This window comes from Lissotriton helveticus, chromosome 2_1, assembly GCF_964261635.1.
Source record: "Lissotriton helveticus chromosome 2_1, aLisHel1.1, whole genome shotgun sequence".
Taxonomy (NCBI): domain Eukaryota; kingdom Metazoa; phylum Chordata; class Amphibia; order Caudata; family Salamandridae; genus Lissotriton; species Lissotriton helveticus.
In genome coordinates, this window is record NC_136059.1 from 912,054,038 (window position 1) to 912,126,126 (window position 72,089).

The following is a 72,089-nucleotide window of genomic DNA, read 5'->3' on the forward strand; positions in this document are numbered from 1 at the left end:
GGAGGGCAGTCAACCAGCCTTTGGAGTCACTCTAGGTTCTGGGGTCAGGTAATGCAGGAGGCAACAGGCAGTAGATCAGCAAAGCAAAACAGGAGTCCAGCAGAGTGGCAGTCCTTCCTCCCGGCAGAGTATCCACAGGTCCAGAAGTCTACTAAAGTGGTGGTGTCTGAGGACTTCTTTTATACCCAATTGTGCCTTTGAAGTGGGGAGAAACTTCTAGAGGTATACCTTTGAAGTGCACAGATTGCCTTCCCTGCCAGCCCTGGCTCCAGACTATGGGGGTCATTATGATGGCGGATTTTCCGCATACTCCGGGCCGGCGGAAGCCACCGCCGGCCCGGAGTATGCGGGAAATCCGCCGAGGAGGCCTGAAAGACCCACCGCCAAATCAGGATGGCTGGTGGGTCTCACAATGTGTCCGCCGCTTTTCCGCCGCGGTCGGAAGGCGACCACGGCGGAAAAGCACTAACATGGCTGGCGGTGTCTATCAGACACCGCCAGCCATATTAGGATGTAGGGAAAGTAATGCTTTTCCGCGGCGGCTTTTCCGCCGTGGAAAAGCTTACGGACATTCACTTTGGGGGCCCGTTGCGGGCCCCCTGGGTGAAGGTTGCGTGGGGGTGCACATGGGCGGTACCTATGGTACCCCCCTGCCTTTGCGTGCACGAAGCGGCAGGCACCGCGCGGTGCCTGCTGCTTTGTGCACGCAAATGCACAGCTGTCGTTTTTTACATTGCGGCGGGTGCTGCTTCAAGCAGCACCCGCCGCAATGTAAAACATACAGGATGTGACCGCCAGGGTGGCGGTCACATCCTAATTGCCATGGAGGGACCCCCGCTGCCCATGCGGATGGTCCCTCCTACTCAGGGGTGGCGGACGGACGCAAGTCCGTCCGCCATCCTAATCGGCCCCTGTGTATGCATGCAGCCTTTGTGTGTGGACAGTACACAGCCTATCCAGGTGTAAGTGAGGCTGAGTCCATCTCCTAATCTCCCATTGTGTGTGGCTGTCAAGGAGAAAATCACAAAGCCAAACAGTCAACTACACCAAGGCATGTGACCAGAGACAGGTTGCAGGCACCAAATGACTAAGGCAAGAAAATGCCAACTTTCTAAAAGTCAAAAACCAAAACAGTTGGTGGTTGTGTTTCTTTCTGGTTTTTTACTTTTCACACAAGATCATTCTATTTCATGAACATAACATGTACATCAAGTATAACATTTTATCATCCTAACGTAACATTGCTCAATATTTAGGAATAGAGAGTATTAATAAAAAGAATTGCAAACCTATAGACATTTTTCCATATCCCAAAATAAATCACACATTAATAAACATTAAGAATATGGAGGATGACTAAGTACTTTCTATGAAAAGCAATTATTTTTCTTTCATTCTCCATAGTTGATGATTTTTGAACCCATTATTGACACCAAGAGCGTTAAAAGTGGTCACTCTGGTTTATAACTTTGGACTCATTGAACACTGATCGATGCTATTTTTGATTCGTTACATCTTGTTTATTAACGTGTGATTTATTTTGGGACATGGAAAATGTTTTTATAGGTTTGCGATGATAAAATGTTAAAATTGATTTACAGGTCATGTTTATTCAATAGAATGATCTTGTGTGAAAAGTAAAAAAATAGAAAGAAACATAACCTCCAACTGTTTTGTTTTTTGATTGTATATAGAGGTCCATGGTGGTTGAGGTAAGGGCCCAACCCAATATTGCTGTTTTTCAACTTTCTAAAAGTGGCATATTTAGAATTGTAATTTAAAATCCGACTTCAACATATGTTAGGATTTTAATTTCGGATTCCAAAGACACCATCCTTCATCCAGTTATATCTTCCCATTTGGAAACTTAAAGATATAAGCATGGGGGTAGTGAATGAAGAATTTAAGTGTTTTTCACTACCAGGACATGCAAAACATAAAAGTACATGACCTGATATTGAAAGACATTGCACCCTGTTCTCTGGGCTATCCAGGGCCTATCTTAGAGATGAAATATGTATCAAAAGGAAACTTTGGACCTGGTAAGATGCATATTTTGCCAGGTCAAATTGGCAGTTTAAACTGCATGTACAGGCTCTACAGTGGCAGGCATGAGCCATGGTTAAAGGGCTACTTAAGTGGTGGCACACTCAATGCTGCACGCTCATTAGTAGTATTTAATGTACAGGCCCTGGGCTCATGTAGTGCACTTTACTAGAGACTTATATGTAAATTATATATGCCAGTTGAGGATAGGCCAATATTATCATGTTATACTTGGTTCATCTGATATCTGGGACGGAAGTAGAACCGGTATCAAGGTAGGAATAATATCATTAAATGATTTGTTTTGCCAGACATTGTGGCCTAATATGGATTTTAAATACAACACATATATATTTGACTAAAGGATTGAACCTACAAGCCCGTTACAGGAAAGACAGGTATGCGAGGCATATATGGGCAATGCCGCACAACACAAATCAATTTGCGACTCACAAAATAGGATTACCAACCTGCTATTAGGAAGGGGTGTTCCAAGGGCGTCCCTTCCTAATAGCGACTCCTGAAGGTATGTATGACTGTTTTGCAACCGCAATTGCGGTTGCAAAACAGTCGCAGTTCACCACCCTTCATAGAAGGGTGGCAAACCACTCGGGAAGGGGTCCCTAGGGGATCCCTTCCCCTTTCTGAGTGGCTCTAAAAATATTTTTTAAGGGCAGGCAGTGGTTCCAGGGACCACTGCCTGCCCTTCAAAAATGAAACTGAAAAGTTTTGTTTTAATTTTTTAAATGCATCCTATTTTCCATTTAGGAAAATGGAATGCATTTAAAAAAAACTGCTTTATTTAAAAGCAGCCCTAGACATGGTGGTCTGCACACCCCAGGGGGCCACCATCCCTCGGAGTGCCAGCCATTCCCAATGGGGTCACAGATTGCGACATCCTCATTAATAGGCATGAGGCATGCAATTTGCGACCCCATTGGGAATCGCAAACAGTGTCTGACTGATGTGCCCAATCCTGATGCTGCTCTCATGCTTCTGGTGGCAGCATGAAAGGAAAAATCACAGACATGATGGATGGACTGCAGAGCAAATCAAACATTCACCCCAGTCAAGAGATCTGGGTTAAATCCATCGTCTTTTGCTCACAATGCCACCCCAATTTAGACCCAGCCATTTGCAAATTAGTCTCGACCCTGTTCCTAATGGGAACAGTCCAGCCCAAACTGCCAAGCCAGGTCCTCCCTGAAATGGAAAAAGCACCCTGAGACCAGTTTTGAGGCATCACCGCTCACCAGCCAGGCATCCAATGGCACAGTGAGCCCGGGACCCACGTCTGGGCATACCAAGCGAACTTAAGGCAAGAAAGTAAAAGACACACCGATGACGGACAGAATGCTGGTGGCGGCATGAAAGCAGCACCGGGATTGACCTGAGCCCCATGAATTTCCACTCCCAGTTAGTTTGGGAGCCTGTGCCCGCTGTCTACAAACTGGCAGCGCAGCTCGTGTTGGAGACAGCTTTATGGCGCATGATGGTTTGGCCTGGATGAGACAGCCGGCAAACAGGTGGCAACAGTGCACTCCACTCCTCCAGCAGCCTGTCACCATGGCCCAGCCTCCAAAGACTCATCAGGAAAGGAAAAATAAAACGACAATAAACCATGTTTATTATCGTTTTATTTTTCCATTCCTGACATTTTGAGGTAGCTGGCAGAAAGAGGTGACGCTGCTAACCATAGTGAAGGAGCCACCGCTGGCCACACCCCAAATAACCCCCCTGTAGCTTTGCCCCTTGTCTTGTTTTGATTACCAAGGACAGGACTCAGCCCTGCAATAAATTCCACAATGTTCCAATATCATCCTGTATGTTGTGAGCCGTATGGAACATGTCCACATTTCTAAACAGCATAGCCTTTCACGGCCCGAGGATGGTAGAAAATATCCCAGAACCAAGGAGCCGGGGTTCACCCTTCACTGTCTCTTACAACATTAGAACTTTCTCCAATTCATTGTCTGTTAAACTAGGTGTTATTTCTCACAAATGCAGAAATTCTGGCAGAAGCAAGCAGCATCAAGTTCATGGGTAAAGATGTGTGTGGTCTTGTCATGTATTCCTATCGGTTCTGAATCAATCCCCCTATTCCTGACCCTATTCTAGTTAAACAAACCAACAAGTTAACTAGCAGTCAGCCCATGAGGCAGAAAATCCCCATGATGCAGATACCATTATCTGACGCAGTCCACTACGGCACAGGAACGTGTTATCTGATTAGGTCATAACGCTTGCGATCTAATTAGACAAGCGATATTCCTCCAGCCCCTGATAAGGCATACGGAGTTCTCATAACAAATCAAACCTATGACAACCTGGGCAAAACCCTGCGGCCATTGTTTTGATTTCACCGAGAACTTTAGTAAAAGAATGTGCTAACGAGCAAGTCGTATGACATCTTTATTGACGTATCTATGTCCATCCTTACGTCAATCTCGGCACCTTAAAGGTATAAATATTACCGATCTTGCCATATGCAAACACACGCGTGGTGACGAGACGGAGCAGCCATACTTGCCGAAGCCGAGAGCAGAGCAGACCCCGCTGGCAGCAGCCCCGCCTTCCTGACACGCTGAGAGACGCGCTGCTTTCTCCTGCCGAGAATCCAGCCCCGGCGTTTCTGGGCAGCCCTCGCAGGCAGCCTGGAATATCGAGACCAGAGAAAGAGATACCATTCCTCATTCATCCTAAATTCCAGGTACAGAACTGAATAACCCCTCACAGAGAATTCTTTAGTTATTCACTTGGCAAAAACAAACTTAACTTAAAAGGTAACTTTCTATTCCCGCCCACGTATTAGGCTTAGGTCAGGTACACGGGGTAGGCGTATTTAGAAACACCAGTTGAGTACGTTTAGTCAAATGTATATGTGTATGTAAATATATTTTATTCATTTTAAAACATCTTATGGCTTAGAAACCATATCAATGTTTTTACAGTATTACTTTATACTATTGCTTTTAATGTATGCACTTTACTTAGCTATAAGTATTGCAATAATATCGATCCATTTCTCTTGTATGAGAAAAGAGACTGATCAATAAATAACATCTTTTATTGAACACGCCCGTCTCTTCCTTTTCTCTACATTCTGATGAGACTAAGAATGCACGTACTGACTGAGTAAAATAATTTGCCTTTTGTTCACACGACTCTCGAGATTGACTCTTGATTAGGGGAGAGCAAAGTTGTCATGTTCTATGGTTGTCAGAAACTAAATCCCTTCTTGTCTAATCAGGGAAGTTAATTCCTCCTTGAACATTCGAGAAAGTTTCTAGCGAACTCTGAGCTATGCTGGCAAACCCAAAACTTAAGTCTAGTATCGACAGTAGTAGACCTAGTTAACGTCTGGCCTAGGCCTTTACTGCTGTAGGTATTATTCCAATGCGCAGAGCCTATTGGGAAGATAGGAACTACACTACATGGCGCCCAACGCGTTTGGAAAGGGCGATAAAACAAACGTAAGACATTTAGAGTAACTCAGTCGTGCTTTCTCACTCAGACCCCTTTTCCCAAATACTCCAAAGACGTCTGGAGTGGGTGAAAGGTAATATCCTCCAAAACCTCGCAGGAGGTAACTCCTATGTATGGTTCTTGGTATAGTCAACGTTGAAGGATAAACAGTTCCAAAATATTGTGCATCTAATCTCTGTTTCCATAAGAAACCTGATCTGCAAACAAACAAAATAACCATCCTGACAGTAAAATGTCAGACAATGAAGAAGAAAGAGAGGCAGTTAGATTAGCAGCTGAAATCGCAGCAGCTGATACTGCACTACAAGACGCTGACCCGTAGATAATACTCATCCCGGTCATCAAAAGGAAATCTATAACCTTAAAACTTATAGAAAATGGACTGACACCTAGAGGTGGCACAGTCATATTCGTAATTGAGGCACACGAATATCGGCAGACAGAGGTATACTATTCATGGATAAATTTTCCAGCAGCAAATGCTGTAACAAAGTACTTCCACTATTACAAAATAGAGGAACCTCCTGAAACGTACACTCCTTTCGAGGAGGTGGAAGTACCACTCAAATTCCAAGAGCATTTGCTCTTATTTGATGGCGCCCTAAAACATAATAATCACATCACCAGGCTCGGTCCTTTAGGAAGACCAGGAGCAACGTGGCCGGTCTTAGCCGGATACACACCACACCCAGACATCGAAGGGATGTCTACAGGAGAGCTGTTAATACAGCTAAAACAATTACTAAAAATTCATAGACAATTAGTCCAATATGTAATGCGGACTTCAACAATTCAGCCAGCGATTAAACTTCCACAGCTGACCCCTCACCAGGGGAACACAAATAAAATTACACCACAGAACATCCAGTCCTGCCTAGGTAAAGTACCGGCTAAACGGGAACAAATACCATTCTGGTTGGCACAGAAAATTACCCAAATAGAGGCGGTGTTTCCTGACACCACCCCGCTAGAAAAACACAGGATTCTGACTATCTGTCTTCCTATGGGAATCGCACCACACATTGAGGACTGTGACACTTGGGGTACAGTCTTTGCTTCCATCTACACAAAAACGCACGGTGTTCCATCCATTTCGGTGATACCAGATGTGCTAAAACAAATTCAAGACGAATACGGTCCAGAACCTGCTTTAACTCTTGGTATGAAATTACTAAAAGACTTCAAGCAGGTCTCGGCTATATTATTAGCCAACATAAAAGGTGAAGCAGCAAACGTGGCGATCCGCCAGAGGTTAAAAGAGACAGATATAGCAGACCAACCAGCTGAAATTGCCAGAATCATAGAAAAATCCTATGAGGAACTAGGTAGAGATAGTTTAGGTGAAATACCAGTAAAACCGCAACTTACTGAAAGTCCAGAAAAAATATTTTTTAATAATAATTCACCAAAAAAGAACGGGGATGGAAATAAACAATCCAATCCTAAAGAAAAGAAATTCCAGTCCAGAGGAAGGTCTCCTAGGCGAAGAGAAAAATCTCCAAACCGAAGACAGAGGTCACCGCAGAGTGACCCCTCTGGGAATAGATATAACCTTAGAAATAGGGATAATATTAAAAAACCTGATAGATATCAAGACATTGATACACGTCCCTCTCAATCTTTTCAGAATTCCTCGCAGAAATCGGAAAGAAGAGGACGATCAGAACAAAGAGAAGAGCACGCCAAGTCCAAAGACAAGGAACCTGCTCAGCTAAAAAAGAAATTACAATTTCCAAAAAAGAAGGTAGCCAGTATCAAGGTAGTTAACAATGCTGAGAATACTGAGGACACAACTGAAAAACGGAGAGTGGGCTCAGACAATGCTAGACAGTGCAGCAGAAGTGAGCATAGCTCGCAAAGTCCTTATGAATCATCTGGAGACAGTGGACACGAATGAATATCTTCAAGTGGAAACTGCAGACACCAGAGTTAGCAAACCCCACAAGATATACGAGATAACATTACGTATAGAGGGAGATAAGACTAGGAAAATAAGGGGACTATTTTGGGATAACCTCTCCAAGGGTTATGACATCCTTCTAGCTGAAAAAGACTGGCCACCAGAGTTTGTCAGGGAGTGCCCTCATGGCGAAGAAGTAATTATGCCTGCCTTCTCAAATCAAATTCCAATTCATAAAAAATACACACTTGCAAGAAAGTGGGCAGTGGCTTTAGCACCTGCTTTATATAAAAATCATGTAGGATGGGATGAGGACTCTCCTCCTCACAAAATCCAGTTAAAATCACAACCTACTGCACAAAGGCAGTACCCAATTAAGCAAGAAGCTAAAAAACAGGTAAATGAAATACTAGATCAGCTAGAATACCAGGGGGTGATTGAAACTTGCACCTCACAAATGAACAATCCTTTGTTTCCGGTCTCCAAACCAGACAATTCATATCGTCTAGTTTTGGATTACCGACACCTTAACACATCTTGCAAAACTTTTGCAGTGCAAAACTCACACAGTGCTGCACTAATGAATAACATAGGGGTATATTACCAACAACTAGCGATAGTTTTTGTCTCTAACTTGTTTAGAGACAAAAATTATCGCCGCAAACCGGCGATTTTTATCGCAGATAAACCTTGCTATTAGCAAGGTTTATCGCAAATGCGATAAAAAACGGCCGCAATGCATGAATATCGCTGAAAAGTCAGCGATATTTATGCATTATCGAGCAAATGCTCTTAGCCATGTTATCCACCTCCCATTGGATAACATGGCTAAGAACTGCTAAGGGCAGGTGTTAGCTTTTGGAGATATTCGCGCTTAGCGCGAATATCTCCAAAAGTTGGTAATAGGAGATAGCGATGTTAGCGACTGTTTCCAGTCGCTAACATCTTGGCACGCCCACTTTGCATGTCATTAGTGATAAATATCACTGACATGCAAAGTGGGGCCCATAATGGTCGCTATCTCCTATTAGCTGTCGCTAACTGGTGTTAGCGACAGCTTGGTAATAGGGAGCTAATTTTATCTCCACTTTCTTGGCTTTTAAAGCCAAAAAAGCGGAGATAAAACCCCTTGATAATATACCCCCTAGTGTGCAAAAAATACAAAACAACCTTGGACATCTCCAATGGATTCTTTTGTCAAAACATAGCACCAGAGAGCAGATATTTAACTGCATTCTCAGTAAATGGCACTCAAAAACAATTCTGTCGGTTAGCCCAGGGGTACAAGAACAGCCCGGGGGTATTCTCAGCGAGAGTAACAGAATTACTACAACTATATGCCCTTATTGCTTTTTCCATCTCGTCCAAACCTGTATCCAAAGCCCCACGCGCCAAAAACACCTGGGCGCGGAATTGGAACAGAGTTGATCTCCCCTCTTTGTTTTCTCTACTTCGAAACTCCACTCCCATCCTCTCTGACCTCTCATCCGACTCCCAAGCCAATGCCATTAATACCTGGCTGACTGGAGGTTGTGACTCAGTGGCTCCCCTGCGTCGCATCTCCATCCGGCGACCTAAGGATTCCAACAGGTGGTTTAACGACCACCTAAAAAAGTTAAAACTAGCCACCCGACAGGCAGAGAGGCAGTGGAGAAGAAGTTATCACCCCTCATTAAAAGCTCCTTACCTCACTGCTCTGGCCGAATATAAAACCGCAATTCTCTCCGCAAAAATTTCTCACTTTTCTACCAAAATAATGTCAGCCGAGAACAAATCCAAGGAAATATTCGGCATAGTCAATGACCTGGCTTATTCCGACAGAGTTTCACCCCAGAACCCTCCATCTCAGTCACTATGTGATCAACTGAATGCTTATTTCTTAGAGAAGATCAATACCATCAAAGCCAACATCCCCCCTCCTTCGCCCGCATTTGTGGATCCCTCCCCTCCTATTGTCCAATGTCTCCTCACCTCTATTCCCCCCCTCACTGAGGCAGGATTCCGGGAGATGCTCCCTAAAGTAAAGTCGGGCTCTCCCGCAGACATCTGTCCGGCACGAATCCTGCAACAAATTTATTCTTCTTGCCCTGAGCCCCCTATCACCTTTCTCAACCACTCCCTTGCGCAGGGAGTAGTGACCCCTGCGCTCAAATCAGCCACCATAGTGCCCATCTTAAAAAAGCCTGGCGCGGACCCGTCCATCTCAGCCAATTATCGCCCCATTTCCCTGCTGCCCTATTTGGGCAAGGTGCTGGAACGCCATGTCACCGCAGTTTTCAGCACCCACGTAGAGGCTAATGGGGGATTGGCTCCTCGCCAGGCTGGCTTTCGCCCCAGGCACTCGACAGAATCAGTTGTGGTTGCGGTCCTGGACAACCTCAGGAAGGGTATGGATAATAACAAACATCAGGTGCTGGTACTCCTCGATCTCTCTGCCGCCTTTGACACGGTTGACCACACCATCCTATTGTCCCGTGTCAAGGCGGCTGGAATTGAGGGTTCAGCCCTGATCTGGCTGTCCTCCTTCCTGAGGGACCGCACCCAGGCGGTTCGGCTAGGAGACCTCACGACCACTTCACTCCCTGTCACTTGCGGTGTTCCCCAGGGTTCCTCTCTTTCCCCTCTACTCTTCAATCTCTACATCTCTCCTCTTATTTTTGCTCTTCAGCAGCTGGAGGTCACCGTGTACAATTACGCCGATGACCTCCAGCTCATCTTTGATCTGTCCTCTTCTTCCCTCTCTGTTTCTAACTTCCAGTCTTCTATGACATTTATCAGGGATTGGATGAACCACAACCATCTCAAATTGAACCCAGATAAAACCGAGTTGGTTCTCACCGGTGGTTCTTCCAGTCCCTGGAATTCTCTCTTTTGGCCCCCCACTCTTGGTCCCCCCCCCATCCCTTCAACTTCGGTTAAAACACTGGGTGTTAAAGTAAACAACCAGCTCACCCTTCATTCACAAATCACCTCTGTAGTTTCTTCCTGCTTCCTCACTCTCCGCACCATCCGCACTGTCTCCCGTTTTTTTTCCCCTCAGGCACTCAAGCAGATCATGGCCGCACTGGTGATATCGCGGCTGGATTATGCCAATGCCCTTTACAACGGCATTCCGGCATACAGCATGCGGAGGCTCCAGATGGTCCAGAACCAGGCGGCCCGGCTGGTCTTTGGTCTCCCGCGATATCATCACTCTACACCGCTCCTTAGGGAGCTTCATTGGCTTCCCGTCAAGGAACGCTCCCTCTTTAAGACCGGCTGCATGGTCTTCCAGGCCCGCCAGGGCACTGCCCCTGCCTTTATTTCCTCGCTAATAAAAGAATATGCTCCCACCAGAGAGCTCCGCTCTTCCTCCAAATCTCTCCTCCAAATCCCCCGTTTCAAACGGAAAAAATGGGGCGGAACCAACTTTTCTACCTTAGCCCCTACATTTTGGAACTCCCTTCCTGATCACCTTCGCTTTGCCACCCACTATCTCTCTTTTCGTAAAGATCTTAAAACGTTTCTTTTTAAACAGGCCTTCCCCGTGTAATCTTCCTTTTTTTCTTGACAGGTTGATTTTACCTCTGTTGCCGACTCCCATACTAGCGCCAAGAAACCGTACGGTGCACGCTGCGCTTTATAAATGTTTTAAATTAGAAATTATATGATGATGAAGCATTATCTTATGTCGATGACATTTACTTAACAGATGATGACTTGGAGACTCACTTGAAAAGAGTGAACACCATAATACTTGGGTTCGCAGCAGAGGGTTACAAATTCAACTTTAAAAAGTCCAGAATTGCCCATCTGACGGTCCTGTTCTTAGGATATGAATTATCAAGTGAAGGCAAAAGCCTGGCTGACAATTTCCTAGAGAAATGTGCCGTACTCCAAGAACACTAAAAAACTTACAGTCAATTCTAGGCTTCCTAAATTTCGGAAGAACATACATTGCAAATTACGCAGAAAGGGTCAAACCCCTTTATGATCTAATTAAACCAGATTTTAAAAGATCCAATTGGACTCAAATACACACAGAAATTTTGAGATCCCTACAAACAGACATGCTAATTAAAACAAAATTAGAAACACGTGATAACACACGCAATCTTGTGATTCGAGTCATCCCAGGGAGATGCGGATTCACATACCTGACCTCTAATGAGGGGGAAAAGGTACCAATTGCATTCAAATCACACTTGTACACTAAGGCTGAAATGAAATTTAGCCCAACGGAAAAAATTCTTACAGCAACGCAGACAGCTATAGCAAAAGAACGAGCCCTGGCACAAGGTAAACGAATAATAATCGTGACACCAATACCAGCCCTAGAGGCGGTAACAAAGGCAAGCATTCCAAATGCTAAAGCACTCCATCCGAGATGGATACAATGGGCTAATTCTCTTGCTGCAACAGACGTGGTGTACGAATTTGATCCTTACTTAAAAACACAAGAATTTCTCCAATATGAATTTGAATGTCCTCCGCCAACCGAAATTCTGCCTCTAGACCACTACGGCTGTATAATATATACAGACGGATCAGCACAACCCGCAGTGGGGGGTAAGCAAGCTTACAGTGCTGCGTGCGCGATCGTTAAAGGCCGCTGGCACGAAGGAAAATTTAAACCAGCAATCACTAAAACACAATCTTTAGGAGATTGTACAGCTCAGCGAGCTGAACTACTGGCGTTCAAAATGGCGCTTGAAAATACCGATCGAGAATTCCCCACACTCATAGTGTGCGATTCGTATTATTGCGTTCAATCTTACAATGAATACTTGCAGATCTGGCTTCAGAATGGTTTCAAGGATGCGAAAGGTGGCACAATCAAGCATAAAATGCTCTGGGAACAAGTAGTTCTTTTACAAAAAGAACTACCAAAGACTCACGTGATACATACACTGAGTCATCAACGTGATGGCGTTCACGTTGCAGGGAATTCATTGGCTGATGAGGCCGCGAAGGCAGCTGTGCAAACGGCTTCCGTAGCTGCCGTCACCCGGTCAAAAACAAAAATAGACAGCGAAATATTACAAGCTGTCAGCGCTTCAGAAAAGGATTCGATAGAACCACTCCCTAAAGGCTTTCCAGTAAAATACTCATACATAACTGATGCAAACAATGTTCCTTTTGCTCGAATCCCTGGAGTGGGGGATAGGGCAATTCCAAACATGGAACATAGGTTAGGACTAATAATAGCGGCACACGAAGGGCTTGCTTCTATACATGCTGGCGTCTCAGCCACAGTATCATTATTAAAACAGAGATACTGGTGGCCACAAATGAGAAGACAAACAAGGAACTATGTTCTAGAGTGTGAAATATGTCAAAAAATGAAAGTATCAACGGTGAGACGTCCAGCGCAGACGCCCCTTCTAATCTCGGATAAACCATTAGCCTGTGTTTATCTAGACCACTGCGGTCCCTTACAAAGGGATGGTAACTATAAATATATCTTGGTCGCAGTGGATTCATGCACGAGATTCATATGGATGTGGCCCCAGCGAACGGCTGATGCCAGAACTGTTATAAAAGATTTGCGAGTCTTTATCGGCACATACGCAATTGGCATGCTGCATTCGGACAATGGTCCTGCTTTTAGCTCTCGGGCTTATAAGGAGGCCATGGTCAGCATGGGCGTGCAATTGCGGTACTCTTGTCCATTTCACCCTGAGGGGAACGGAATTGTTGAAAGAAAAAAACGTGACATAAAGCAATCTATAACGGCAAAGGTATTAGGTTCGGGAGCTGGGTGGGTCAAACATCTAATAAGTGTCCAACGTAGTCTAAATAACTTGCCAAGAAATTCTCTGAAGGGATTCAGTCCGTACGAATTATTATTCGGAACTAGGATGATTATCTCTGACCTTGACAGTCAGACTTCAGTGGTGAAAGAAAAAAGCTTTGATATCAAAGACCGTTTGGCTATTTTGCAGGACTTAAACAAAACAAGAAAAGACCTGAGCAACATAAAGTTGAAACAACAGCCAACAACCACTGAAGAACCACCACCTGTCCCAGCAAGACCCGTCTGGATTCCAAAAGTCGGGGATCTAGTCAGGGAAAAGATCGCGGTAAAGAAGGAATTTGGGCCTTCTTACAGAAAAGCAGTTCCTGTCTTGTCTGTCAACGGGACAAGATCAGTTGTACTACCGCCACTTGCTGGTAAAAAGGAGAACCGAGTTGTATCCATCGACCTGGTAAAACCACAACATATGGCCGATAACAAACAGTAGGCCAAGTGGACTCCCAATAAGTAGCAGAACACCAAGGTTTGCTACCAGTATAGAGGTCCTAACGAAGAGGCTCATCACATTCGGAACGCCTACAGAAGAACAACAAGGACTATGCAACAATGCAATAGAACTCAGACCTCTGAAAACCCAAATAAAAACATTTAGCAGAGACACACCAATCTATAATGAAGTACCAAGTGACAATGCAAGAAATAAAAATCCTGAACCAATTGGAACAATTGACAGAACTGCATCCGGCTACTTTATAAACTTCGATGATTCCTCTGAAGGCTTCAGTGAATCAAAGACACAGCCATCATCAAAAACCTTTAAAGATAAAGCTAAAGAACTTTTGAAACAACTGAAAGAAACATATCTAATTACTCCATGGATTGAATTTTGGGTGGGTTTTGGTGCATTTATCCTCATACTTTGGCTCATCATGGTACTTACTTTGGGACGCTTCATTGAGGGAAAATATGCTAAAATGGACACAGCAAGTCAGAACATCAACTTGATCCTCAAACCACACACATCTTCACACGTCGAGAAAAGAGAACTTTCTTCAGCCAACTTCACAGCCAATCCGATACCTGGTGGGGTAGCCTGGGACAACACTGACTATGAAATTTATGGTCCGGTCGAGATCCTGAAATATCCACACCAAATTAAGATCTCCTTGAGTGACTTTGCAAAACCAAACTCATTTGCTGATGATTGGGACTTCGAAAGCATTAATAATATGATGTCTGACTTAGTAATGTCTGCTAAATTTACCAAACATGATTATTTGCAGGGTTCTACAAATTATGATAGTATGTATTGCTATAACCACTATGGTAACCATTTTCTACATAGATCTGCACAACCTAGAAATGTTTTAAACTATAATCAATGGGAACATTGTGCAACACCTCCAAAAGGGAGCTCAAGAACCGTTTATGACAAATATTCATATTTTTCTGGTTTTAATACAAGTAATGATGAAACATTTTATTTTAAATTGTCAAACAAAACATGAACCAAGACCATGATAACCAACACAAAATTGTTATATTCAGACTCATTTTTTGAACAGATGAATACTTTTGGATTTGATTATTGGGACAAAAATGTTGAATTGAAAAGTGTTTGGGGTACAAAAGAATGGCAAGTACAGGGTATAGAATCACTGTTTAGAGCCTGCATGATCCCAGAACAAATGATATTTTTAAATGACACTGTTCAACAAACCACCTGTCTTGGCCTAGCCAAAATCAAAGATTTAAATAAACCGTCTATTCCAAAGCCAACAATGTTTAGCAACACTTCTACAGATGAAGAGATAGACGTAAACCATATATTAAACCAAAACAGAACACATCCAAATTGGAAACAGTGGTTGATCTGGCCCACAGATACTAATAACTGTCAAGACAGATTCCTGAACAAAACACAGGGGTTCAAAATGACCAGGCCAGACCCCAGATATCCCCAAAGACATCACCCAGGGATAATTACCAACTACAGTGTGGGCAAATTATGCCTTCAATGGCTACAAACTTCCACACTGCCTGAAATTAAGCAACACCTAACTTTACTTACTGATGGTGCTGACTTGCGTGATTTCATAATGGGACCACGCAAACAGCGTCAAAAGCGTTTCATAGCAGCCTCTGTATATGCAGCATACAATGAGGCCTGGAAGGTTAATCAAATTGAAACAGCAGAGAGAATACGGGAAATTGACCGTATTAATTTGGAAAAATCACTTTCTGTAGTGGACAATGGGTTAATGACTCTGTCCTCCAGAATTTTTTCTTTGGACAGCATTGTGTCTTCAGCAATCGACATATTATCGCAAGACTTACTGTTATTACAACATGGTCAGTCGCAATTGCGTTCTATTGTACAGCTTGGCTGGACGTTACAAAATCTGCGTTCAGGCTATGTGCCTTGGCGTTTAATCAACACAACGTCACTATTCCAAATCTTTAACCTTACTGATAGACAAATCGGTATGGCGCAAAAGGGTGCTGATTATACGATCTTGAGCATTGAAAAACTAGAAAGATTACCAAGGACAATGTCAGAACGACCTGTCAGTGAATGGATAATACACGGAATCATAAATATTCCAATCTCAACCTTCAGGTTTCAATACTGCCAAAAATATATACAGGCTGGCATGTACGAGAAATTGGGAAAGGGGTACCTTAAAACAACATGGAACCTGCCCTATTCACATGCATGTGTCAGTAATAAAGGCCAGAAAGTGTTTCTTAGTGGCAACAATTGTGCGATGTCACTAAGCGGCACGCTTCTGTGTAACGGAATTAGTTTGCATGGAGCCTGTGAAGGGAATTCATACAACCTTTCATGTCACCAGCAAGGCGCACCTGCAACCGAAATAGAACCATTCTTTCAAAGACTCTATAATGGGAGTTACATTCTTATTGTAGACCGCAGATGTTGTAGTCTTATGCCCGGGACTCCTTATCTAGTAACTACTACTGCGAAGGTCAAGTGCTGTGGACGCTCATTGTTCCCCAGCTCCTTTCCAGACAGGGAGGCAAGGGCATGGCCCGATTTGAAAATTACTTCTATTCGAATAGATACTTTAAGCAGAATGAAAACAGTCCTTCTTCAGACGCCTACCAGGCTCACGTCATCAAAAGAAACGTATGATCTACAAGTCGCAAGGACGACTGCAGAGATACATACATTATTATCAACTAATTCCCCCGTACATTTCGCGGAAATCCTGAATGAAATCTTAAATATTTCTGATACCAATGGGGTCTCAAAGGTATTTAAGACAGTATTTTCGATGGCATTAACACCATTCAAAGCCATACTGGGTATTTTTCCAGATTTCGTCCATTCGATTTTTGGCGGACTTCCCCTGATCCTGGGACTAATTGCAGGAATTCTATTCTTAGTCCTTATTTTTCTTTATGGCAACCCATGTCACAGACAAAACTCTTGCGACAAGGGAAGAAACAATCCTAGCCATTGGATACCGGGACCGGATATCAAAAATCCTGGGACTCTCCCGGCTTAGAGATCTGAACATGACTTGGTTTCTATCATTTCGACCAATGTGGCAAAGATGTGTTTTATCTGTATTGAGGTGTCTGCTATGCGGAGAAGAATGCGTGTTAGACACCTGTCTGACGCTACAATCGGATGCGCCGATGGATGCAGAAACATTGTTGAGCCCGATTAAGGTTCATGCTTTGTGCTGCCCTCAAAGGCTACCAATCCTGATGACGGCATTCGTGGAAGCTTCACCACTACGATTGATGGGTAGTGAAGTTCAAGATGAAAGCAGCATCGAACAGGTACGACCTTCTGTCAGTAATGCAAATCAGAATGTCAATGGAGACAATCATGCGCAAGAATGCATGATTACACCTATTTCGAGTTAGTGGAACTTTCCCAGGAAGCTGTTGACAGTTTTTTCGAAAGCCTAAATGATATGATGTTCTCACCCGAACAGAAATAGAGACTTTTGAGCAAGCTCGCACACGGCGTTCCCTGAATTCGGCCTTCAACTTTAAAAATAAAAGTCACATGAACATTTTCGCTCCAGTTCACGGACAGCAGTTTTTTCAGCAGCCCCAAATATTTTTGCATATTTTTCGGGACACTATCTTCTGCTTAAAGTAAGAACTATTCTTAGAGAAATAAGGTTTCTAAATTTTAGATAGCTTATAGACATTAGCTGCCCACTGGCATGTTCATAAAGATATTTTATTCTGTGATGGAATGGTCTCGAAACTTTTTTCTGTCAGAAACCATTTCATGTGTAATTCTCATATACCAAATAAGCAATAATGTATACAAATGCGATTACTTTGGCATTTTTCTACAGCTTGAGTGCATACCATATATATATGTCTGCAATTTTTTTCAGTATATTTGAAAATTTCAAAATGCATTTATGTATTTTGGGGTGGTAAGGTATACACACTACTCTATAGTATGTTGTACTATGTTATACTATGCCTAGATTAGTAAATATGTCCATAGTTAGCGTGGAGTGGGTGTTATGTATTCCTATCGGTTCTGAATCGATCCCCCTATTCCTGACCCTATTCTAGTTAAACAAACCAACAAGTTAACTAGCAGTCAGCCCATGAGGCAGAAAATCCCCATGATGCAGATACCGTTATCTGACGCAGTCACACTACGGCACAGGAACGTGTTATCTGATTAGGTCATAACGCTTGCGATCTAATTAGACAAGCGATATTCCTCCAGCCCCTAATAAGGCATACGGAGTTCTCATAACAAATCAACCCTATGACAACCTGGGCAAAACCCTGCGGCCATTGTTTTGATTTCACCGAGAACTTTAGTAAAAGAATGTGCTAACAAGCAAGTCGTATGACATCTTTATTGACGTATCTATGTCCATCCTTACGTCAATCTCGGCACCTTAAAGGTATAAATATTACCGATCTTGCCATATGCAAACACACGCGTGGTGACGAGACGGAGCAGCCATACTTGCCGAAGCCGAGAGCAGAGCAGACCCCGCTGGCAGCAGCCCCGCCTTCCTGACGCGCTGAGAGACGCGCTGCTTTCTCCTGCCGAGAATCCAGCCCCGGCGTTTCTGGGCAGCCCTCGCAGGCAGCCTGGAATATCGAGACCAGAGAAAGAGATACCATTCCTCATTCATCCTAAATTCCAGGTACAGAACTGAATAACCCCTCACAGAGAATTCTTTAGTTATTCACTTGGCAAAAACAAACTTAACTTAAACTGTAACTTTCTATTCCCGACCACGTATTAGGCTTAGGTCAGGTACACGGGGTAGGCGTATTTAGAAACACCAGTTGAGTACGTTTAGTCAAATGTATATGTGTATGTAAATATATTTTATTCATTTTAAAACATCTTATGGCTTAGAAACCATATCAATGTTTTTACAGTATTACTTTATACTATTGCTTTTCATGTATGCACTTTACTTAGCTATAAGTATTGCAATAATATCGATCCATTTCTCTTGTATGAGAAAAGAGACTGATCAATAAATAACATCTTTTATTGAACACGCCTGTCTCTTCCTTTTCTCTACATTCTGATGAGACTAAGAATGCACGTACTGACTGAGTAAAATAATTTGTCTTTTGTTCACACGACTCTCGAGATTGACTCTTGATTAGGGGAGAGCAAAGTTGTCATGTTCTATGGTTGTCAGAAACTAAATCCCTTCTTGTCTAATCAGGGAAGTTAATTCCTCCTTGAACATTCGAGAAAGTTTCTAGCGAACTCTGAGCTATGCTGGCAAACCCAAAACTTAAGTCTAGTATCGACAGTAGTAGACCTAGTTAACGTCTGGCCTAGGCCTTTACTGCTGTAGGTATTATTCCAATGCGCAGAGCCTATTGGGAAGATAGGAACTACACTACAGTCTGGCCTGTCTTTTAGTGGGTAGGACATTTTTTGTTGAAAGTCGACCATCTCCATATATCAACTATAGTCAAATGATCCTACAGCAAAATATAAATTTGGAAGTTAGCATGTAATACATATCCGAATCGAACTGTAAACAGTGTCAACCCGTTCATTACAAAATCATCCAATGAATTGTAGCAGGTGCAGCAATTTTGATCATTAACTGATGATTTGCATGTGTGCTTCATGGTGAAACATCTGTTGCAGAGGCCATCCTACCAACTACATGGCAGTCTATACCTGGATTCATATGGCCTTATCCCTTTATCGTGGTAAACTTTAATATCATAGATATTGGTCCCCACACTAACTTTGACCTGCTGGCAGACAGGAATATCATTGCAACAGAGGAGGGCCACTTATATGGCAGTATCTTTTTAACCTCTAAATATGGCAGGCATTCAGCTGTTGTCACTATAAAGGATGTGGTACTTCCTTGGGAGAAGCCCACAGCTTGTCGGTTTCATTCTAAATGTGGGCCAATTCACACGGTAAGCGCATACCCTGACAGAAATATGCTAATTGTAAATCCGTGACCTACTTTATGTGAGTGACAATTCAAGAGGCATATTCAGATATGTATGTCTAGTAGAAACCGAACCACTGAGTACATACCAATCCACCACTAGTGCAGGGAACTCGAAAAAGTATTACTCAGGTCTAAACATGAAGGTGGATTAATGAAGATCAAATAATAGGCAATATCTGTCATATAAAGGGAGGAGCAAAGTGTGAAACAAAAAGGGCTACAAGGAGGGTCTATCAAATCCACCGACAGCCATAAAAAGCTAAGCTATGCCCAATCTACTAAAGTTACAGCCAAAACTACTACAGTAGTACTAAAGAACGAATAGGCTCAAATGTACTCAAGCCCAGTCATGAGCTATGTCAAAGACCATTGCAGACAACTCATCGGAATACAATGGCTTTACACGGAAACCAGTGGATTAATCTTATAACATTACGAGGACACTGGGAAAATGATCAGTTTAATGGAACAACAGTTCACACAGACATACCTAAGTTGCACGATTACTATATCTACATATACAAGAGACACAGAAAAAAAAGAAAAAGATTCTCAAAACTGTAGATCACTTTCCCAGAAACAAGTCACATGATCACCCTCAGTAAATAAAGGTAGTTACCCATATGAACACACAAAAAAGGTATCAACATCTGCACACTGTGTGTGTTTTATGTTAAACACTAAGGGCCCATTACGATGTTGGGAGGAAACTTCCCGCTCAACATCGTTGCGGATTCGGGATCCGACCTACTCACTATAGTCATTTCCTCCCGACCGATTACGATGCTTCCGAACACCGTTCGGAAGGACTCCCATTGACTGCTATGAGAGCCTGTATTCCGACTGACACCACAGGCTCCTATGGGGAAGATGGGTGTCTGCGGAAAACCTTGCACCCTGTCGTAGGCACCCCATGGTGCCTGCTACACTTTGCATGGTTTTATAGGGGGTCACTTGGGTAACCCCTCGACCCCAAACCGGAGGGCTCAGGATGAAGGGAGGCCTGCTAGGGGCTACCAAAGTCAGTTTACAATAGCCTTTCTGTGTCAGACAGACTGAGTTAGAAAGGCTGTCAGAATCCGACATTGTAATTGGTCGGTCGGGAACGCTGGCCATAGAGCTGTACGGATCACCTCTGACTGACTCGGACTCTCCGAATGCCGGACAGGACTGATTCGGAATGACCGAACGCCTTCCGACCACGAGCATCGTAATCGGTCGGGCAGATTGGATTCCGACTGACTCGGGTGGACGGGTTCCAACTCGGTCTAGGGGAATCCGACTGTCGGTCAGAGGCTTCCCGACTGACATCGTAATGAGGCCTTAAGATGGAGATACTATTCTCATTTATGCTGACATGAATGGTTCTTAGTTAGGCAAATATGTTTGGCAGAATGAAAATATATCACTGACATATGTCTTTTGTATGTGAAGCCTTCCTACTTTGACCTATGAGTGTTGGACCTCAATCAATTGATAATGTTAGTTGGAGATGCAAAAGATGGACACTTCTCCAGCTGAATCCTACCAGTCCATTATACTTCATCATCCAAGAATTATGGGCATGTGTTAAGTCTGCCTAGAATATTAGCATAACATTATTATTTAATATGATAAGGTGAATGATATGTAAATGTTGCAGAGCAATTATAAGGTGCAAGATAAATTGCATCCATTGTTACTGTATCATTTGTAGCACATGCTAATACACAAATGAACTGATGCTCCTATTTTTATCTCTGATTCTCCACAGTTGGCATCACTGACACTGGTGAAAGGGAGAAGGACCTGGGGACAGAGAGAAGAGCCCCGCCTGCAGTGTGGCCACCCACCACCACCCCCTAGTGCTAGAGAAGGAGGAGTCCTTCTCTGCAGGATATTTAATACCAACCCAGACATGAACCTGGTCATCTACAAACACCTTTCTGGCATAGGCACTTAAGAGGGTGAGGTGGTGATGCTGAAAACCACCACATGCCAGGTGAACAGAGTTAAAGGTGGCACTCCTGGTCCGAAGCAACACCATTGATTTTGCTCCCATTACCTTCAAACCTCAACACACCTCCCCCATTCCTGCTCCTGTAGCCAGTGCCTAGCCAACTTGCCAACAACAGCAGAACCCATTTTGCTCTAGATCTCCCTGATTCCTCTTGGACACCCATGCACCATCCCAGCTCATCTCCCTCCAAAATCAATGAAGGAGCTGTTTAGCCACTTGTTGGATGGACAGCATGGTATCCTACATATTCTGGGGAAGGTCCCTTGAGACTAAATAATTCATAGCCATAGTCATTTACATTTTGATTGTATTTTTTGACTTTGATATTCTCATTTGCAATATATATATTTACACATATTTTAAAACACTCACCTCTTCATCAAGTTCAGGATCTCTCCCGGGAGTAACTATTTCTGTTAGTTTTTATTAAGGCATAATTTTGAAAATAGCATGGAGTGCCATCACCCCACATCCTATATTTCTGTGCTCCTTCTACATTTGTTTTGATATTCCTTCTGTGCATCCTATGTGGAAATACCTTTAGGTCTGACAGTGTTTTTGCCATTATTGCTAAATTATGCCCAAGCACTTTCTACACATCACTACTAAGGGAACACATGCTTTCATTTATTCACAGTATTGCACAAGAAAGGGTAGATGACATGCATGTTATTTCAAACGTGTATTATTGTGAGTTCTGGTTGGTAACTTTACAAATATACATGATGGTGAAATATGCATATCTAAGAAGGGATGGTGTATGTGAGGAAGTGTGGTTATTGCCAGTGTTCTGTGATACTTAAGGTCTTTTGGATTGTGTCCATGTTTTGCACCTGCTTCCCTGATTGTGTGGCTCAGGTCATGAGTTAGGACGAAAATTAGATTGTTTGCTGGGAGGAGAGTGGGGTGGTGTGTGTTCCGGGCCTTGCAGGTGATTGTTGGCCACACAATGAACAAGGAACATGACGTTGTCCTGCAGGTGTGGCTAACGTTCTCTTGGCCAGTGCATGAAATGGTTGCCCAACCTCGTTTTACCACCTCATGTTCTCCACTGTCACACACTAGGTGGTCTCTGAGTTTTCAGAGACACAACACATTTTCAATTTTGATCTGGGATGTTGGCCTAATATTGCACACAATAGGATAGTGACTTTAGACAGTAATATGCCTAACCTGAACATGCCAAGAGTGCTCTGTGTGTGGATGAATCCTCGATTGCAGATGCACTCCGAAAGTAGTGGCGGAGGGTTAGGGACATGATGAGCTCAAATAAGAATCTGTCATAGAAAAGTGGAGAAGCATTTGAATTTGCTGGCGCACAGCAACATTTGACATATCTGATATTGCTGGGAGACCATGTGTCCTGACTCTAACTGGATTTAAAACTGTGTCAAAAAAATATTGAAACACAAAAACAGTGCCAAAAATATTGCTAGCAAAAATAATGTGTTCCTGTACTTAAACAACAAAAACAAACAAACTGAAAACTAACAAACATATTGCTATAAATAATATTAAAATACAGCTTTGAAACCAAAAAATATCGTGATACCAATCATGGTGGCAATATTTAAAGAAATCCAATCAAACAGCCATGAAAACTATATGTATATATTTTTTAATGAAAAAACAAATCATATAGATATATAGATGATATTATTTAAAAAGAAAACACTAATTAGCATTTACAATACATTGCAAAAAGATTTCAAAAAGCAGTTCAAAATAATAATAAAATGAAACTTAAAAACATTTAGGAGATAGAATTTCTTTTCCAAATAAAAACCGAATACAAAGGATATGAAAACATACAGCAAAATACTTGTTGAAAAGCAAGGACAGCAGAACTAAGGACAAAGTCTCTCAGCTAGATTGCCACACAACAGCAGATACAATCTACACGATAAATTACCACAAACTTCAACCGACAATGTAAGCTAAATTGAATCAATTAAAGGTTTGTGTGACTTAAAAAAAATATGCATAACTATATCAACAAATAACTAGAGGTGGGTGATAAATTCCACTCTGCTGGTGGAGTTAGCTGAGTTTTGCCCACACTTTTAATGTGGAATTCTGTCAAAACTCCGCCAAGTGCTGTATGGTGGAGTTTTTTTTCATGCACACATAGCCAATGCTAAGTTGGTGAGCAGAACTGGTGTCCCCTAGCATGATTTTTAGATGCAAGGATGGGACCCGGCGAGATTTTTCTCAACACAGGCAGTCACGGGCAGTCTCGACTGCTTGTGGTGAGAAAACTGCTGCTCGACTAGATAATTGACTTGAGCGGCAGCAAAGAAGCAGCGTGGTGCTGTTTGCTCCGATTTTTCAACCCGGAACAAGCTCCCAGTGCTAAAAATCGTCCTGACATGCCAATTCCGCCCGCTTCAGAACTCCACTGAATCCCACAGAGTTTTTATGTATCTGCGGAATTCCGCAGAGTGAAGCTCCACAAGTTCCGCCCACCCCTATAAATAACTGAAACTATGCAATTTCTTTATAGCCCCAAAAATAGGTATCTAGTCTAAAAGACATCAAAAGTAAGAAAAATAAACTGAAAACCAAACATATTTAAAACTAACAAGCCCAAGAAAGAGAAACTCCAAAGTAAGTATTCAAGTACAATTACAAATGTTAAATTAAAAAATAGAAATACATTAAAAAAAGTAAACTAAAACTAAAAGAGAAAAAAATGAAATAAAACATGGTGAAACATATCTTTCTTTTCAGCAGATTAAGACAAATACCAACAAATACCAACCTTCACTGAAAGAAGAAACAAACACCCTTGCAAAAGAAAAATCTACACAAGAATCTAACGCAAGACATTATCTGAAATGTAAGTAAAATGCAAAGCATCAAAGTTAATATGTTTAAACAAACATTAAAATGCATTGTATATTAATAATTAACTAGTTATATTTTTTATATTTGAAAGCCACAGTTAAAATATCGGAAACAGCAGCATACATCAATTTCCAGAAAAGTGCACTTTTATTAAGCAATATGGGCTATACCTCAGGACAAGAGTGCACAGCCAGTGAAAATACTCACCAGAAATGCACCAAATGCACACTATGGCAGGGCTACCACTAAAAATGGCATTTTAGAAAACATTAAAAAAACATAGTCAATATAATATTACAGAAATAGTAGTCAGAAATGTGAAACAGGACCTGTGCGAGGCCAGTACCAGCTCATAAGAGCCAACAGGAAAGATATCAGAAACATTACTCCAAATGTTTCTGAACAGACAACAGGCCAACTTTCTGGCATACCAAATGTACAATTTCCACAACATGTAGAACATCTAAGAAACCACCAGTTTCACCTAAAAATAATGAAGAGAAAGACATACCCTAACACTTACCAACCACACATAAAATGGCCCCTTCTTTTTATATGACAACCACAATAATGAAAGAAGAGTTATAATTTATGATTATTGTTACCAACATTGTCACAATGTACAACATGGATGATGGATGGCATGTTTAAATTGTACCCTCCATCATTCAGTCAATTATACAAAATACACAGACAATACCAAAATACAAACATCCCATTGGAGTGTGAACTGCTACCTAACAAATTTACACTGAATTTGTATTTGTATTTCGTATTTGTAAAGCGCAGCATTCCTCCTGAAGGACATCACGGCGTTAGGAAGCATGCAATGTAGCGTAAGAGACAGGGTGTTTGATTGCGTCATAGGTTCGTTTTGTTTGCAGGCTGATCGACTCAGAATCTGGGAAACAGGAACGTTTTTTGCTTCTTTCTGAAGAGCAGACGATCATCTGTCAGGCAAAGATCAAGTAGGAGGCCATTCCACCCGACGGCCGCTGACTTAGAGAAGAAGCGATATCCCAACCTGGCTCTAGTAGTGCGTTTAACTTTAGCCAGGGCCAGATGGCGAGATCTCAGGTTACTTGAAGGGGCAAGGAATGCCATTTTGCCATGCAGGATGCATGGGCCTATATTATGCTGGGTGTTATGAGCATAGCAGAGGAGCTTGAATTCGGCTCTTTTTCGCACCGGTAGCCAGTGTAGTTCCTTCATGCTGTCTGATGCTGAGCTGTATCTGAGTTTATTGCAGATCAGTCTGGCAGCCACATTTTGGACTACTTGTAGGAGAGAAAAAAGTTGTCAGACATGCCCGCATAAAGTGCTTTTCCGTAGTCCAGTCGACTTAGAAAGACGACTGGACTACGGCAATTCCGGCAATTCAGAGGAATCCAAGGAAAGAGTCTTCTGAAAAGTTTCAGCTTGGCAAAGCTTTCTTCGCATGGCGTACGTAAATGATCCTGCATGTACAGTGCGTCATCTAATAGAATGCCCAGATTTTTTGCTACACGCTTAGGTTCGGGGGCGGTTCCCAGCTCTTAAGGCCACTAGCAACTGTCCCAGATTGTGTGTGCCCCTCCGAAGAGCAAGATCTCCGATTTACCAGCATTTAGCTTAAGGCAGTGATCCGTCATCCAGGTTGTGACCTAGGTGAGGCAGTTTATTAGGTTACTCTTAGTGTCAGCATTGGCCAGTCTGTTGTCTAGAGGGATCAGTAATTGCGTATCATCTGCATATGAGCAGATTTCAAAGCCCCATTTGCTGCTGATGTACGTTAGGGAAGAAACATATACATTAAAAAGAGTGGGGCTCAGAGATGCTCCCCGTGGGACTCCATACTTGATACTTTTTGGAGTAGAAGAGAGGGGGCCCATTTGAATTTTTTGGGTTCTGTTTTTCAGAAAGGATGCGAACCATGAGAGGGCTTTTGAGTTCAATCCTTTCTCGTGGAGAATTTGAAGTAAGTTGTTATGAGATACGGTATCGAAAGTCATCGTGAGGTCCAGGAGGATCAGTGCTTTCTTTGGGTCTGCCTTGATCCACTAGGGTTCTGATATTGTCAAACACGGCGAGTAGCGTGGCCTCAGTACTGGTATTGGTTCTAAAACTAGTCTGGGAGGGGTCTAAAGGTTATTGGTTTCGAGGAATGTGGTGAGTTGTCTGTTTACTAATCTCTCTAAGACTTTGGATAGATATGGTAGTTGTGAAATTGTGCGATAGTTTGCTGGAGCATACATTTTTCGGCCTGGTATTTTAAGTAGAGGAAAGACCACAGTTTCCTTCCATATGGTGGGGAAGGAAGCTAGCTCTAAGGAGTGATTGAAGATTTTTGTGACGTGGGGACATAGGGCAGTCACTAGGAAAAGATGAAGTGTGGGCAGGTATCGAACGGTGATCCTGCCTTAACCTCCCTCATGGGTTTAGTTACCTGTTCTTCTGAGAGGGGGGCCAGTGTGGCTAGGTGGATCTGGGCCAGTGGGTGAGGAGTCATGGTTTCCCAGTCTGTGTTGTCTTCCTTGGTCTGATTCTTAAAGAAGGCATAGATTTTTGTCACTTTGTCAGTAAAAAAGTTGTTAAGTAGCTCACAGTTATCTATTGTGGGTGCCTTGGTTTGGGACAAGTTGTTGGGTTTGCAGAGCTTTCGAATTACTTTATAAAGTTCTTTGGAGCAATTGCTTTTTTTGCCTAACCGTTTGGTATGGTAGTTTTTCTTTGCATTTTTTAAAGCACAGTGGTAGCTTTTCAGCTTGGTTAGGTAATTCTGTCTGTCATTGTTGTTCTTTGATAGTCTCCATTTGTGCTCCTGGGCTCTGCACTTTCTTTTCATTTGTTTTAGTTCTAGTGAATACCACTTTGCGGATCGTGGTTTATTATTATGTTTACTTAATAGTTTAGGGGCGCAGTGATCAAGAGCCTTCTCGATTTCTTTATGCAGTTGTTCAGCTATCTCTTGGAGGGAATTGGTGAGGAACATAACAGGATTATAGTGAGAAAAATGTGAGGCAAACAGGTCAGGGGGGAATTGGTTCCAGGCTCTCTTTGCCGAATGAGGTTCCGATATTGCCTAAAATGGTTTAGTGGGAAGACTAACAGAAAAGGAGATTAGGGAGTTGTCGGTCCAGAGCAGTGGTCTGATGTCATGCATATTAATAGTCTTGATGTTAGTGAAGAGAAGATCTAGTGTCCCCCCCGCTCTATGGGTTGGCCCTTTGATCCTCTGATCTAACTGGATTATTGCCATCTCATTTTGCAGACGTTCAACCCGCAGGTTGGTGAGGCTTTCGAAATGGATATTGAAGTCGCCGATGGCTAGAAAGTGTTTCTGTTTGAGACAAAGAGAGAGAAGTTGTGATAGCAAACTTGAGCTAAAATCAGGATGGTGGTCTGTGGGGTTGTAGATAACAGCCCCTCCGAATAGTTTATATTTGCATTTAGACACTGAGAACACTAGGATCTCACGTGTGGCTGTCTGAATAACTTTCTCAGGGACGCAAGTAAGGTGTTCTTTAAAAATAATGGCTGTGCTCCCTCCCTTCTTCCTCCTTCTATCCTGTTTTAATAGTTTGTAGCCTGGTGGTAAAGCTAAGACGATATCAGGGGTGTCATTGTCGTCTAGCATGTTTTGGTAATAAATGCCAAATCTGGGTTTAGATTGTCTAGGGTTTCCCAGATCTCAGTACTGTGTTTTGGTACAGATCTTGAGTTAAAATAGATACAGTTTAGGCATATGAGGTTGGAGTTGCTAGATGTCTCAATTTGCTGAGCATATGTATCTTGCCAGCCGCATTTACAGTTGCGAAAGGAGAACGGGCCTTCTAGCTTAATAGGGGATGCTTTCACAAAGCGCATGAATTACTAGCAAATATAAAACTACAAGCTAAGAGCTATAACATTATAGGTTTTAAGCCCATAATGATTAACAGTATACTTTAAATTCACCCACATACTGGAATTAACTATTACTTTAACCAGAGCATATGACAAAACTCTACCCTGAGTGTAGAAAATGCAACTAATCTAGAATTTGCACATGACATTTTAAAAAAGGTTTGTAGCTTTAGCATATGTACTTGTTGGGAAGGAAAAGTCCTCTTCATGGTAACTGTTGTGCACCTCTGCCCTGAGTGTCCAACTGTACTGATAAAAGAATCATAAAAAGTAGGACTAGGAGTCCTAGGCTAACCTTTTGATGCACGTATCACTGTGACTGACACTAGTCCCTCCCATAGCCTGTGTTGTGGGTCTATCACATCCTTGCTGTGACACACTGTTTTTCAAGAGGGAGCAAAGGGGTAGGCCCTGTGAGGAAGAGGAGAGTGTTGGAGGGAGCAAGGTCCAGTGGGGAGGCCTGTCAAGTGACCTCCCTGTGCAAAATGTGAGAAAACAGCTTCTTCCCTAATACGCAAGGGCCAAAGTCTGAAATGTAATGTTGCCGTGACCCTGAATGCCAGGAGGGGCCGCCATGGTAAAGACTGCAGTGCTATAAGGGCTGAAGCCTTATGTGGCAGTTTGCAGCAACTCTGTATGCCAGGAGGGGCTACAGGGAATGTTGATTGGGCCAAAGGCCATGTATTGTGAGCTGTGGTGACCCATATGTCACCAGGAGTAACGATGACTGCAACTGGTCCGACCCCATTGAGGCAGAGAGGACACCATAACAGCATCATCACCCAAGTTTGTAATAGAGGACCAGAGCGATGGAATCACCCCTCCTCATCAGAAGTAAGGAAACACTTACCCTGCAGGACGAGTGCAGGAAACCTCTGATCAGTACCAGAGGGTGACTGCAAGAGAGAAAGAGCCTGTGACTGCTGAGTACAGCCGCTGAGTTCCGTGCAGCCAACTTACCTCATCAGGGTCTGAGCTAGTTCGAGCACCCACAGACTGGGTGAACTCTAGGACTCTGGATGCTTCGTCCTACCAGACCAGGTAAGACATGCGTTAGGAGATATCAGCCCTAGCATAGGGCACAGGGGTTCTAGGACACTTGTGGCTTGAAATTACGAGTCAGAGAGAAGTCTTAACAAACGGACTGCTAGTAGGGCATTCCATGGATGTTGCCAGCTGTGAATCTGGAATAACCACTATCGTTAATACGAAGAGAGTGGGGCAGGGAATTGCCGTTGAAGCACTAGAGACCCGACATCAAAGGGAATTCTATTATTGTTTGTGAATGTCATATTTTTCTTTTGTGTAGCAATGGTAGAAATAACATTCTTCTCTTTTTTCATAAAAATGAATATTTGGCAACACATTGATTTATTGCTACTGCACACATTTTGAATTGTGAACCTGTGTTCACTAAGCTGTAGCCTTACCTTCCCCCACCTCCGAGGGGGCCTTGCATGCAGTCACTTATCAATACAGCACTATCATTTGCACTCATACACCTATACAGACACTCACACATCACCATCATCCATAGAGTTACTCACACACCTAGTCAATCATGTAATGAAACATTCACACTCCCATTTACTCACCTATACAGTTATACATACACCACTCCACTTATTCATACAGATACTAACACACACTTACTCTCTTTTACAGTCACTGATACAGCACACACTCATCCATACAGCCACTCTCACAATAACCTACTCTCACATATACTCATTTATATACTCCAACACTCACATATACTGCCTTTCACATATGTAGTCATTCACACATGTACCACTGAGACATCCATTCATTCACCAACAGACATACACACACTCACCCACCCATAGAACCCCTCACAGACAAACTCTTGAATCCATACACCCAGTGAATCACCCATTCACACATCCATGCAGTGAGTCACACACACCCCACCCATCACAGACAGACACTCAGGCACCCATACGGATACTCAGACAAGCAATCAATAATCCATATCGACACTCATGTAGCTACTCGCCGACCCATGCAAACGCTTACACACCAACAGACCGACTGATACAGCTATCCACACAGTTTAGTCACTAACCCATGCATTCAGTAAGACACCTTTAATCACTCACTTATACAGTCAGTCACACACCTATTAAATCATCCATTCAGACAGTCATACACCCACTCATTCTTCAATACAACTTGGCCTATACATATATATTAAACACATATACATTTTACAAAAAACACACAGCCACTGGATGATGTTATCAGTGATGTCATTTGAGATGTCATCAGTGATGTCACTGACCATGTCATGAATGATGTAATATGTGATGTCATCAGCAGTGCATTGCTGGGTCACAAGTTATAGTTAGCTCAACCAGCTATAATGGCCAAATTTCTCTGGTTTTGTACGAGTGAAATGTCCAACTAACTATAACGTCCCTGAAACCTATTGTTTTTTCAGTGAATTTCTATAGTTTTTAAATGCTAATTTCTAACTATAATGTCCCTGAAACCTATGGTTTTTTCAGTGAATATATATATATATATATATTCACTGAAAAAACCATAGGTTATAGACTATATATAGTTAGGAATTAGCATTTACAAAACCTTGAAAATTCACTGAAAAAACCATAGGTTATAGACCATATATAGTTGGGAATTAGCATTTAAAAAACCTTATTTTACTCACACAAAACCATTGAAATTCCATATTTAGTTAGTTGCACTAACTATATATCGCGCACCCGCAATCCACTGCTGATGATGTCACATATTACATCATTCATGACATGGTCAGTGACATCACTGATGACATCACTAATGACATCTCAAATGACATCACTGATGACATCACTGATGACATCATCCAGTGACTGTGTGTTTCTGTAAACTTTAAATATGTTTTACATATTGAAGAATGAGTAGATGTATAAGTGTCTGGACGAAGGATTTAGTAGGTGCATGACTGAATGTATGAGTGAGTGATTAAATGTGTCTCACTGAGTGCATGGGTTAGTGACTAAACTGTCTTAATTTGTGCATCATTATGTCTGTTGTTCTGTAAACTGCTGCATGTGTTGATCAGTAGCTATATGAGTAACTATATGGGTTATTGATTGATTGCCCAAGTATTTGCATGGGAGACTGAGTGTGTGTGTGGCTGGCTGGGAGGTGTGTGACTCTGTGCAGATCAATGTGTACTTGTATCAATGATTGTATAAGAGAGTAAGTATGTGTTACTATATGGTTGAAAACGTAAGGTGCTCTATGTTTAACTGTATAGATTAGAAAATGGAAGTGTGATTGATTCTTTACAGGACTGACTAGGTGTGTGAGTAACTCCATGGATGAGTGGCAGAGTGTGAGTGTCTGTATAGGTGTATGAGTGCATATGATAGTGTTGTAAAGATGAGTGATTGTATGTATGAATGATTGTATGGGTGAATGAGTGAATGTGTGTGTAGACGTAGGAATCAGTGAGTGCGTATGTAGTAACTAGTATTGGTGTGTCAATGGTTTCAAAAATTATACTCTATATTTAACACTGGGTGTAACAGAGGTTATATTAAAATGTGAGGAGATGCATTGTATTGTCACATGAATGATATCATCAGTGATGTGGTCATTGATGTCAAATGAGATGTCATCAGTGATGTCATCAGTGATGTCATTTGAGATGTCATCAGTGATGTCATCAGTGATGTCACTGACCATGTCATGAATGATGTAATATGTGACATCATCAGCAGTGGATTGCGGGTGCGCTATATATAGTTAGTGCAACTAACTATATATGGAATTTCAATGGTTTTGTGTGAGTAAAATAAGGTTTTTTAAATGCTAATTCCGAACTATATATGGTCTATAACCTATGGTTTTTTCAGTGAATTTTCAAGGTTTTGTAAATGCTAATTCCTAACTATATATAGTCTATAACCTATGTTTTTTTCAGTGAATTTTCAAGGTTTTGTAAATGCTAATTCCTAACTATATATGGTCTATAACCTATGTTTTTTTCAGTGAATTTCAATGGTTTTTTAATAGCAAATATCATAAGCTGTTGAATGTCAAGTACGTGGTAAGAAAAAACCTTTTCGTGTTTATGCACACTGATCTGCTTTGAATGCTGCCCCCCCCCCTCATTTCTATTAGGAGTACTCTCTCTTTGCAGATAGTGAAGGGTAGTTAGCGCAGGCCTTTGCCCCCGTTGTAATCCGTCGTGCCTGCTTCTCTCTCCATTTGATTGATTGTTATCCAAGCATTTACTGTTTTAGAATTGGTTCTCTTTGGTTCATTCTCTATTTACAAACAAGCACAGAGTCGCAATACTCTGTTTAGTCTTTGCAGATAGCGAAAAATCGTGTTAAAAAACAAAAGGAATCGAGCAAAATCAGTAGGCCACTAATGGGATCTCTTTTTGACCTCGCTAAAATAGAAGCATTAGGAACAACCCCTCATGACAAATACGAAACTAGTGAGATGAACTGAGCTCCACACCATGATGGCTGCAAGAAGGCTCGGCTCCGCCACCCACCCCGCCCAAAATAACGATAAACTCTATGCAAATATTACAAATATATACAACACACCAGCAAAGTAACAGGGTAAAACATTTTATTAAGTAACTATTTACATAACTATTTTATACTTTTTGTTGCCCGATCCGGCTAGCTCAATCGATCGAGCATGAAACTCATGCACTCTGATGGTTCAAAGTTTTGAGGAGTGCTTGTAACACTGTCTGAAGCCTATTTGCACTTGCTTCATCTTCACTATTCTTAATGTAAGTGGGGGCTGTTTGAGGACGTGACTGCATTTGAAAACAATGTGATGCGGTGCCACCCTGAACCGCTTGACGGAGGCCCCCGAGGGACGGTGTGATGGCGCGGACTCGGAGGGGGCGCTTGGCTCCGGCCCCCTCCCCAAGTCGTGTTCTCCTGGTATGGCCTGAGATCGCCCCCGACATAAGCGGAACTTTTTGCCTTTTGGTAACTCTTCCATTCTTGACCTTGTCCCACAATCCGATTCACCTAAAGACACGCTGTAGTGGGGCGCCCCTTTACCGTTTCAGTTGCCATTCCGCCCGCTTTTGCTACACTGTGCCTCTTACGCTATTCAGCTGTTTACCGCCCGCTCTTTCGACTACAGCGTCTCGCTCACCATGCAGTTGAGTTACTCCCGCTCTTGCGGTGCAGCGATAGGTGGCTGCCACAGGACTCTCAAAATGGCGGCCGGCTCTTCAGATTTGGGCGTGGTCCACTAAAATTGCCCTGCGACACCTTGGAACTCGGACGCTTGTCTGCTAGAGATTGGGCTCCATTCTCGAAAGCGTCCCCTCAGCCTTGAAGATTCTACAAAACTCTTGGGGGCCCCCGACTCCCGCAGGCTTCTGGTGGGGAGCGGCTAGCATTATTGCTCGTGGAATGGCCACGACGGAGTTAGGAAATGGTGGTGCTCTCATGCTAACGCCAGCTTCAGTCTGAAACATCCAGAAACACTGTAGACTTCCAATTCGATCAGTTCCGGTAGCGCCCCAACGTGACCCGGTAGAGAAGAACTAGCCCTCCCCTCTTTGACTGATGGTTCTTGTTGCCTGTCCCTTCTGTTGTCATTTAACAGAACTATTTAGCCTGCTGAAAGGGGTTGTGTTCCGACCGCTGGTTGGTGGAGACATTTTGACTATATTCTGGACCTGCGTTGTCGCGTAATGCGTCATATGACGTGCCGCGTTAGCGCATCCGGAAGTGATCCGGGGCGCGACGCGCAGCGCGTAACGTAAGCATAACAGGTCATGTGACTTGTTAATAAAACTTTTCATTGGTTCATTTTACTTTTCTTATTCTAATGATGAAAGGCTTGGTCATATGACCTAAAAATTACGCTTTTTATTACTTCCGAACATTATTTTTTCTTAAATATATGTTATAATGTTCCAGGCTAATGTACTTTCCCGGAAAATTTACAACTGTCCTGCAAGTAAAATATATTCTTTTTTCGAGAAAAAGGGCGTTTCTTCGTCCCATGACGGAGCCGTTGAGCAAAAGAGGGTCGACCTGCTGTCTTAGTCGCCGATACGCCTGAATATGAAATTCTTATTGATCACTTTATGTTGCAGGAGTAGAAAACACAACAGCCCTTGACCATTTATCTTTACTGCGTTCCTGCGTATTATACCTTTTACCCTTCATGTAATTGGTCTGCTTTATTTCACTTGCCTTTTACTGATTCTAAAACAGTGACTATTATTAAAAACTTTACCAATGTATATACTACTACCATGTTTTCTTTTAAAAACCTTTATTGTGAAAATGTCATTATACAAATACGAGCCTATAACCACGTGGGCCGGCCATGGAGCAAACTGTAATCGTATATGATGAGTAGACATTTACACTGTAGAGGAACGTAACGGGCGGGCCATTAGGTTGCAAGAACTAAGGTGTCTAACAGTTGCGGAATCGGTGGACGTACATTTTATAATTAAAATACGACAGAGCCAGTTACAATAAAATTATCTAGATATACATTTGCGGGCAAGTACCATGGGTGACGTTAATTCGAACTTTCAATAGTACAGTAATCAATAACACATCAGAACTTAATATCAATAGGGATGTCAAAATATTCAATCTATTCTCGTCCCCGCCCGCCATGTGCTTCAAAACTGCATACGTATCTCGTGATATCAAGGTTGTGCAACCAGTACACAACAAGGAGTTACGAGTCCCATTTATTCCGGCGCCATTTTGGGCGAGGACGGGCAGGTCCACGATATAGTCAAAATGTCTCTACCAACCATCGACTATGATGATGTTCATATGCTGTATTTATTACAGTAACACTCATCTGTCCCATGAAATTAATTTGCCACAATCTAAACATGTCATTTTAATCTTTCCAAAGTTCTTCTAAATATTTGGGACCGTTTCCCTTGCCTCTGATGCTGTCAGTGCCACTTCTTTGATGAATGTACTGGCAGGTCGGGGGTTCTCCTCCAAATCTCTCTTTTATGCAGCACTATAATTAATCGGTGCCACCTCTCCATATGACGATGCATGGTATAGTTACCATAACTATATTTTTTTTCGGTTCCTCTGGAGAGTACATCGTGGCAGATGAAGCGTGTAACGTACCAGGCATTTACCTTTTTTTGCGTGTAGAGGAAAGGAAAAAAAATTCAAGCGTCCGAGTTCTAAGGTGTCCCAGGGCCATTTTAGTGGACCAGGCCCAAATCCAAAGAACAGGCCGCCATTTTGAGAGTCCTGTTGCAGCCACCTGTCGCTGTAGCATCAAGAGCGGCCGAAACTCAGCTAAATGGCAACTGAAACGGTAAAGGGGCGCCCCACTACAGCAGACTAGCCTCCACCTAGGAAGGCCCGTTCACGCCGCCTCCCCCCCCCCCCTTCGGGCACCCCACGCCGTTATTCGGAGCAGTATTGTAGGATGGCCACACCAGTGCGGCAACTTGCTAGACACCACCTTGGTGGTAACCGAATCTCAGCGCCTTGTGGTGTCTTCTATTCAGAAAATATTGTTGCGCTGCCTTTGGCCCCATTCGCACATCGGTCCGCTACTGACGCCACCTCACAGGCCAACGGGGCGCCCCACGCCTACTTTCAGCATTGTAGGATGGCCACACCAGTACGGCAACTTGATAGACACCACCTCGGTGCCATCCGGATCTTGGCATCTCAGCGCCTTGTGGTGTCTTCTATTCAGAAAATATTGTTGCGCTGCTTTTGGCCCCATTCGCACATCGGTCCGCTACTGACGCCATCTCACAGGCCAACGGGGCGCCCCACGCCGACTTTCAGCATTGTAGGATGGCCACACCAGTGCGGCAACTTGCTAGACACCACCTCGGTGCCATCCGGATCTTGGCATCTCAGCGCCTTGTGGTGTCTTCTATTCAGAAAATATTGTTGCGCTGCCTTTGGCCCCATTCGCACATCGGTCCGCTACTGACGCCATCTCACAGGCCAACGGGGCGCCCCACGCCGACTTTCAGCATTGTAGGATGGCCACACCAGTGCGGCAACTTGCTAGACACCACCTCGGTGCCATCCGGATCTTGGCATCTCAGCGCCTTGTGGTGTCTTCTATTCAGAAAATATTGTTGCGCTGCCTTTGGCCCCATTCGCACATCGGTCCGCTACTGACGCCATCTCACAGGCCAACGGGGCGCCCCACGCCGACTTTCAGCATTGTAGGATGGCCACACCAGTGCGGCAACTTGCTAGACACCACCTCGGTGCCATCCGGATCTTGGCATCTCAGCGCCTTGTGGTGTCTTCTATTCAGAAAATATTATTGCGCTGCCTTTGGCCCCATTCGCACATCGGTCCGCTACTGACGCCATCTCACAGGCCAACGGGGCGCCCCACGCCGACTTTCAGCATTGTAGGATGGCCACACCAGTGCGGCAACTTGCTAGACACCACCTCGGTGCCATCCGGATCTTGGCGAGTTGTGCTGCCTTCGGCCTATTCGCACATCGGTCCGCTACTGACGCCGCCTCACGTGCCAACGTATTGTCTCCGCATTTTATACCCTATGGCGCATAACAGGTCATGTGACTTGTTTATAAAACTTTTCATTGGTTCATTTTACTTTTGGTTTCCTAATGATGGAAGGCTTGATCATATGACCTAAAAATAACACTTTTCATTGGATGAAAACTTTTTTTTTTCCCAAACGATGAAAGCCCCACCTTGTTTCTGGATGTTTCAGACTGAAGCTGGCGTCCGCATGAAAGCACCACCATCTCGTGGCTCCGTCGTGGTCATTCCGCGAGCAATCATGGCAGCCGCTCCCCACCAGAAGCCTGCAGGAGTCGGGGGCCCCCAAAACTTTTGTAGAATCCTCAAGGCGGAGGGGACGCTTTCGAGAATGGGGTCCAAGACCTAGCAGACAAGCGTCCGATTTCCAAGGTGTCCCAGGGCCATTTCAGTGGACCAGGCCCAAAAAGGAAAGAGCCTGCCGCCATTTTGAGAGTCCTGTGACAGCCGCCTATCGCTGCACCGCAAGAGTGGGCGCAACTCAGCTGAATTGCGGCTTTTGACACAGTGGACCAAAAGGGGACGGAATGGCAACTGAAACGGTAAAGGGGCGCCCCACTACAGCAGACGAGACTCCACCTGGAGAAGCCCGTTCACGCCGCCTCCCCCCCCCCCCCGGGGCGCCCCACGCAGTTATTCGGAGGGCGGCAACTTACTGGACATCACCTTGGTGCCATCGTTCTGCTGCCTTGGAACTATTCGCACAACAGACCGCTACTGATGACCCACCCCCCGCGACGCCTCACGCCGGATACCGAAACCAGTGCGGCACCCAGGCAACATCACCTGGGTGCCGTCCAGAAATCTGGACGTTGTGCTGCGTTGGGACTATTCGCACAACCGACCGCTACTTCCTTCTTTTTCCCTAAAAATGTTTAAATGTTTTTACTGTTTTTGTTTTGTTGTATATATTTATAAGTTATTAAAGTTTTATAATCCTACTACTTTGTTGGAGTGCTATATATTTTTAATGTGACACATAATTGTAAAAACTTTGATGTACAAAGAGTCATCCCTGGAATCTTCCGCTTCAGGCTCGGTCCCCTCCCCAATCACAATACAGGATGGTTTTAAGTTTAGTAGGAACGCGTGTGCTGTGACGGATCTCATCGGGTGTGGGCCTTGATCTACTATAACTCCTTTGAAGAGGGGTGATTCTTTACAGCTGGGGCCATAAACTACATCTGCAGGGCTAGCTGATAGCCTAGGACCGGCCTGGACAATCGGACACAGAGGAAAAGGAGTGTCAGAGGGTGCGGTAGTGAATAGGGCGAAAGGGAGGTGTTGGGCGGGCACAGGGTGTGATTCTCAGGGAAGAGCAGCGCAGATGGGGGGAGGTTTATTGCCCATGCATAAGACAGAGAGCGGGGGTGACCAGTGCTTGGGGGAGATGCTTGCGAGGGTGGGGAGCCATGCTAAGGATCGACAGCGTGCAGAGAGTGGGTCTGGTCAAGGCATCTAAAATGGCTGCCATGCACGACAAAAGTGTGGCATTTGAAAAAAGGCAAGATGGCGCAGACAATGTTTTTCAACACTTCCTGATTTCCTTCGAATCGAACGTTAACAGACGTTGGGGCATATTACCAAAGTTAAGCGATATTTATCACTAACGATGCTTAGCAACGAATTTTTTACCGCTAAGCATCGTCAGAAATTATCGCAGATAAACCTTGCTATTATCAAGGTTTATCGCAAATGCGATAAAAAACGGCCGCAATGCATTAATATCGCTGAAAAGTCAGCGATATTCATGCATTACCGAGCTAATGCTCTTAGCCATGTTATCCACCTCCCATTGGATAACATGGCTAAGAACTGCTCAGGGCAGGTGTTACTTTTTGGAGATATTCGCGCTTAGTGCGAATATCTCCAAAAGTTGGTAATAGGAGATAGCGATGTTAGCGACTGTTTCCAGTCGCTAACATCTTGGCATGCCCACTTTGCATGTCATTAGTGATAAATATCACTGACATGCAAAGTGGAGCCCAAGATGGTCGCTATCTCCTACTAGCGGTCGCTAACTGGTGTTAGCAACAGCTAGGTAATACAGAGATAATTTTATCTCCGCTTTCTTGGCTTTTAAAGCCAAAAAAGCGGAGATAAACCCCCTTGATAATATGCCCCGTTATCTCTTCCACACTACCGGTCCCCCTGGGCTTAAACGCCGAGATGGTAGGGACTGCATCCTGTGGAGATAGGCCGAGACGTCACTCAGCAGAAAAACAAGTCTATAAACATACAATAAGTTAAAAGTCAATCATTCTTCTTTCCTTGTAGTACGCTCCCCAGTCCGCTTCCCGTTACACTAACCGGGCGCACCCCACCAAAAAAAGATTTTTTTTTTTGCCCCTCCAAAAAGAACCAATTTTTGCACTCTATACTATAACTCTTTTTTTATACTACAATCACTTCGCTACAACCTCATAAATTAAAAATAAAAATGAATAATGTCTCAAAGAGGTCAGGGAGGATCTACTATGCCCCCTTATGGTCATTTGCCCCTTCGCTTTGGCCCCCTCTTGTCTCTCGATCCTACCGAGAGACAAGATGGCAGCCGCTACAGACTGTTTGGAATGTTTACAGACGCCGGAGAACCAATCAGCTTCGCAAAGCTCCGTAACGCGAAAAGTACGCGAAGCGGAGCGCTGTTACAGATATATATCTTTTTTTGAACGTTAATTTCTCAAAATCCACCGGAGCACATATATTGAGACCTAGCAAAGGCACATCGGGCTACCAGTCCCTACAATTTTGCCAAGTTTCGTGCAAATCCATTCAGCCGTTCGATTATTATTATTATTATTTTTTTTGCCCTGCGGGGCCCTTTTAAAACCTCCACATCAAACCTAGGGGGTCAGGGAGGATCTACTATGCCCCCTTATGGTCATTTGCCCCTTCGCTTTGGCCTCCTCTTGTCTCTCGATCCTAACGAGAGACAAGATGGCGGCCGCTACGGACTGTTTGGAATGTTTACAGACGCCGTAGAACCAATCAGCTTCTCTTCACAAAGCTCCGTAACGCGAAAAGTACGCGAACTGGAGCGCTGCCTGGTCCGCTGTTACAGATATATATCTTTTTTTGAACGTTAATTTCTCAAAATCCACTGGAGCACATATATTGAGACCTAGCAAAGGCACATCGGGCTACCAGTCCCTACAATTTTGCCAAGTTTCGTGCAAATCCATTCAGCCGTTCGGGCTAAAAGTGAGGCCAACCGCCCTATGGAAAACTCAATGTTAAAAACACGTTTTGGGACCCCCCTTTTTTCTTGGCCCCCCCTTGACGAAACCCCCCCAAATTTTCTGGGGCTGCTCAGAAACAAAATGTTCCATTTTCCTGAAAATTTCAGCCAATTCCGTCCACAAACGCCAAAGTTATTAGACATAGAATTTTCAAAAATCCCATAGAGAAAAAATCCTAACTATATATACCTACTGGCGACCGCCAGTAGGTAATATATATATATATATTACCTACTGGCGGTCGCCAGTAGGTATATATAGTTAGGATTTTTTCTCTATGGGATTCTGTTGAAGATGTTGTTGGTTTTCAATTTGAAAACAGTTCTGGTGTCAACTGCTATGCTAATGTAGTGGTTAATGTTTTGTTTTCTCTAGAAAATGTAAAAGAGGGGGAGGCAGTCCAAAGTTCCGTTAAAAGGGCAAAGGAAAGGATCGGTGGTTTGAACTATCAGTCAAAAAGGGGAGGGGGTGCAACAATTTTTCCTACCGGGTCACACTGTGCTTTCACCGGAAGTGAGGTCTGCAGGATTCTAGTAATTCAAAGTGAGGCTGGCGCCGACGTCCCGCGGATACAGTTTCGTCACTCCACGGGTGATCATGGCAGTCATTCCCCATCGGGGGTCGGAGACTCCCGCGGCTCCTCTAGAATCTTCAAGGTCGTGGAGGACTACGGTGGTGGAGTCAACCAGTGACCGGGCCATTTCTTTATGCAGGGCCCGCTCTTGCCAGGTCGACCGCCATTTTGAGAGTTCGGTAGCTACTGGCGATCGCGGGGTCAAATGAGCGGACGGGCTCCACCCTGCCGGGCGAGACGTTGCAGCATGGCCACAGTGGAAGAACTCTTTTCCGGGCGCCTGGAGCGCTGAGGGTGCAGCTGGGAAGCCTCCACTGGGGAGGCGGGAGAGGCCTGTTCGCACCGTCTCTCCTTCCCAGTGCACCCCACGGCGTCTCGCTTCAGATTTGTTATGGCCGGACCAGGCGATGAGGACGAGGGGGGGGGGGGGTCGGAGGCATGTGCAAGACATCCCCCCCCAGGGTTGTTGCAGCAATTATACAAGAAAGAAGAAGTGTCCCGTCCGTCTTCGGGCCGGGCTTCCGGTAGATGTCGGCCGGACGCCCCTGGCTCTGGCCCCATGAACGGGTTTCTTGGTTTATCGGCTGCAGCCGGATCCCGTCGGCCTCGGCCCCCCGACCGTTGGTGGCCGGACCGGAATAGCATGTGGCGGGACTACCTGCAACTCTCAAGGGCCACCGCGGCCGGACTGGGAGAGAGAGGGGAGGGTCGAGGAGACATTCCCCCCCCCTGCAACTGTTCAGCGTTGTAAAGGCAATCCCCTGGCCGGGTCCCGCTGGTCTCGGCCTCTCCTCCGGCTACACCCTACGTTAGGATCTCCTGGCCGAGGCGTGGCAGCAGGACCTGCCTTATATGGGCTGCTCCCGGCTGGGCGTAGCCGGAACCCTGCCCCACCTTGGAAGTTTCCAGAGTGGGGGCGGATGTTCTACTGACTTGCATTTTCCCTAGTCTATCGATTTTTTTGGCGTGGCAGGCGGTGGGACAGCGAGGGGTGATTTGGTTTCTCTTACTGTTTTTCTGGTCTCTCACCACTGCCATATTTTAACGTTTTCTTGTTTCTAGGACATTAATAGGTTTTATCATTACGTTATGTTATCGTTTCTTTGTTCGTTGTTTAATAAAAGTTCATGTTCATCAGTGGCCTACTGATTTTCGTTTTCCTATTCTTTTCTTTCCAGGTTGTTTCATGCTAAAGTTTCTGTTAACAGGATACAGTGATCACTTCGTTATTATTGCATATGTCCTTTTCACTAGGGGTGCTCTCTGGTCGGGCCAGATGACGTATGTCTAGTAAATGGTCCTGGTGAAACAGGTGCATCAATCAGTGGGGAGTAGATAGGCATGACAGATTACAACGGGGGAGAAAGGTCCGCATTACGTACCCTTTCACTACTTGCAAAGATTTTCCTACGTTTATTTGCAAACAGGGAATACCTCCAAAAAGAACTAATTCCCAAACAGTCAATGTTCGGACAATCAATCAATCAATGAGGAATGAAATAGGTACGACGTGTTAAAGGCTTGCGTTACCTACCCTTCACTATCTGCAAAGGGAGAGAGAATATTCCTATTCTTCCTCGTTTGCAGGCAGAGAAGATCCTTAAGAGAACCAACTTCGAACAATTCAATGCTCGATTCAAACAATCAACAAGGGGTACTGTGAACACAAATGAACGCCGCTTATGTACATACGCATTGCTATTTTCAACAGGTTGTTCCTAATGTTTCTATTTTAGCGAGGTCAAAAAGAGATCCCATTAGTGGCCTACTGATTTTGCTCGATTCCTTTTGTTTTTTTACACGGTTTTTCGCTATCTGCAAAGACTAAACAGAGTATTGCGACTCTGTGCTTGTTTGTAAATAGAGAATGAACCAAAGAGAACAATCAATCAAATGGAGAGAGAAGCAGGCACGACGGATTACAAAGGGGGCAAAGGGCTGCGTTAACTACCCTTCACTATCTGCAAAGAGAGAGTACTCCTAATAGAAATGAGGGGTGGGGGGCAGCATTCAAAGCAGATCAGTGTGCATAAACACGAAAATGTTTTTACTTACCACGTACTTGACATTCGACAGCTTATGATATTTGCTATTAAAAAACCATTGAAATTCACTGAAAAAACCATAGGTTATAGACCATATATAGTTAGGAATTAGCATTTACAAAACCTTGAAAATTCACTGAAAAAACCATAGGTTATCGACCATATATAGTTAGGAATTAGCATTTACAAAACCTTGAAAATTCACTGCAAAAACCATAGGTTAGAGACCATATATAGTTAGCTGGACATTTTATTGACATAAAACCAATGAAATTCCATATATAGTTAGTTGCACTAACTATATATCGCGCACCCGCAATCCACTGCTGATGATGTCACATATTACATCATTCATGACATGGTCAGTGACATCACTGATGACATCACTGATGACATCTCAAATGACATCACTGATGACATCACTGATGACATGTCATTTGACATCAATGACCACATCACTGATGATATCATTCATGTGACAATACAATGCATCTCCTCACATTTTAATATAACCTCTGTTTCACCCAGTGTTAAAAAGAGTATAATTTTTGAAACCATTGACACACCAATACTAGTTACTACATACGCACTCACTGATTGCTACGTCTACACACACCTTCACTCATTCACCCATACAATCATTCATACATACAATCACTCATCTTTACAACACTATCATATGCACTCATACACCTATACAGACACTCACAGTCTGCCACTCATCCATGGAGTTACTTACACACCTAGTCAGTCCTGTAAAGAATCAATGAGATTTCCATTTTCTTGTCTATACAGTTAAACATAGAGCACCTTACATTTTCAAACATGTACTAACACATACTTACTTTCTTATACAATCATTGATACAAGTACAGATTGATCTGCACAGAGTCACACACCTCCCAGCTAGCCACACACACACTCAGTCTCCCATACAAATACTTGGGCAATCAATCAATAACCCATATAGTTACTCATATAGCTACTGATCAACACATGCAGCAGTTTACAGAACAACAGACATAATGATGCACAAATTAAGACAGTTTAGTCACTAACCCATGCACTCAGTGAGACACATTTAATCACTCACTCATACATTCAGTCATGCACCTACTAAATCCTTCGTCCAGACACTTATACATCCACTCATTCTTCAATATGTAAGACATATTTTAACTTTACAGAATTATACAGTCACTGGATGTAGTCATCAGTGATGTCATTTGAGATGTCATCAGTGATGTCATCAGTGATGTCACTGACCATGTCATGAATGATGTAATATGTGACATCATCAGCAGTGGATTGCGGGTGCGCGATATATAGTTAGTGCAACTAATTATATATGGAATTTCATTGGTTTTATGTCAATAAAATGTCCAGCTAACTATATATGGTCTCTAACCTATGGTTTTTGCAGTGAATATATATATATATATATCTATCTATATATATATATATATATATATATATATATATATATATATATATATATATATATATATATATAGATAGATATATATATATATATATGTGATCAAGGGTAGTGTCTACCCGAAATGCGTCATGGCAAACGAAACAAAGAGGTGATAATAAACTTACCTGTGTACTGGAAAGCTGCCTGGTGGTCCGTGATTTCTGCATGCCGCGCTGGAGAAGCAGAAAGTATATATACTTACACACTAATATATATATATATAAAATAAACAAAAACAAATGGTACACATTACAAGATTTCAAACAATGATTTAAATCAATGGAATTAAAACCACTAAAAACTAAATTCTTAATATCTTAGTCCTTAATACTAATCAAATCACAATATTTTCAACACAATGTTTGTGTTTCATAAAATTTCTAAAACAGTATTATGGTTAAATGCTATTTAGATGTCACCCAAATGCTTCACAACATCGTCCATCTACCTTTGTTATTTGTTGTCAGGTGACCTAGTAATGAATATGATCATCCAGTGCCATGGGACAGTTGTACAATGTTGAAAGGCTGACTGATATACAACAGAAGGCTGCTTTCCTTCCTGTAGAGTGTCCTGAGCCACATTATAGGGGGTACGCAATAGTATGTGACTAGAGAAACATTGTGTGACGGCCCCTGTAATCAGACACATATTAAGAATTGCACTTAGTACATGAAGCAACTGATATAATATTAAAAACATGGACTTTGTCATCTACCTTTACTGAGCAATGTCATGCCTGACTGATACTACAACAGTGAAGTCAGTTTGATCACAGTGGTAGCTTAGGTGATATGACACTGATAGGTTCAGCATCACTTCCCGGGACATGCCAGTTTGATATTTATGGATCATCTCTGGCGTTTTGAAGCGTGTGATCCATAGGCACTGTAATTGACTTAATGATGGGTAGTAATATGGTAAGCCACATATTATAGAAAAAATGTGACATACACATTTGTGAAGTGCATAACCAGGGGATGGTGACCCAATTAGTGGCTGTCCAATGATACAATATTGCAAAATGAGACATGGATTGATGTGTTAGGTAGCAACATAGAGAAGTACATCTGGGTTACATTGTAGAAAAACATACATACACTGACACCTTAGCTGTAAATGTTGGAGAAGACATTTGCTAGTCTGCATGGTGCCACCGGCGCTAAAGAAGCAGTTGAGGCATGGTAGATGGCGCAGGGGCTGGTAATATGTCATGGAATAGTTGCAGAGACACAATAGGTGTGATTATCAGAGGAGATGTCTTTGTTTCCCATAGCTGGATGGCATAGGATGTGTAGAGACAGAGTAGGGTGTTTGAGAGACCCAGCAGTGACAGTGGGATTTATCTCTGGTGTACTAGTAGGGCTCACATCACTATCATACATCCCTGGTTGGGTTAATGGATGAGCTGTTATGCCAGTCTTGGTTGATTTCCTGCCACTCTGAGAGCAGCTGACGCTGTAACCCCTAGCACCGACATTTGTACTTGTTGCTTCGTTCTGGAAATGTAGACAGTCGGGTGTGTTGCAATTGCTGTGTCAGTTTCTTCAACTGATGTTGGAACAAGGTGTTGAAGATGTGTTGCTACATGGAGTGAGTTTTCTATTTCTATAGCTATAACCTGTCAATGAGGTCCTGTCACATGGCCTGCTTCTCTGCTCCACTGAGGATGTATGAAGGTAGAATGTTATTGTAGCGTTCTTGGTGTGACTGTGGTCACATGTGGTCAGGTCTGATAGATTTCCTATTTCCCAATTCAGAATATTGCACATATTGCACAGTGTGGCATAGCAATCCTCCTACATTGCAGTATCGTTTTAGTATTATGTCACTGACCCGCATATGCATAGTTGCAGGAGTGCATTTCCGAGTACGCCGTTTTCCCAGTAATTATGGCGATGATCCATTAGACCCAAAATGTCATGCTTTGCCATTTAGGAAAAATGGTCCAGCAAAAACCATAAATCTTATCTACCATTTTAGTTATTATTTTGTGGGGAAAAAACATGCGATGTGTCTGGGTCTTATTCGTAAAATCATTATGAGGTTTGCATGAGTGCATAAAAACACAGAAAAAAGCTTTTTTGTGGTAAAAACAATCAGTTACCCAGGCATTTGAAAACAAATCCCATTATTGGCCAATGTTGAATGGGAGAAGTGATGGCAGCTTCACCATTACATCTAAGTTTGCAGTCAAGGTGCAGGTCATCAGTGTTTTAATCATTCACATGGCACTAATGGGCACTAGTTAAATTAATATTTCATGTTAACTCGAACTTGGTTCTGTTTTTAAAATGTGCATGTCACACTTGTCCAACATGCAATTAAAATGAGGGCATTTTATTTCATTATTTTTTTTCAATGCTGCTTTCGAGCATTTGCCTGCATGTATAATGCGCACTGAGGACAATGAATCAATCAAACAGTACTTGTATAGCACGGTTAATCACATGTTAGTCTATCCAGGCACTGAGTTGCTGGGTCTAGTTAAAAAGCCAGGTTTTGTGTCTCCTCTTGAAGTCCATCACTGAGGGTGATGTTTGTACATGGAGGGGGAGAGCGTTCTAGGACTTAACAGTGAGGTGGGTGGGGGAAGGATCGGCATTCGCTGTTGCCAGTAGCGTCACTAGGTGTGTGCGGGGGGTGCGGACCGCACCGGGTGACACCATCACATGGGGTGACACCGTGAATGAGCCTCTGCTTTACATCGCTACATAAATCCTGATTTCTTTCTGGCCGTAGCAAGTCAGGGCTGCAACCAACCAGGACGTTGTTAGCCCGAAGGCCGTGCTTACAGCCGTGACGTCACTGCACCGCTGCCCAGCCCCCCACAATTGCCACTCAACTACCCTGTTCAAGACACCTCACCTCAGGGGCAGACCACTGCTTTTTGTCCCCAGGAGCTCCCGCTCCAGTACACCGCACAGTCAAGGGATTCCTTTTTCTCACGACGTGAGCCTCTGGGATCTCCGGACTCTCCGGTCTCTGTGCCTCGACGTGGATTTGCATTCCAGAGGACGTCCGCACCTAGGCCGCGACCACGCCACCTGCGCAGCTTCCCTAGACTTTGGTGGGATGTATGACGTTACAACGCATACTTTTACTCCGCATACCATTACAACGCGGTATTTACAACGAATACCGTTACAACGCATAGCGCTTAGAGGTGCTGGATAGTGGTAAGTATAATTTTCTATTCCAACTCCAGTCCCCGTGGACACTAGGGAAGGTGTTGGATAGAAAATTAAACTTATTCCCTATCCTAGAGCGCCCCCCAGCGCAATGCGTTGTAATGGTATGCGGAGTAATGGTCGCGTTGTAGTGGTAGTGCGGAGTAAAAATTGCGTTGTAACAGGTGTATACCCTTTGGTGGCTCTTCTCAGTGGGGACGCCATCGCCCCTTCACAGGGCCCGATCTGACCTTCCTGTTCACTGCCTGCAAGTCTCTCACGCCCGCCTCACACATCACAGGCTGGTCAGCACCACAGGATCGTCCTCACCGCACCTGGGAATTACACCAAGCCCCGACTCCGACCTCCAGGCCAGGCCCGGCCAGGGGCCCCCACTGCTCCAGGGGTCTCCGCCGCAGACAGGTAACGTGTTTCAGTTTGTCGACTTCTAGACAGAGCCGCAGAGGGCAACGGTGAAGTTCATTCCTCAGAAAGATTACTATGGCAGGAACAGTCGGTACCACTCAAGGCGTCTGTTGAAGCACTGCTGTTTTCTCCATGCAGCCAGTAACTGGTTTGGTAGTAAGATTCAAAGTACGACTGCCTGACAGTGGCACAATTGTAGTCGGTGTGTTTTTGCTCCAAAAGTGTGCACTTCTTTCTATCTTTGTATTATATTCAGGTTCCCTGTGTTGACCGTGCGTGATTGCCCATGGGTAACATTTAAAAAAAAACAAAGAGACAAATGCCGGTGGAGCCCATCTTAGATTTCAATCCTCGTGTGCAACATAAGAGTCTTTCGAGAACAGATCATTAACCTCACACGTTAGTCCTTCCTCTTGCAGAAAAGGTTCACACAGTCAAGAGAAACCTTGTCAAGATCTGTGGCAGGTTTCTCTCCTTCTGTCCTTTCACAGGAAGGAACACTATTACATAGATTAAGCATAACTCCGAATTGTCATGTGATCAAGTGGAAAGATACTGGTAATGTATACTGTTCATAATAAGTTGTGAGTTATCCGAGTTTATGTAGCCTGTAATGCAAATCTAATCTTTGCTGGACTCATTACTGCAAAAAAGCCTAAAAACACCGGGACACTGTATATAACGGGCCAGGAGATCCGTATATGTAATCTGCATCAGCATACCTGGGTTGGCAAGTAAAGTACAGAAGGTCTACGGGGTAGAACTGTTAGTTGTAGTGCCATGACTTTACTGGTATCATATTTGTTCTCCCTTTCTCTCATTTATTTAGAGACTCTGTAGGCTGATTTTTAGTCATTCATTCGGATTCATTGAGGGTTATTTTTTATGTTTTTTTGTTTACATTTATTGACATTTAAATCAAGAATCTCCACAAGTTGTATGTACAGAATACAAAGGTAAGTATTTTCATAAAGTCAACAATAGAACACTTCACATCATGTATTCAGATCCGGCATTACACATTTGCGAGGGAAGGGAGTCTCGTTTTTACTTAACATGGACTGCATGAATCGTTCAGACAAAAACAGTTACAATTATCAAAATTAAGTCTTTGTGTGGTTCTCTAACTGCCCGAACTTCTTTGCATGCCTAGTTGCAGGAGGAGCAAGATGGCCAGTATTGAAAGGCCCTTCGAAGATTGATGGTAGAGATTTTTCCAGAGATTTTTGGTAAAAGCTAAAATGCTTTCACATCCATGAAAGTGTAAGTTTAGAAGAGTTTAGCCAATCTTAATAAATTGTTTTTATTTTCACCTACAATACTCTTAGGTAGCAATCCCGTCCACACCTCTCAGAGCGCCAGTTCTCAGTGAGCATTCAGATGGGTAGATCTAAAGATGAGTCTCTTTGAGAGTCCACTTCAAAGCGTAAGGGGGGACATAGTGGTTAAGAACACAGTGGCGAAAAAACATTTACATGCCGCGCCTTTGCTGTAGTGCCCACCTTACTTACAAATGCTTATAAACAGTTTTCTATTTTATTTCTACAATTAGTGATTAAACACTTAAACATCCAATAAATGAATGGATGGAGGGCAGTCAGCAAGCTTTTGCCACGACTTACCGCATGATGGACCTCCTCCGAGTCCACCAGTCACTGGCAGACTCCAAGGAGGTCCATCATGGGGTAAGTCGTGAGGGGGTGACACCATGAGTTACCGCACTGGGTGACACCAACCCTAGTGACGCCACTAGCTGTGGCTACAAGGAATGTGTGGAATGTGTGTGAGGGTGAGGGAGGCAGAGTTGAGGTTACTGGATGTCAGTGGTTAATGTATGCTGGTCCTTGGTCATTGAGGGCCTTACAGCCATGTATCAGTAGCTTGAATTGCCATTTTTTCTGAAAGGGGAGCCAGTGAAGATATTGCATGTGTTGGGAGATATTGGTACGTTTGGCCAGGTTGAGAATTTAACTGGACGCTGAATTCTGTATCATTTGAAGCCTTCCCATGAGTTCGGTGGTGGTTCCTGCATACAGTGTGTTGCCATAGTCCAGAAAGCTGGCCATCAGGGCTTGGATGACAGTTTTCCTTGTGTTTGTGGTGAGCCATTTGAAGATTCTTTGGAGCATGTGATCCTGCGCGGCTCCAAACAAAACCTACCAAATCATCACCTTACTCCCTAGGAGCTATTTACACATTACTCGTCAGTGGGGCCCATAACACTGCGAATCATTTATACACACATTCACCCTACTCCCAGGATTGGTGAACACCTAGAGGGGAGCTGCTGGATTTTAGCGGAGTGTTCTATTTTATACTAAAATTTATACACTATATACATCTGCAGTTTATCAATATTACCATGGTTTTATTTTCTAGAAAACATTAAAACACCCCACCAATATTGTCAGTGGATCTACTAGTAAAAGTTAACTAATGGACAACAAGACCAGCTTAATTCTCCATTTATTTAATTTTTATTTAGAGATTAAATCTCCTAGCATGACCTTACTTTTATTCACTCTGTTTTAATAATCATTTAAACATTTAATAACCTAGAGAGAAAGAGAAGTTAAATTCAAACATTTATATTTAGTAGCATAACCGTTCAGAAAATAAATTGAAAATATATTACCAAGATCTCAGGACACGAACAACAGACCAAGGACAGAACAGTTCCCAAAAACCACCTCTCTATTCTTTCTTGATTTTCACCTCCCATCAGGACTCCACACCCATTCAAAAGTTAAAGTCCAGAAAAATGTCAAAGTCTTTGCACCATAGCAAAAGTTTGTCAAACCGACAGCATGTCATGGTGCGTAATAAAATCGAAGAGCAAGCTCTCTTTCTTACTTCCAAACATCCTCTTTTATACCCTTTTTCCCTAACTTATCTATCTAGAATATGAAACTATTAGGGTCCTCATTCATTCTTATTGGTTGAACCAAGGGGTGGATGAGCATAATCTCATCTTCTCATTGTCCAGATTTCCGCCAAGTCATCGTTAAAATCAAAAACTAAAGTCGCAATTGTCCTTTAGCAGTTCTTTCCGCTTGTGTCCTTTAAATTGTTATTTCAGATCATTTTCCCATGCTCACGATGCGGACATACAAATTGTTGGCACCAGCTCGAAAGTCCAGGCCACGTTGACCTTGACCCATGCTGTACAGGCACAAGCTGCTTGCACTTCTCTCGAGCCCAGTCGCGCATGCGTACATCATCACAATCTCGGAGTCTCGAAACCTTCTATCTTGTTGTAGGCCGCATGGGCCATAATGGGAACTATTATAGAAACAAACACAATTAAACGTTAATTTTCAAAGTATAGCCCTTCTGTTTACCTCCCCCATCCTAAGGTAACCCTGTTAGTTATTACCTAGCAATTCAGCTACATATAAGCATGATTTACTCACCATTCTCCATCGTTTCTGCCACAATTAGACAAACAAAAAGCAGATTTTGGCTAGATTATGACTTTTGCGCACAGGATTAATATAACAAATTCACTTAATTAATAAATTATGATTCGCGACATAAGCAAATTAGTATCCCATGTGTATTTGTGTATGCGTTTTATTCTATGTTGGTTATTTTCAAAACCGCACGATTAGTACATGTTACTGTTATGAGGAAATGATTTCACTAGGGGTATACAAAACTTTTTGTTTCCATCCTCGCTCCATCACATGCGAAGAGTATGGAAGCAGGTATACAAGACTGTGCTGATCTGACATTTAATAGTGAGCTTGCTGTCTAGAATGATGCTGAGGTTGCAGGTGTGGTCTTTTGGTGTGGGGGTTCCAAAGGGAGCATGGCTTCCATAGATCAATTAGTACTTCAGTCTTATCCATGTTGAGCTTCTTCCAGGCTGCAATGTTTTTCATGCAGTTGTGGAAGTTGGTCTTGGTGGTCGCTCTCATTCTCAACAGACACTGCCACCGTCAAGATGAGCTGGGTGTCGTTGGCAAATGATCTGATGTTGATATCGTGGGTTGTGACAATGTCTGCTAGAGGTGTCATATAGGTGTTGAAGAGGGTGGGGCTGAGGGATGAGCCTTGAGGGACACCATAACTAGTGCTCTTATGTTCTATGGTGAAGGGGGAGGTGGATTTACTGCGTGCATCCCTTGAGTAATGATGCAATCCATAACAGTGCATCCCCCTCGATTCCAAACTAGTGCAGTCTCTTAATGACTGTGTGGTGGGAGATGATTTTGAAGGCGGCGGAGAGGTCGAGAAGGATCAATGAAGTCAATTCTCCCCTGTCAAGTAGGGTGTGGATGTCATCGCTGGCAGCGATCAGTGTTGTCTTGGTGCTGTGGTTGGCTTGGAAACCAGATTGGGAAGCTTCCAGCAGGTTGTTTCTCTGGAGGTGTTAGTTGAGCTGGAGGTTAATTGCCTTCTCGAGAACTTTGGCAGGAAATGTCATCACTGACAGCGATCAGGGTTGTCTTGGTGCTGTGGTTGGCTTGGAAACCAGATTGGGAAGCGTCCAGCAGGTTGTCTCTCTGGAGGTGTTAGTTGAGCTGGAGGTTGATTGCCTTCTCCAGGACTTTGGCGGGAAACAGGAGCAGGAAGATGGGAAGGTAGTTCTGGAGTTTGCTGGGGTTTGCAGAGAGTTTGTTGAGAAGAGGTCTGACCTCCGCATGTTTTCATTCATCAGGGAAGGTGGCTGTGGTGGCAGATGCATTGAGGATGGTGGTGAGTTGGTGGCTGATATTGTTGCTTCCTAGTTGGAAGAGGAGTTGGTTGTAGGGATTTGTGGGTGCCCCCAAGTTGATGGAGTTCATGATGATTGTGGCATCTGGTATGGGGGAGGCTTCCTTTGGAGTGAGCAGGCTGAGGAGGGCGGTGGGTTGGGGTTTGAAGTTCCTGTAGATGAGTAGATGGTGGATATCTTGTTGTGGATGTTATTTGCTGTGTCACAGTGTGCCTATGATGGAGGAATCATGCTCTCGGTGGCTGTAGGGAGGGAAAACTCTCTGACGATGGTAAAGAGTTCCTTGGTGTGGTTGGCACTATCCTCGATGTGGTCTGCAAGATCAATCTTTTTGCATCTTTGATTCATTGGTGGTATCTGTTTAGGGCTGACTTGAAGGTGGCTCGGTCTGAATCATCTCTCGTGTTGCGCCATCTTCTCTCCGGTTGTTTATAGTTACATTTCACTGTGCTGAGTTCCGGTGTGTACCAGCTGCATTGTTATGTGCCTCTGTGGGTCTGGATGGTTTGATGGTGGCAACTTGGTTGGTGCTGTTGGTGATCCAGGTGTTAATATTTTCAACTGCCTGTTCCAGGTAGATCGAGGCATAAGGCTGGGTGGTGTTGAGTGCGTCTGTCCATTGGGTCTGTGTCACTTTGCTCCAGTTGCTCAGAGGAGTGGGGGTGGTGCGAGGTGCTCCTGTGTTGGTGAGGAGGACGATGGAGTTATCGGTCCAGGTGAGTTCCATGGTATGGCTGTATTTGACTCTGTTTCTAGACGTGAAGATAGGATCCAGTGTGTGTCCTGCTCTGTGTGTGAGGTCGGTTACCATCTGGGTGAAGCCGATGCTGTCCATGTGTTTCATGAGAATGGCAGAGTTTGTGTCTGTGGAGTCATCTAGGTGGAAGTTGAGGTCTCTGAGGAAGATGTAAGGCCAGTGCAAGGTCCTTGATTGTAGTTTTGTCATCGGTGTGGAGTTTGAAGTACAGGCGTCCCATGATCAGTGTGGTGTCATCCTCAGTGGTGGTGCAGCAGATTAATTCTTTGTGGATGGTGGTGATGCCACCTACATGGTTGTTGTCACAGTCCTGAGATGTCATCTTGTAGAAATGGGGTGTCGCTGTGGTGATGTTGGGCGTGGAGGAGGGGTTGAGCCAGGTGTCTGTGTTGAAGGTTACGTCAGGGTGAGGGTGGATATAGTGTCCCTGACTTCAATGGCGTTTTTGCAGAGGGATCTGGCATTGATCAGGAGGCATTGGAGTGGTTCAGAGGGGGTGTCGGTTGGTGGGGTGGATGTGGCACGGGTTTCTCTGATGGCAGGTGGTCCTAAGTTGCAGGAAAGAGACATCAGTGGCAGGAGAACGGTCCTGCTGTTGAGAGAGGCGACAAAAGGCAGCCGCTGTTGCGGCGTCCGAGGTCTAGGGCTTGAAGATCTGCAGTGGAGTACCTGTGGGTGTCCAGAGGGCCATGGATCCTGGCACAGTCTAGGTGCAGATGACCGCAGATGGAGTTGCCTTTGGTGTGCCATCAGTGCGCCGGTGGTGCACATGCGCTGTGTTCTCCATTAAGTTGGTCCTGGGAGGGGCACTGGGGAGTGGAGCGGTTGGAAGCTGGTAGCAGGAAGCTTGGTCCGGACGCGAAAAAAAAGTTCGCGAGCGGGCAAAGTCTAGAGAACAGGAACCCTAAAGGGCTGAAGCCTAAAGCTCCACAGGAACCCATAGAGCTGAAACCTAAAGGGTTGAGAATTACTATCGAAAGAGACTACAAGGAGGCTGTCACGTCTGGCTACCAGGGCTCAACCACCAGGGCAGAAGTAGCCTAGCAGCAGTCAGGTGTGAGGAGGGCCACAGGAGGAAGAGGCGCTAACAGGCAGCAAGAGAAGCTTGTGGTGTGGACATAACTACCTCTTGGCGTGTCTCTCCTAGACCCTTGAGTAAAAGCAAACTCTCCTGTTGGAGAAATTGTTGTTGATTAACATATGATAGGGAAGATGGTTATTTTCAGTCCTGAAGGATGGTGATAAATGCCCCTGCTAAGTGAGTCTAAAACTGAAGAATAGTTGAGTATTTTAGATTATGCATTGTATGCATGGGAGAAACGGTGTAGGGGCCCCTAACCCTTCAGAGGTCCCCCATCCCTTCAGGGGGCCGGCAATTCAGCCGAGGCTCTATGAATTGCTCTAATACATAGAAAACTCACGGTTGCTTCATTCAATTCTGCTGGGACAGGGGCGTTATTTTGCGTTATGCCACTGGTTGCACGGTAATGACAGCTACCCTTCACCTCTTGGGGTAAATGCTCAGTAAATTCTAGCACATGCAGAATTTGTGCTGCAAGCAACAAATACTGAATGCAATGCATCACTTTCACAAAGAAAACCCAGTATCTGTATTTACCAGGGCCATACAATTCTTCATCACTTGTGGGTCTGTCTTAAAATATTGTTAATTCATTTCTTCCACACCACGTTGGAAAATGTTTGAATTGACACTATTAACCCGAGCTTTAACCACTGTACTTTCCACACTCCTTGAGCTAGGAGTGTTTGAAATACCCCTACCGACACTATACATAAATTAAATGCAAATAAAAATATATAATAATTACATAAACATCGTAACAGTGCATGATTATATGAACAATTACAATTTCAATTACAGACCCTCCATAAGAATGTGGTCTGCTATCTTTCCTGCCTACACTCATGTCACTGTGTAATACACAATTCCTTCTACTGAGAGTAAGTTCCATCTACCACTATTCAAGTTATTATATTTATTTGGGGTATGGGGATGACAGATTTTTTGGAGGGAAATTTCACAAAAAAGAGTCACAATTTCGCACACACCTACATAATTCCACACAAGTATATGTCATGAAATTCACTTGTGACTATCTTGTATGAAAACTGAATGTGAGCGCATACCTCACATTCAAAGTCGCATTACATACCAGCAGGAGACTGGGTTGAGGAGAACATTTCTCTTACAAGACAATTGATGTTTGTCAAATTAATTGATTTTGAAGGTGTAAAACATTTCACCCAGACCTAATGCTTCTGATGATGCCCCAAATGAAGACAATATGTCACAATAATTCAAAGGACTGATTGTGAGTGACCCTTTTCCAGAGGGGCTGTTAGCAGGAATTACTCCCTCCATCTAGATTGCAAAACTCGCGGAAAACAAAAGGTCTGAAGTATTTTGACCCAGACACTTCACCTGATGAGAGCATTTATAGTATGTGTACTGGATGGCACTTACAAATGGAGGAAAACATGCAGGAATTAGAGTGGAAAGACCAATTCCCACAAGTTATCCCCCAATAACTTGTAAACAGTCATAATTTCCAACCTATGTGGCAGTGGCAGCGTAGGGTAGAGAGATACTGGTTTGATTACTGGCCCTCTCATAATGGACACTAATAGTGCATAGTCAAAATGATGTTTGAATTCAGAATGCTCAACACCAAGTCTTTCATGTGTAGTGTCTTAAAATCTATTCATGCATTGAATATCTTCTCTTCCCTTTAGAAATAATGGCCAGCATGGACTATGCCGGGAATATGTCCACTTGTTGCACCAGAAAGTTAAGCGAATCAGAGTTTGTTGCCCGCAATGCGGCTGTCCTCTCTTATGTGGACCTCACTGGATTTTGTGGAGAACCTGCAGTCACTGCCTTCCTTCACATGTTCATGCTGATCATGTTCCTTCTCTCTGCAGCACTCAACCTGCTAGTTATTTCAGTAGTTGTTTACAAAAAGGTTAAGAACCCTATGCATCTTTTTATTGTGAATCTGGCATTTGCAGACCTTCTTGGCTCCACAGTTGGCATTCTCACCGTTGTCCCCATGTGGATCACAAAAACCTCCTACATTTCCAGCGAGGTGTGCCTCGTACAAGTGTTCCTAGTGTATTTGTTTGGAGGTGCTTTGGGGGGCATCATAACAACAATGGCTATGGACAGATATGTGGCCATTTGCAATCCTCTAATGTACCACACCATTTTTTACCGACGAAAGAATGTCAACATTTTGGTGTTCACCTGGGTGGTCGCCTTAACAATGGCAGCCATCTATGTGGGTCTGTGCGTGCGGTTGATAGGAGAACCGCTGGTTGTCAGAAGCTACATTTGTGACCACTTTTCTATTGTCAACGCATTGATGCCCACTTCCACTTTTGATTTAATTTTCAATGGATTGTGTACCTTTCTCGTGTGTGTAGTTTGCTTCTCATGGCAATATTTTACATATAAGAAGATATTTGAAGAAATAAAAAATGGAAATGGATCTGATTTGGTGCACAATTCAAAACTAAAATTAGCAAAACATCTTCTTATTCCTGTTTCTACTTATGTTGTTGGGCTTCTAATGTATGTCTCATGCGTTGCTGAGCATTTCATATGTCACCCGGTGATCATCAACATGAAAGTGATATCACAAGTTGTATATTATACAGCCGTTCCCACTCTAAATCCGGTCATGTATGGCCTTAGGACCCCAGAACTAAGGACATATATAGTTCACATTTTAAGAAATTGGAACGTGGCCATCTGTGATCTACTAAATGTATAATGTAATGTTCCCGAAGACATATTTAGTGTTATTTATGGAGCTGGGCTCACATATTTACGACAGTATTCTCAGACAGTATGGAATAAATGAATGGTAATGTGGGTTATTTTACGTACTGTTCACCTTTCCAATGAAAGTCTCAAAGCCTACCCCTCACATTTCAAAAGATAGTTCCCATAAACACTGATCTACTTTATTCTTTTTAACTGACACATTCTCGTTAAATATATTTTTTATTGTACCACTCTCCGACGTGCAGTATTTGTGTAAAGAACAAGTTGATGTTTCCTAGACTTTTTGTGTTTGGTACAAAAGTACCTCGAACCAGAAGTAGTATGCTGATCATGGCAGATGGCTCTGCAAGATCCCCGTTCTAGAACATGCCTGGGGCATTTCTACTGTTCCCATATTATGCCTTCAGAAATCGTAAGGCAAAGGAGTGCCAATGTCGAGTTTAAGTAATGTGATCATGTAATGCAGGAGATATTAGCGTATATGTTATATGAGAAGTTGAGTCATGGCAAAATAACTACATAATGCACTTTCTGCAATATTATTGTGTTTTCAATAAATTATAGTGCGTATTTCAAAACCAAAAACTGTTTTTTGGAATTTATATTTGTTTTTTTATTAACTGGTTGCCCTTATTAACTTGAGAAAATCACCCACCTACTTTCTTTCAGGAAACACACAGAGCCTCATTTATAAGACTCACTGCACCTCTAGAACGTCACTTTTTGTGACGTTCCGTGGCGCAGAAGCCTGCTTGATATTTATCAGGCAGCACTAAGCTACTTGTTTTGGCTTAATGCTGCCTGATAAATATCAGTCCCTGCGTTAAAGGGGCGTGCAATGGGTGTAGCTGGGGGCCTTCTCAGCAACATCCGTGGCCTTTTGACATTGCCCCAGATTTACGAGAAATCGTAAATCTGAGGCAATGGCAAAGCTTACACCTCCCAAGCTTACGCCTCCCAAGGGAGTATTCTCAAAGGCTCAACAAAGAGAAATATCTTTATTTCTCCTTGTTTTTCTTTTTTCTATGTGTGCTGCATCATGCAGCACACATCATTCAAAACCTACCAACTCTTGGTTTTATGTTTAATGTTCCTGTACGAATGAGATTTAAAATGCATATTGCTTGACACACTGAACATAGTAATTCTGTCATTTAAAGTGAGTTCCACTGAGTTCTATTTACTGTGACTTGGTACTCTGTAGTGCAGAGGAATTATAACTGCTAAACAAATACACAATAATAATAATTGGCCATATCAACTACATACGAGTTTCATGGTTGCCTGGCACACATTATGCATTAGGACGCTTGTGGACATCAACATTGAACAGTAGTATGTTGAGCATAGGATATTCATTCCCTTGGTGACTCAGACTGTGTTTATGTCCTTTATATGTTATTCTACAATTTCCTGGAGAAACAAAACTGTAATGTAAATTTTTTATCGATGGTCATTCAGACACTGAACAATCCTACTGACTTCCAGGAGGATCTGAAGTTCATGTGTCTGATGCTCCAGCAGGATCATCTCACTCTTCTATCCTTTCCAAGCGGGTGAAATGAGCATCATACATTGGTTAATATTAACATCTGTTATTTACAGTGCTTTGGAATTCAAAAAAGTGTGGTATGGAGCACTATATGATAAAAAGTTAATACTATCACAGTATAAAGTAGACCCTCGGTCTAGGTCCACTCTCTCCCCGCAGCTCTGTGCCGTCTGTTGCCTCCACACCCGACCTCTTCCTTGGGAGGTTCGAGGCTGCTGTCCTCTCCTGCGCCTGCTGCCCGCTCCAACTAGGACCAGACTGCCTGAAACCACTGTAACTTTCTAAGCCGTTTTTTTCTTAATTTGTCCTTGCTGTGCTGTCGCAGGGATTCTGCTCCTACACAGAACTGTGCATAGAGACTTAGAACCTCAGTGAATTAGGGTGTACCAAAACTCACCTCAGTATCCAAAATCCCCTGCCAGACTAGCCATCAGTGTCTCATTGGTTCTTCCATACCCCCAATGATTAGACAACCCATAACATGGTCTTAGAACACCTCAGGTAATGTGGAACACATGAACACTCTTTTTCGTTATACTAACATACCAATCCAGAACGAGGAGTAAATGAAGACACGTGCAAGTTTGAAATATTTATTTCTAGTGCCATGTTCTCAAGCGCAGTATCTTAGCTAATACAAGCAAACATATTATAAGCAACAAGGTTATCAGCATAGTTACTAGTCCATAAAATACAAAGGGAGAAAGCATATTAAAATGCTAATGGGAAGAAGACTAAATGTCACCTCAGTCTTACCCTCCGTTGCTAGTATATTATAATATATCTAAAGAAGGTCTCTTTGGGTTTTAGAAGGGCGGCCCCATACCTTTGGTCTTAGTAGAAAGGGATCACATCATCTTCTACCCCAGCTCTCTGCATGCGAATATTCATCAAGTGTGTGTGCATGCTCTGCGCAGTGCATTATTAAACGCGCTAAAAGCCAGAGTTGGCCACAGCTGCATATGTGTTATGTCCAGGATGTGCGCTGATCAAACCGAACAACAACCACTGTGTTGAAATAACCTTGAAGGCCTCGGCACTCACTAGTCAGACATAGCTTACCAAGCAAAGCTGATACTATAGGAAAACATATTATTCTTGTGTGAAGTAAAATATTCTACTAGGCTCAAGGCACAATATGTGCTGTGTGCAGAAGCAGCAGAAAGGTAAAATTGCGTTTAAACTTCTAATAAGCGCATGCTAACTTAACACAGTGCGAAGGCAAAGCCTATCTACATGACACCCTTCCTTGATTCGAGCACGGATAAGATAAGATAAGATAAGGGGCACATTTTGGGAATGCAGAGTTCAAGACGACAGTCAGCTCAAATTTGCACAAGGTAAAAAAGAAAAAGAAAAAATCTCGTCTTTAAAAATCCACATAGACAAAGGTGAATGTGAATCCAATAAATTGAGTAATTGGCCTTAGCAAAGTCAATAGGCCTGGTTCAGAGAAAAAATATTGTAGAAGCATGGGAAAAAAATAAAAAATGTTCGATGTCCAATAAATGACCTCGGTTATGGGAGAGAGAAGCGATGACATATCTCATCCTAACAATGAATATGCAAAATATGCAACAACAGCCTCCAACAGGAAGTCACTGTTCTCATCCGAAAATAATTCAGCCATCCAATTTAACAGTGGGAAAGAACATACGTGCTCTTCAATTATCGGAGCCTCTAGCAGCATCAGAGGACAACTTGGTGGGTTTTCAATGAAGCTGTGTGCTAAGAAATTTTGCGCCGCTGCGAACACATTCCATCGACCCAGTATTCCATGCATTGCTGCAAAGGCCATAATCCCTCCGTCAGAAAAAAGCAATTCATGAGCAACTAAGGGGCCCATAAACTGATTATAATCCACATCGAGAGACACCGTATTACAGAGACACAAATCCAGGGCCCATTCAAAATCGCAACTCAGGCAATGAAAGACAGGCTGGACACATGTAAAATAGGAAAATCAAAACGATAATCCATAAGCTGCACTTAAGGTTGCAAGAGGCAGCGCTCCATAGTACTCAAGCATTCGGTTGTGAAACAGTGCCAGTCATGATAGCTCGTTTTGAAACACCGGACGTGCATCCATTTTGAATTAAACAAAACAGTAAAAGAACGCCTGCAGCCAGAGCCAGCAGCAAGGGAAATCCACCAAATAGGCTGGAAAAGATCGAATGAAAGAAAGCAGGGAAGACACCGAATATAGTTTGAAACGAAGTCACAAGGCCACTGCTTATAACTTTAAAAAAGTGTGCCAGCCCCGTTGTGGAGGATGTATTAAAGATAGTGTGAATTATTTCACCGAAATGTAAAGGCAAGTCAGTATTTAATAAAGCATGCACCTCTGTGCGGGTGTTAGCCACGTGAAGGACGAATGTCTCACGAGCAGATGTGAGGGCAACTTCTTTCTGGGACATTAGAGCTCTTATGCAACTCATCTTGTTGAACTCTGCTTTCAAGGTCGGAATCGTGGGCCAGATGGAAACATCAAGCTTCCCATGCCGGGGTGGATACATTACATTCTTACAGCAAACCACACGTTCACTGACGGTAACTACATAAGCAATTCATTTTATTAGGCCACAGCAATCTTCATTGTTTAAAAGTAAATAATTCCTGTTTGCCAGTAATGTGAATGTGGGCACGATTGCAGGCACAGGTGTACCTTTCAAAATACAGCCTAAATTCGGCTCATTCTGGTTACAAGAGCCATGCAATTGGATATGTCTGCACATCAATGAGTGATCTGGTGTTTCAGTGCAATCTTCGCCATTCAAATAAACGTCCTTTTTTTGTATATATTTTTATTGGTATTTACAGGATACAAAATGACATATAATGACAGACATATAGATACAGTTCTTGGTTAAAATCTCGCCGCCGACAAAAAACATAGAACAGAAATCGTCTAGTGGTGGCGGTTGGTTTTGACAGAAAAGCAATTCCATTTAATGGTTGGGTTGTGCTTTGACCCTGGTTGTTATACGGAGTTTGTGGGTTTGTTTGGTTAGGAGCCCACTTAGCATATAGTTCTCTCCTTTGGTCTGCTAGAACCTAGAGGCTTGAGACAAGTTCCCCCGGTTGGATGTCGATGTGTGCTTTGACTATGGTGGTTTGAAGGTGTCCATGTGCTTGTCCAGTTTGGACCACATCGCTCGAAGTTGTGTCTACCTGGCGTGTTTCTGAGGGTGGGAATGTCTGCACCTCTTAGGAAGATCACCCAGTTGAGCCAACTTTTGAAGGTGGCCTTGGAGGTGTCCTTCCAGTTTGTGAGTATTATTTTCGATGCCGAAGTGAGGAGAAAGTCAAGGAGGTTTTTGTCTTCTTGGGTCGGGACTACTTTTGAGATATGTGCTGTGACTATAGTGGCAAATGACTCTTTGAGGGCGCAGCCTAGTGTTTTGTTTGTAAAATCTGGCACCTGTTTCCAGAAGTTTTTGACTTTAGTGCAGCTGAAGATGAGATGTTCTAGGTCCCCTTTCTCTAATCCGCAGTTCCAGCAGATGTCATTGTCCTTTATACCTACAGATGCCAGGCGTGCTGGCTTCCAGCACGACAAAGAAGAAGAGGGGGGGGGAGAGGTAAGGGTAGGGGAGGGAAAGGTCAGTTATGTTTGTTTTATTTGTTTTGTAATGTCAGTTATGTATGTCTTGTCTGTCATGTGAGTCATATCCATATCCTAAGCGCAATCTCAGAGAGAAATCATGACCAAGTCAAGTACACCATGTCCACATTGCCCTCCAACAAGAGCAGGCACAATACATACTTCCCACGCATTCAGAAATTGAAAATACAACAACCAACACCACATCGGAATGAATAGCAAAGAGACACTACAATCCGACCTCTAGGTTATATCACTGAACGTAAAGGGTCTGAACCATCATGTTAAAAGGAAGAAGATCTTAGATTACCTAGCAAAAACAAAAGAAAATATCATCCTCCTGCAAGAAACTAAACTATCTGCAGAGGATGCGAACAAGATCAAAGCACGCTGGATAAGCCACCTAGCCTGTTCACCAGCAGTAGGGAAAAAGAGAGGAGTAATCACCCTAGTGAGCTCTAATTCCAAAATAACAATTGAAAGAGTAGAACACGACGATGAAGGTAGACTTCTGCACACACGACTGAAAATGGGAGAAGAAACAATATCGGTAACCAATATCTATGCACCGAACACAGACGACACAGTATTCTGGAAGGGGGTAACCAGGAAGCTAGAAAAGCACCACACAAACAACCTAAACATCGTTGCAGGCAACTTCAATCTAGTCCTTGATCACACTCTAGACAGACAGTTACTCTCCAAGACAAGACCACCGGTCTCCCACAATATCCTGAATAATATCTGCAACAGATTTCAGTTACAAGACCCATGGAGACTACAGCACCCAGACACCAGAGACTATACCTTCTACTCCAACCCACACAACACCTATAGCAGAATCGACTACATTCTCATCTCTAAATCACATGCACACCTTACAGAACATACAGATATAGCAGCCAGAACGGTCTCAGACCACTTCTGCATCAGCCTACAACTGTCAGGTAGACACAACGACCATACTACCCGCAAATGGCGGTTCAACAACATAACTCTAGCGAAGAAAGAGGACAAAGACACAATTGAGAGAGCAATCAAAAACTACATAACAGAAAACGACACAGAAGACACTAACCCGAAATGCCTGTGGGAGGCCCTGAAAGCAACCATAAGAGGTAACCTGATTGAAATCAAGGTCAGGATGAACAAAGAAGCAAACTCGCAGCTGGATAAACTAGAAAGGGACATCAATCTACTAGAAGCAAAACACATAGATTACACATCAAACTCAGACGTCCACCTAACCCTCACAAGAAAGAAATATGAATACAACAGAATCCTCAGCGAGAGAACAGGAATGTGAATTTAGGAGGTACAAACAAATAAATCTGTGAGAGGCTAACAAGGCAGGGAAAATATTAGCGTCATACCTCAAACTTGGATGCTTGATTCCGGTCTGGGAAAGACATGGCTTGGTAGTTCAGACTGGACTGTTCCCATGAGGCACGGGGTCAGAGCTGATTTGCATATATCCTGTGTCTAACCCAGGGTGGTGTGGAGTGCAAAAAAACGATGGATTTAGGCCCAGATCCTTGTACTGGGGTGAATGTATGACATTGTTCTACATTCTGTCCATAAAATGTGTTTTTTGTAATTTCACCCCGAGTGGGCTGGGGATGCTCAGACGTGAGTCCCAGGCTCTCCACACCACTGGAGTCAAGCTATCCAGGCTGATGAAGGCTGATAGCCAGAAACCGGTCCTTGGATGCTTGATTCCGGTCTGGGAAAGACATGGTTTGGTAGTTCGGACTGGACTGTTCCCATGAGGCACGGGGTCAGAGCTGATTTGCATTTAGCCAGTGTCTAACCAAGGGTGGTGTGGAGGGCAAAAAAACGATGGATTTAGGCCCAGATCCTTGTACTGGGGTGAATGTATGACATTGTTCTACATTCTGTCCATCAACTGTGTTTTTTGTAATTTCACCCCGAGTGGGCTGGGGATGCTCAGACGTGAGTCCCAGGCTCTCCACACCACTGGAGTCAAGCTATCCAGGCTGATGAAGGCTGATAGCCAGAAACCGGTCCTTGGATGCTTGATTTCGGTCTGGGAAAGACATGGCTTGGTAGTTCGGACTGGACTGTTCCCATGAGGCACGGGGTCAGAGCTGATTTGCATATAGCCAGTGTCTAACCCAGGGTGGTGTGGAGTGCAAAAAAACGATGGATTTAGGCCCGGATCCTTGTACTGGGGTGAATGTATAACATTGTTCTACATTCTGTCCATCAACTGTGTTTTTTGTAATACCTCAAACGCAAGCAAAGACAGCACTCCATAGCAAACATCACAGATAAGCAAAACAAAACACACACAAGCCACTCAGAAATCCTGCAAACTTTCAGGGAGTTCTACAGGGAACTTTACACAAAGGACATCAACATAGACGAGGCAGGCACTACAAACTATTTAAAAAGACTCAACCTACCCAAGCTACTAGATGAGGAAGCGAGAACGCTAGGCCAAGACTTCAAGGAAACAGAAATAGCAAATGCCATTAACTCATTAAAAGACAACAAAGCACCGGGACCAGATTGCTACACAGCACCCTTTTACAAAAAGTTCAAGGAACTTCTTGCCCCAGTCCTGACCAAAGCATTCAACCACTGCGCAGAGGAGGGCACAGTAACAGAAACAATGTCCCAAGCCGACATAATAGTCATCCCGAAAGAAGGCAAGGACCCACAATGGCCCAAAAACTACCGCCCCATATCGCTAATCAACCTTGATTGCAAGCTATATGCAAAAGTACTAGCCACTAGACTTAACAAAATACTACCCCAGCTAATCGGAAACACACAAGTAGGGTACATGAAATCCCGCATGTCACACGACAACACCAGAGTTCTATGTCAGGTGATCGAACACTCCTCTTACTCAATCCACCCAGCCGTAGCTATTACGCTAGATGCTGAAAAAGCATTTGACAAGGTCTCCTGGCACTTCCTCGAGAAGTGCATGCAAGAGTACAATGTAGTGAGCGAATACACGAAGAAAGTCATGGCGCTATATAAAAAAACTATTGCAAAAATTGCCATAAATGGGGGATTATCCGCCCCGTTCGAACTTGAAAGAGGCACGAGACAGGGGTGCCCTCTATCCCCGCTACTATTTCTACTAGCACTCGAACATCTGATCGCAAACACCCAAGCAAACAGAAACCTAACAGGGATAACAATAAACAATACAACAGCTAAGATCGCTGCCTACGCAAACGACCCATCCGAATCCATACCAGCACTCATGAGGACAAAAGAAACATACGCGAAACACTCAGGGTACAAACGCAACAAAGACAAATCAGACTGCATGCCACTCAATGTGCACACAACTAGGGAAGTAATAGGGAACATAGGACTAGCGTGGCAGCCAAAGGCCATCAAATACCTGGGCATCCAATTCAAAAGAAGCCTAAGGGGCACTCTAGAATTAAACGAGACACTCACGTGGCGAAAAGTAAAAGAGCAACTGGACTTATGGTCACCCAAGTTCATCACATGGTGAGGCCGCATAGACACCATCAAAATGATAGTCAATCAATCAATCAATCATGCCATTTGTTTAGCGCACTACTCACCCGGGAGGGTCTCAAGGCGCTTGGGGGGAGGGGTATGCTACTGCTCGAACAGCCAGGTCTTGAGTTGTTTCCTGAAGGCGAGATGGTCCTGGGTCAGCCGAAGGTGGATGGGGAGGGAGTTCCAAGTCTTGGCAGCCAGGTAAGAGAAGGATCTTCCTCCGGCGGTGGCTCTTTGGATGCGTGGTACGGCTGCGAGGGCAAGGCTGGTGGACCGTAGCTGGCGGGTGGGCGTGTAGAAGGTCAGGCGGTTGTTGAGGTACTTGGGGCCCAGGTTGTGGAGAGACTTGTGTGCATGGGTGAGGAGCCGGAACGTGATCCTCTTGTCGACGGGGAGCCAGTGCAGGTTCCTCAGGTGGCTGGAGATGTGGCTGCGCCGGGGGACATCCAGGATGAGTCGGGCGGAGGCGTTCTGGATGCGCTGGAGTCTTTTCTGTAGCTTGGCTGTGGTTCCAGCGTAGAGGGCGTTTCCGTAGTCCAGTCGGCTGGTGACGAGTGCCTGGGTGACAGTCTTCCTGGTCTCGGTCGGGATCCAGCGGAAGATCTTGCGAAGCATACGCAGGGTGTTGAAGCACGATGAGGAGACGGCGTTGACTTGTCTGGTCATCGAGAGGGAGGGGTCCAGGATGAAGCCCAGGTTGCGTGCGTGGTCGGTTGGCTTGGGTGCGGTGCCCAGGGCTGGGGGCCACCAGGAGTCGTCCCAGGCGGAGGGCGAAGATCCCAGGATGAGGACTTCCGTCTTGTCCGAGTTCAGTTTCAGGCGGCTGTCCTTCATCCACTCGGCGACATCTTTCATCCCTTCATGTAGGCAGGTTCTGGTTGTGTCGGGGTCTCTGGTGAGGGAGAGGATCAGCTGGGTGTCGTCGGCGTAAGAGATGATGTTGAGGTTGTGCTGGCGTTCGATGGCTGCGAGAGGTTTCATGTAGATGTTGAAGAGGGTGGGGCTGAGTGAAGATCCTTGCGGGACGCCGCAGATGACTTCGTGGCCTCGGAGCGAAACGGGGGGAGGCGGACTCTTTGTGTTCTTCCGGCGAGGAACGAGATGATCCACTCCAGTGCCTTCTCTTGGATGCCGATGTTGCTGAGGCGGTGGACTAGGGTGCGGTGGCAGACCGTGTCGAACGCAGCAGAGAGGTCCAGGAGGATGAGGGCCACTGTTTCCCCCTTGTCGAGCAGGGTCCGGATGTCGTCGGTGGCTGCGATGAGGGCGGTCTCGGTGCTGTGGTTGGCTCTGAAGCCGGACTGCAAGGGGTCGAGGGATCCGTTCGTCTCGAGGAAGGCGGTCAGCTGTCTGTTGACGATCTTCTCGATGACTTTAGCAGGAAAAGGGAGGAGCGAGATGGGGCGGAAGTTTTTGAGATCGGTGGCGTCCGCTGTAGGTTTCTTCAGGAGGGCGCTGATCTCGGCGTGCTTCCAGCTCTCCGGGAAGGTGGCGATGTTGAAGGAGGCGTTGATGATGTTCCGGAGTTGGGGTGCGATGGTGGAGTCGGCCTTGTTGAAGACGTGGTGTGGGCAGGGGTCGGTCGGTGATCCGGAGTGGACGGTGTTCATCATGCGGGCTGTGTCTTTGGTGGTCACCGTGGTCCAGGTGCAAAGGGTGGTGGTGGGGGGCGTTGGTTCGACGGTTGGGTGCGTGGGTGGGGCGCCGAAGCTGTTGTGGATGTCGGCGATCTTGCGGTGGAAGAACGAGGCGAGGGAGTCGCAGAGGTCTTGTGACGGAGTGATGTCGTTGGTGCCGGTGCTGGGGTTGGAGAACTCCTTGACGATAGTGAAGAGCTCTTTGCTGTCGTGGGCGTTGTTGTCCAGTCGTTCCTTCAGGGATTTCTTCTTGGTGGTGCGGATGAGCTGGTGGTGCTTGCGGGTAGCGTGTTTGAGGGCGGTCATGTTGTCGGTGGTCCGGTCGAGGAGCCAGGCTTTCTCGAGGGTGCGGCAGGTCTTCTTGGAGTCCTTGAGGTCGTCGGTGAACCAGGATGCCTTCTTGCTTCTGGGTCTGCTGGGAGGGTTCTTTAGTGGCGCGAGGTCGTCGGCGCAGGCGGTCAACCACTGTGTGAAGTTGCGGGCTGCTTCATTGGGGTCCGTTGTGTTGGCGGGTGGGCTCTGGCTGAGGGAGGTGGTGAGCTGGTCTGCGGTGATCTTGCTCCAATTCCTGTGAGGTACCTGTTGCGGGTGGTGGTGGGTCGTGGATCTTTTGAAGCTGAAGTGGACGCAGCTGTGGACGGTCCAGTGGAGTCCGGTGGCGTGGCTGAAGGTGATGTACTTGCTGGAAGAGAAGACGGGATCAAGCGTGTGGCCGGCGTAGTGGGTGGGGTTGTTGACCAGTTGCTTGAGTCCGAGGTTGGTGAGGTTTTCCAGCAGGGCGGTGGTGTTGCGGTCCTTGTTGTTCTCCAGGTGGAAGTTGAGGTCCCCGGGGAGGATGTAGTCAGTGGAGGGGAGGGCGTGCGGGCTGATGAAGTCTGTGATGTCTTCGCTGAATTGTGTGCGTGGTCCCGGGGGTCTGTAGACGAGGGTGCCTCTGAGGGTCGTCTTAGGGTCGGTGTGAATCTGGAAGTGGAGATGTTCGGCTGCGGCGAAGGAGTCGTTGGCGTCGGTCGTGATGCGGATGGTGTTCCTGTGGACGATGGCGATGCCACCTCCGGTCTGGTTGATGCGGTCCCTCCTGATGATCTTGTACCCGTCCGGGATGGCGATGGCGATGTCGGGTGCAGAGGAGGCGTTCATCCAGGTTTCCGTGAGGAAGGCGACGTCCGGTGATGTAGCGTCAAGGAGGTTCCAGAGTTCCACGGCGTGTCTGTGGACGGAGCGGGTGTGATCAGGATGCACTTGAGGTGGTTGCTGCTGGTGTTTGTCTTGGCGGGTGCGGGGCAGGTTCGGAGGCAGGTGAACTTGCAGGTGCAGCAGGTGAACGGTCCGTGGGTGCGTCTCGGGGTGGCTCGGCAGCAGGCGTGGGTCCGGCCGGCATTGAGTGCGTTGAGAGTGGCGGCGTCGTAGGTCAGTCGGGTCGTCTTGCCTCGGCGAGGAGGGCCAGGGGTCCTGGCGCTGGGCGCGGGCCAGGCGCGGACGGGCGCAGACGTAACACCCATATTCAATTACCTGGCGGACATGCTCCCCCTCCCCATGACTGAAGACTTCCACAAAAAGCTAGACCTAATGATCAACAAATTCATATGGCAGGGTAAAAAAGCTAGGATAGGCCTCCGCAAGCTGAGACTGGGGAAAATCTCGGCGGGCTCAACCTAGCCGATCTGAAAACGTTCCAACTAGCATTCATAGCCAGACAAGGAATACACTGGGTGATACCCAGACAAAAATACACGCCAACTTGGTTAGCCATTGAGAAAGCCATGCTAAACAACAGCGCCCCACTCACACTACTCACTGCGAACAAACAAGCACTCAACAACAACGCGATCCTAAAGTTCACGAAACAAGCACTACTGAAGATTGACCGCAACCTAGGGGTCAGCATCAAAAACTCACAGTGGGAGACACTATGGGGGAACCACAAAATTAAATATAGAGGGAAAACTTTAGACATGAGTACATGGAAAACTCAAGGGATTCATTTCCCAATACAACTAGAACAGGAAGGAACGCCACACACCTTCAACAACCTGAAAAGAGAACACAACCTACCAGAAATATAACTCTACAACTTCCTAGCCATAAAAACAGCCCTAACGAAATCAAATCTACATAGACAGACCCCCTCTATCTTCCAGCTCATGGAGAACATAAACAAGATAGGACACCAAGTCTCACTTCTGTACAAACTGCTCTGATCAACCATGACCAAGCTTAATGATAAAAAAACTGCCTACTGGGAAAGCCAAACTGAGACTAAACTGTCTGAACAAGAAATACAAACTCAAATAAACTTTCTTACCCTCCCTAAGGCATCTATAGGTAAATGGAAGCGACCAAGCTTCATGGAGATAAGCACTTCCAAGAGGTTCATATCTACCAATTGCAAAGTACTTCATACACCCCTCGAACTTGAACAGAGGGAACGGGAGAGTTACCAGTTACCAACCTATGGATAAGCCAAGTTGCAGTATTGGCCTCCGCCACAGAAAACGGTAATGGTTCTAACCTTTCAATGTGTAACATAGGAAAGGATGCATCTTTCATTGAGAGTAAACGCTGCTTATCAGTCAAATTAAACGGTGCAAACAATGATGACGTGTTCATGCAATGCCATGGCACTTTGCCAGCTTTCAAGGTTTGTAAAGTCCATGCAAACTGCATAATGGAACACAATTGATTCTGACCATGGTACAAAACAGACACTTTATCCTGCACAATATCAACAACAGATGATACAATATTGTCTAACGTGTAAATGCGAGAAGAAAGCGTATTAATGCTGTTATCCACAACTGCTAGCACTTTCTCTAAATTAGCCTTATCTATAGCTCTAATGTGGGTAGCCGTCTCAATCTGGGTCGTTTTCCAGACTTCGGTGTAAATAGCATATATCAATCTTTTAGATCTGCCGTTAGCCAGGCCCTATATAAAATCATTAAGATCAACATCCTCAGTCAGTTTAGATAAATGTAGTTTAACCAATGTCAAAGTGGAATGTTTGAGCCAATTCTGACATAATTTGCCTACAGAATAGGAGGTAACAGAATGGCCACTTTCAAACCGGGGATCCACCCTGACCTGTGTAAAGCCTGGAGCCAAACCCAGAAAACGATGCTGGCAAGAATCAGCACTTCTGTGCCAGAGCAATCAACCCTTGGGATCCAAACTGGATATGTTAAAGGAAGAATTCAGCAACAGAGTTGTTAACTCTGATAGAAAATTTAGTAGCATTATTCCAACTGGAATATTCTTCTAATTCAGGAAAAGAAGGAGCATTTAATTTTTTAGTAGTAGCCAATCCAAAGCATGTTGTCTATGAAATTGTAGAATTCAAGAACAACATATGGTTCGGGATGGGGCATGCACGGTGCAAAGCCTCAGTGCCTTGCACTTGCCAGCTTTTAGAACCCCAAACCAGTAACGGTCGGCACTAGGTGTTTCTGGAGGGCGGTGACGTGGGCGGGGGAGGGGTAGTAATGTATGGATCACGAAGTTTTACAGGTAAGTAAACATTTAAATAAATAAAACGAATTTCGTTGTGCCCACTGCATCACATTTTGTGGTGCAATGCGCGCAACAAAATTTGTTTTATTTATTTAAATGTTTACTTACCTGTAAAACTCCGTAATCCATACATTACTACCCCCCACCCTGCCCCTCCCCCTGCCCACGTCACCGCCCTAAAGAAGCACCTACTGCCGACCGCTACTGCCCCAAACTGATTTAAGGTCAATTGTATCCTTCCACAACTCGTAGCCACCTACAGCCAACTGGGCTAGAAAGGACTTCGAATACTTTAATTTTGTATTGGTAAGTCTAACTTTGGATGTGGACTTTTTGGTCATCTTAAAATAAAATGCATTGGGAGATGACTGATTAAAATCAGTAAAATAAGTGAACCTTTTCAAAAATGAAGCAGAACTGCCTTGTATAGGAGCTGGACAATGCTCCCATTGTGTATAATGTACAGTGTTCCTCCTGGTATTAGTTTTATGCAGGTATTGATTGCCAAAATGTTGGTAACAATATTGATCACCGTAATTAGCAGATTCTAAATACAAATCTTCAGCATCAAAGGCAGCATAATATTTCAAATCAGAAAACAAAGCTTCTACGGCCTGAACATCCCAATCATCAGAACATATATTTTGATTAATTATATCCCCCATAGAAACTCTAAGCACATTAGGGACATTTATAACATCAGTGGGCCCATGAATTTGAAAACGAACAGCATCCCATACAATCCCATCTAAGACAGGCCAAGCAGTGATGTTAACAAAAGCCAAGTCTCTCTTCAATCTGTGTGATGAGGAATGGGGAGCCAATGTTCCATTGATATGTCGAATGCATGTTCTCTCTTCGACATAGTGTCCATTGACAAGTCGAAAAAAATACAGCACAAAGCCAATTGACATGAAAAGGTAAATTGAAAAAAACACCAACCAAATGTAGGTCCAAGGGGGAATCAAAAATGTTTTTTAAACAATTTAGCTATAACAGAGACCTTTTAAGGTTTCCTCGATGTTTGTGAATCAGTGTCAAATGAAAATCTGGATTCTGTAGCCAAGCGAGTTTGCAAATCTGGCATCGATAAGTCAGTTGGGTAAGTGTATTCAGTTTCATCAAG

At 44.1% G+C, this 72,089-nt stretch overlaps 1 protein-coding gene across 3 annotated transcripts; it reads left to right on the forward strand.

Annotated features, from left to right (window-relative positions):
- Positions 1–21,356: 21,356 nt before the first annotated feature.
- On the forward strand, positions 21,357–57,732 carry LOC144819542 (olfactory receptor 1E16-like). Of its 3 annotated transcripts, none has more exons than XM_078677384.1 (3): positions 21,357–21,614; positions 24,363–24,471; positions 56,094–57,732. In XM_078677384.1, the coding sequence occupies exon 3, from the start codon at positions 56,099–56,101 to the stop codon at positions 57,131–57,133; it is 1,035 nt and encodes a 344-aa protein (XP_078533510.1). In that variant the 5' UTR covers positions 21,357–21,614; positions 24,363–24,471; positions 56,094–56,098; the 3' UTR covers positions 57,134–57,732. The 3 variants fall into 3 exon arrangements, with proteins under 3 accessions (XP_078533510.1, XP_078533509.1, XP_078533508.1); XM_078677383.1 differs by having other exon boundaries at positions 24,366–24,471; XM_078677382.1 differs by lacking the exon at positions 21,357–21,614 and having other exon boundaries at positions 22,556–24,471.
- Positions 57,733–72,089: the final 14,357 nt, after the last annotated feature.

What these genes read in the sequence shown, in the direction of transcription:
- LOC144819542 (XM_078677384.1), top strand. Translation starts at nt 56,099, where the DNA reads ATGGCCAGCATGGACTATGCCGGGAATATGTCCACTTGTTGCACCAGA.